This window comes from Lipophrys pholis (assembly GCF_963383615.2).
Source record: "Lipophrys pholis genome assembly, chromosome: 9".
Classification (NCBI taxonomy): Eukaryota; Metazoa; Chordata; class Actinopteri; order Blenniiformes; family Blenniidae; genus Lipophrys; species Lipophrys pholis.
In genome coordinates this window covers 20,338,679-20,399,626 of record NC_137639.1, presented here as the reverse complement: position 1 = coordinate 20,399,626, position 60,948 = coordinate 20,338,679, and the positions used below count along the sequence as shown (strand labels likewise).

Genomic DNA, 60,948 nt, shown 5'->3' with positions numbered 1-60,948 from the left:
AAGAGTTTTATAAATAAAATGCACTTACTTACAAAAAGGTAATTCCTGACAGTCAGTGAAGATCTCGTGGATGTTGAAGTTTGTGTTTCCAAATACGGCCCGGGGGTCTTTCTGTTGGTATGGGTTTCCTCTGGGTACCATGCATGTACCAAATGCACAAAGTGGTGATGCTAACTTGATTATGTAATGTGTTTTATATTACAAGCAACAATTGTGGTCTTCAGTTTACTGTTGACTGTGTGAAAAGCAGATTATTAAGCAATAAATGGTATGACACAAGATGTTAAGAAAACTTTAAAAAATCGGACTTTTGAAGACTGGCTTAGTGGGAGTTTGAAAACTGAATGTAAACACCCACATTTCCAGAAATGATTATCATCTTTGGCCTGCAGATCTGGGTATGAGCCACATCCCCTGATTTATGAGCTGAGTGCAGGTCGACACAGGAACTGATAAGTCAACTTGCTGGAGAAAGAAGCTGAAGCCCGAGAACTAGTGCATTTGTTCCAAAAAAATCCAAAATGTTTATTTGGTTTTAATATACTTTTAATAGACGTTGCAAAAGTTGGGGGAAGCTGCGTGTCGCAAATGTATTAAGCTCCTGAGATTCATTAAAAGGATTGACGTACTTTCCAGGGTTTAAGCAGCTGAATGAAGAGAGTATATAACTTAAAACTGTCGGATTTGATGAAGCTGGTTCAGCTGCTTCATGTCACTCTTGACTGTTTTCTAGTGAAGCTACTGACCTTCTCACTTTCATCCCTCTCCATATATCTTTATGTCATTGATGTTACATTCTGTCTCTCTCTGCCATGCTCTCTCTCTCTGTGCCTTCCTGGAGGGTCTCTGATGGTGGAACTGGAAGCTGATCAGCCTCCTGCCTCCACCAAGCCTAAAGCAAATATTGTAACATTAAAAAAGTAAGGATAAACGTGATATAAAACAATACATTTACATTTTCATTTGAAACAACGTCTCATTACAATCATCAAAGTCTTCCTGCTACAGTAATATACATGGATTCAGCCCATCTACTGCATATTACGATGCTGCCTTTCAAAAAGGGATGAAATTTGCACCAAATAGAAAAGTCTGCTGCCAACAACTGCAAGTCTGAGTCCAGGAGAGACGGTGAACCCAGGAGTTGCACATCTGGGTTCGCACATATCTGCCTTCTCAGTTTGAGGTTTAAAGCGTGTTCAGATTCGCTGCCATGTGTGCGTGACTTTCTCAGATAGCGATGGAGTTGGAGGTGTCTGCAGACTCGGACCAAATAGAGCTTCTCCGGCTGCTGGCAGCAGACTGGAGCTTGGCACCCATCTTCAGCTTGCAGCCCAGAGACCTCAAGATGCTCAGGAGCTGACGTCGGAACTTCACTCCCACAAAGGCGTACAGGATGGGATTGAGGCTGCAGTGGAGGTAGCCGATGCAGGAGGTCACGATCTTAGCTTTCTCCAGGGATGATCTGCCTCCACAGGACACACTGTTGTTCTCAGAGTGAAGTGTATCCACCATGAGCGTGATGTTGTATGGTGTCCAGCAGAGAAAGAAAACTACCACCACAGTGATGATGACCCTGAAAGCCTTCTGCTTCTGGAGCCCCTGGGTGCCGCAGCGAATTCTGCGCAGGATGCAGGAGTAGCAGAAAATCAGGACAGCCGAAGGCAGCAGGAATCCCACGATGTGGTAGATCAGGCGCGAAGCCAGCCGCCAGGCCTCCAGTGCCTCCTTGCCATACTTGAAATAGTTCCGAATGCACTCTGTTTTCTTACGTCTGTCATCATACATAGCCTCGTAAAAGATCCAGTCAGGAATAGAGAGAAGGAGGGAGAAGAACCACACTGCCAAGCAGCTGCCCTGAACAATCCAGGGATTCCTGCGGGAGTACATCTGCGTGGCATGGACAATGGACAGGTAGCGGTCCAGACTGATGCATGCCAGGAGAAAGATCCCGCAGTAGAAGTTGATCTGAGGGTGCAAAGAAAACCGGTATAAAAGATGAGAAAAATTCTGTGCATCTTCTACCTCATAGTATAGAAAATAGCCATTTCCTAAACATATATTTTTATTGTGTTTGTAAATCTGTTTTCCTCTGGGTACCCTAGTATGTTCCCACACATGCATGTGAGATTAATTGGAAATTCTGAATGACCCTTCAGGTGTGGATGTGAGTGTATGTGGTTGTCTGCCTCTCTACGGTGTGACTGACTGGTGACCTGCCCCATGATGTACCCATCTTTTCTTTGGTGATCCGCTCCAGCTCCCCCTGACCATGAAGTGGGATGTAGAAGATGATTTAAATTACTTTTTTAAAATTCCTACTGTACAATTCTCACCGTAAAAACAGATCCAGTTATCTTGCAGTGGGGAGTGCCAAATGCCCATCCTCCCTTTTGAGCATACTGCACGGTCCAGAAGGGCAGCGTCACCAGCAGCAGGACATCTGCCACTCCCAGGTGGAGGATGAAGGTGTCTGTGACACTCCAGGCCTTCCTGCTCTGAAACAGCACCCCGAGCAGCACTCCGTTCCCCAGGATGCCCACAACGAAGGCCACTGAGTACAGCACAGGTATGAAAGCTCCTTCAAAGTTCATACCTTCATCCAGGTCACAGATGTCACCCCCCTCACAACAATCATCTCCTTCAAGATTGTCATCGTATAGGCCTTCATAGAGGCTGCTGTTCAGCGTGAACATATCCATTTGTGAACCCTGTGTACAAAGAAGAAATCTGCACTTCAATATGGTTTGTGCACTTCAACCTGTAGCGTGGTTCACCCACATGAGGGTGCTACTTGCCCAAAAGATGCAGTCAATTCATAGAAACGCTTCAATTCAGGGTCTATGCATTTAGTTTTTGTAAGCCAACATGAATATGTGAAGTTTTGAGCTTGTTGCTATATATTGATATAAAGTATGGATGCAAATGTTTACAATTGTCAAATATTGTATAGGTGAATGTCAAACCTTCACCTTTTCTCTGTATTTAAAGGGTGGAGAATAACTTTCAGCACATCTTAATCTATGTGGTTTGTAGGAGCTCTGGCTTCGCATTGAATAACTTATCATTTGGAATCAACCAGTGTGACCTCACTTCTCCATCATGACCATTCAGGATATATTACAATCAGGATATGAGGACTTTCTTTTTTACAAAAAGATGAGGAAGAGTAATGGATGCTCACGTTCACGAGAAAACATGTGAAACACAATGTGTAAGAAGTCAAGAGCCACTAAAGTTAAATAGTATAGCATACAATATGATAAAATTAAATGAAAGTAAATTAAATGTAACATAGCTTTACATTGTTATTGTTATTATCATTATTATCATCATCATCATCATTATGTTTAATACATGATACCCTCATCGACTATCACATGTGACCAAGCTCAGCCCATATTAACAAGGTGAAGTGCAAACATCAAAAGTAAAAAAAAAAAAAGAAGAAGATAAAACTACACAGCAGGCACGGAGTCCAAACAGAAAAGTAATAAACTGCAAAGGAACATTAAAAAAAAAAGCTATGCAATTAAAAAGCATTTATTGCATTTTGTGATTTTTCAGTATTTCCTTACTTGATATCATGAAAGTCAAATATGCATGAGGTAAGGACGATATCTAAATAAAAAATAAAAGGAGTCGTAAAATAAAAACTTACGGTACCAAACTCTATATCTGACAAGGCTTCGCGGTAGAGATAAGTTTTGCAGCCGAGCTTCACCCCAATCTGGAGCTACCACAAAGGAAGTCAGAGATAAAAAAGTGGGGGGGTGGGCTATGAGGCTCCTGGGGGTGGAGAGTTGACTGTCCTCCCACCGGGCCTGTTCGGGCCTTTGCTTTTCCTGGTCCACACACACCACAACACACTACAGTGAAGCGATTCACAAGTTCACAATAGAGAGCAATATTACCGTGCATTAAGGTTTAGGTTTGATTGATACGGAAGAGTTCTAGGGCCACTGAAGAAAAAGAAAAAATTCGGTGGCCCTAAAACTCTTCCGTACTTCCGTAGATTGAAGTTTAGGGAAATTGGCATTAAAAAAAAGGAAGGCGAGAGAGAGAGAGAAAGAGAGAGAGAGAGAGAGAGAGAGAGAGAGAGAGTGAGAGAGAGGGGGGAGAGGGAGAGAGGGGTAGAGAGAGGGAGAGAGAGAAAACCACTCGTTCTGATGCAACAAATGAGTGTTTTGCACGTGTCTTAAAATCTGAGTGAACTAAGCAGCAGTCGAATTCATAAATGCTATTTTTAAATAGTGTAGTGCGAGCAGTATTTTTCGCAGAAGTTTTAACACAGATGTAAAGATATGATTATGCTTAGAAGAAGTGAAATGTCATGTTATATTACAGGTAAGTAGGTGGGTGTGATTTCCAGAGAAACTCATGAATAACAGTTCTCTGAATTCACACACTAATTCTGAAAACTACCAGTTTCATCCTGTATCAACGCTTTGTTTCAGAATCTGTTGGTGCTTGATGAACTATGTTTAAAAACAAAATTGAGTTGCAGGCTTTCACGGGTCTTTAAAAATGTTGGTTTCCCCAATTACTACACCTATATACTCGAATAAAATGATGTGCGCCGGTTTGCCTGTAATAAACACTAAATTACACATTTACAAAGCTGTGATAAATATAACAGGTCATAAAACTACATCGAGTCTCGGAAAAACCCAAACAGAAATCTATAGGTGATTGCACATATATATATTGCATACTGTGAGTCGGGCATTGTTTTACTCTAAGAGTAGATTGTTCCTCAACAGTAAAAGTTGCTTATTTCACGAAGTGTTATACTCCAAGAGGAACTGTGTGTCATGTCTGTCATCTCTTGTCCTGTTTTTTCACACATTGTATTACCATCTACACTGCCAAAGGGCCTCAGGCAGCTTTATGCAGTCATTATTGTCATTATTGGTTTTCCACCTCCAGTCATTTCTGACAGTGTTTCTTCACCTGTGCTCTCGGCAGACCGCTGGCTCCTGGCCTGCTGGACAACCGAAAAAGCAGAAAAAAAGCTGTCGATGAAAAGTAAACTTCACTACTTTTTAAGATAGTCCCCAGTGACTGCAATAAACAACATATTTTCAGGGCCTTGCAAAACACAATTCAACTTTTTTTTTTTTTTTTCGTAAAAATGTTTTTGCCCCTTTTTTTGAGACTTTTCCTTCAGCTTCCTGCATTAATAACACACGAAGGAATCAACATCCTCACGCAATTGGGCCAGATTTGTTCGCAATAAATGCTCCTTACTTTTAGTTTCAACCACCAGTGTGTCCAAATTTGCAAGCTTATCCAACTTTATGATTTATTATTAAAAAGACTTCAATTGCAAGTCCAATGCCCTTATAATGCTGTTCCTGTTTTTATCTATTGTGGCACCTCACAGGAAATGTATATTCTTGTTCTCGTAGAGTTGGAAACAGCTTGTATGACTCACAGATTCAACATCAGCTCTCTGGATCCGTTTCGAAGTACAAACAAGCGTGTTCAAGGAGAATCTTTCCTTGTTTGATCATTTTATCTCATCTAAGTTATTCCAATGTCATAAGAGAGCGCCTCAAGCACGACTTTGAACTGGAAAACTAGTCAGATGAGATACACCACCAGAAAAAACAAGGTGTTTTATCAAAATGACAATTCTAAGTAATTATTTTAAGTGTTTTATTGCTCATCGTTTAAAATGTGTATTGTAATGAAACAAGAGAAAATCTACGAATAAACTCCTTCATCTTGATAACGCAACTGTTTGTATGTTTGATCTGATAAAAAAAACCACTTTCTTACGATCTGAAACGTGCATATCAGTGATAAATCTCTCTCAAGTCTGTCACATCGATGCCGTTTGTTTCAGAAAATCTCGAGGTTTACATTTCACCTTTTTTTCCCCTCTGTATTACTCATGCCGTGCACAGACATTAGCTCCAGCACCTGTGCAGCTCTCAAAGGTTAGACCATTTCCCCTTCACCCATATCCTGTGCACAAGGCTCAAACCGTGTTCCTGTTTTTTTTCACACCTTTTCACACCTCTCCTCTGCAGGGTTTATGCAATTCGTGTCGTAAGAAAGGCGAAATGAAGTTTGCGTTTTCTGAATTCTGCAAGAGAAAACATACGACATTTTTCACTGGCATAATGAATTCACTGGCAGCTTCAATACATACGACTCAAACAGTTTAACTCTGAAAGTGTCCAAAGAATCGCGTGAAGCCTTAGATAAATGTTGTTATTCGTGCGTGTTTTAATGGAAAGCCACAATATCAGAAGCACTTTTAAATATAATGCAGTGTAGCTCAACACCACTAAAAAGTTGTTGTAGCTGCAGACCTCATTTATGATCTGCATCAAATCACATCATTATCATCTGCATGAAAACAAACTTCATGACAAAGCTGAGTGAAATTAGAGTACAGGTGTAGATCAGCACGTCAGATCTTTTGCCGTGAAATATTTAGCATTTATCTGATTTCGAAGTTTTTGGATATTTGAATCATTAATACCTTCAGAACACAAAACTACAGTCTGGACTGAACTAAAGCTATTTAGTTAAACTAAATAAAACTATTTGCTATACAAAACAACTGGTTGACTAGCCCGTGTCACCACCAACAACATTACAGCAATAATAGACCCTTTTTCCTCAAACTATTATTTGAAAGATGAGTCATCTAGGTTGTGGGGGTGATCCTAAATCTAGCTTTTGTAAATAGTACTGCAACGTCGAAACCATGGCAATATGTTAGTTGGGGAACTGAAAGAAAGAATATTCAAAAAAAACATCCATGTGTTAGTTTTAATTCCTTAAATGCTGCTGTGTTATAAAATCACGTTGCAAAGTTTGAATTGCATTGAAAAAAAAATAATACAGTGATTAAAGTTTAAATTGACTAGTCAACGTCACTGTCTCTTTTTGTTGTGTTATTTTAAACGTCCTACAATCAAGGTCGTTATATGAACAGGGCAACTCAAGGCAGAGATTCATGTTTATTAGGAGATATAATTACATTTTGTTGTAGGAAAGATGAAATAAACAAGTAGCTGATTTTGTGTGGTACTCCATTTCCCTCCTGCAGCTTCTGGTTTTCACTGAAAGTAGGTGAGACCACACATTGTAGGTTAGCGTGCCACAAACATCAAATATAACACTGGATGCATCTTCAACTCTACTGAGAGAAGATATGTGTGATGACTGGATGCGATGTGATGTTTGAGGCCTGACACATGAGCCTATGAGCAAAAAGGAGAGAGAATGAAGGACCAGGCCGACACCTCAAATCTCTGACAACACCAATTAAACAGCGGGGGTTTTGGTTTTCACTCACTCTTCTACCTAAACGTCTCTGGTGTTTCCCTTCATGTGCCTGATGGTTAGGGTTGGATCATCACTACCATCAATCAACCTCTTTATTTACTGCATGTTATTGAAAAGTGCATCATGGATGAGTGAGTGAATGAGCAAAAAGAAAAAGTGAGGATAATAAGAAATAGAGAAGATATTCTAATAAAAAGGCAATGAAAAGTATAAAAGCTTATTTCTGGAATTTGAGCGTCTGATGATTTCAAATGTTTTCCTGTTTCTTACACAGTTAGATTAAGAGTAACATATATCTTGTTGTGTAGTTTTGTCTGGTGTTTAGATCAATTCAGCTTTGACAAATCTTTATCTCCAAAGGACTGTCATAATAACCATAGTTATTACTAGCAGTAGTCGTTAGCAAAGGCAGTAGTTAGTAAAGGAGTTCAGAATACACTTGCACAACATTAAAGACACCAGCTTTTGTAGGTAAAAAAAAACAACCATTCGTAATAGTGAGACAATATCTGAATTGAACCGGTTAAACAGCTATACACAAGAGGGATGTGTGTGTGTTTTTGTGTGTGTGTATGTTAGTGAATGAGTACACTGTGTCTCACCACAAGAAATGCATACGTGTGTGTGTGTGTGTGTGTGTGTGTGTGTGTGTGTGTGTGTGTGTGTGTGTGTGTGTGTGTGTGTGTGTGTGTGTGTGTGTGTGTGTGTGTGTGTGTGTGTGTGTGTGTGTGTGTGTGTGTGGCCATAGGGACCTGGGCTTTCCGTGTGCGCTGCTATTTTAAATAGCCTGGGGGCCCAAGGCAGGAGGCTCCTTAGGCAGGCAGTGATGTCGTCAGGGAAAGTATGGAGGGAGACAAAGTGCCATAGCGTTTTTTTCAAATGTAAGACATTGTCTTACCACTGTCTGGTTGGATTAGTTTTTATTTACATCTTCTGATCCAATATTCCTTAATGCATGCTCTTATAAATTGATGAGCTTCATTATTAACTTCTTTTTGCAGCAGCAGCTCAAGGCAGCATGCAGCGAGCAGGGGCCCCCATTAGGAAGTTTCAAATTGTGTCATTGAAATCAGTGACATTGACCATATGTTGGTCATCTCTGGGAGCCCCCCTAATTTTTCCCCCTTAATAGGGGGGAATTTCCAAAACATGTTATTGTCATAGTATTCCTTGTTGTAGTATTCGAATAAAGGTGTGCTTATCATATTGTCATTGATACAGACTAATGTCACTCTCTCATCCAGTTTGGATGGCAAGTTGTTAGGCAGTTTCCCACCTTGAGCAGAGCCCTGTGAGAGAGGGTCCTGGGAAAGAGAAGGAGTGTATCCATTCCTGAGTGATGTATCCTGTCATGACTGGTTTTGTTGACCAGGATAGGAAACATCCCTGAGAGATCAGGTTGGGTTTACACCAGCTGGAATTGTACTGTAGTGAGACTCCTTTTACTGTCATTCAAACCACGTGACATGAATGAATGAATGAACGAACGAACGAACGAACGAACGAACGTTAAAGTGCAAAAGTTGAAATCTGTGCATTCAGTTTATAGTGCTTAAAAGGTAACTCACACATGATAAGAACGAAACATAGTTTCATGGTCATGGTGCAATGTGGAATAAACACAAAAATAAAACAAACTAAGATAAGAAAATGATCTGCAATATATACAATATTACACAGCGAACAGCAGCAACAACAGCTTATAGTGATGGCCAGTGCAACAACTCAGCCACAGCAGTAATTCACAGGTGGTTGAAGTGATAAGTGACATGTTAGTGCCGGGCACGTTTTTATGGCTTTCTTTATGACAGCTGTGTTGTCACACAATCAGGTGTTGCACCAGGTGAGAGTACTGGTCAGGTATACGCCGAGGTACCAAACGGAGGAGACCATGGCGGTAGAGAAGAGCAGGGACAGTGCCAGTCCTGCAGAAACCATCTCTTTGTTGTTGAGGTTGTGGACCTCACACTGTCAGGTTCTCCACCTCCTACTTGTACGCTGATATAGCTCTGTGAGTGATAAGTCTGACCACTACTCTGTAATGTGTGAACATCACCGCAAGAATTGTGTTGTGGCGAGCTCTGCAGTCATGGGTCACAAGTGTGAACAGCAGTGGGATGGGCACACAGCCCGGGAGTGAGCCAGAGTTCAGGATGATGGCGGAGGATGTTTTGTTATTGATCCCGACACTCTAGGAAAGGAAATCCTGGACCCTGTTGCACAGGAATGAGGAAGTTCATAGTGTTGCCAGCTTGGATACCAGTTTTTGCAGAATGATGGCAGAACTGAAGTCCACAAACACCAGCTTCACATATAGTCCCAGGTGAGTCACAGCTGACATGGGAACCAAGCATTAGCAATATGTTGGTTGTTATATTTGTGTCGCTGTCACATGTGTTGATGACACAACGCGTTGTAGTCAGCTAACGAAAAGCTCATGCAGAAAACTGCAGCTTTAATGAATATCGGGCTGATTAGTCCATCAAGCCAAAGTTTGAAGATGCTGTGCTGAATACTCCCATTTTAGCGATAATATGAAGCCAACCTCAAAAGAATAAAAAGGATTAACAAGCACGACTTTGGAAGACATGCTTGTACATATGACAGGCAGCTGTGAAGTCCAATGTCATAGTGGAAATGTAACTTGAATCAAATGTCTGATTTTTCTTGTTTTCCCTTGCATGTATTTGTTGGATTAGAGGGTTAATTTTAATGTTTGGTCACATTTCTAACAAGACAACATTGATTATATTGACCAAACACATCAGGACACAAGAAGATGGCCACGTTATGTATTTCCAGCAACTATACTGACACACAGTTCTATACTTAACAATAAAAGATTTTTTCTTTTTGTTGTGGTGCATCCTTCATATTGTTTTCAGCATGGTTTAGGTGTGAAATCGCAGCTGTTATGGTTTTAAATGATAACTCCCACGTAAGGATCTTACAATACACCGCTCCATTCAAAATATTAATTTAAATAAAATGAAAAAAGAAAAAAAGAAAATACAACTAAAATGTAAAGATCAAATCATCTGTGCAAAAGAAGAGAGAAAAAAACCCCAACTGCACCACTGTGGCTTTCCTGTGTCACATTCAATACTGCCACAGTCACTGAGCAGGCAGTCACTTTGAATGCAAAATTCACTTGTCACAAGAACAGACTTCTTTTATTACAAAAATCAATAGGCAATCCAATGTGTGTAATTTTGGAGATGCACTATAATTCAGTGGAAAGTTTTTTTCAAGATAAGTGCCAACTGTCTGTGGGATTTTCGATGGTATTAAATTCTATGAACGGTTTTTGAACTCCTGTGGAGGTGTATTACGAATATATGTTCTCAAATAATAGTTGGAACATGAGGGGGTGGGGGATAGCAGAAGAGATCTGTGGTTAAATGTATGCGTTTTTGCCGATTCGTCGGAAAATATCATGTAACGGCCTTTCAGAAAAAGGTTTCATCCTTTCTTTTATTTTCTGCCCTTTTGTGATGTCAAATTTATTGTTGTAAATAAAGCATGTCAACACCAAATAAGATGCGAAGAACAAGAAACCCATGTTTATTTTTTGGGGTGTTGTTTTAGAAAAGAGAAACTCCCTTTCTTTTTTCTGAGAGGCATTTAAAAGTGGTTTGCCACCTAATTATAGTGTGGCGCCATCTGCTGGATAACCTCTTTCACTGATTTCAAAAAGTAACGTTGAGAAATGACTGATTTAAATGTGGTTTGATAGAAAATACTCGGTTGACAAACAAAGAAAGAGGCGCTAGTCAAATCAAGCAAAGTTCAAGTAGCACTTGCTTTTTCTGGCAAACTAGAGGATTTACATGAATATCATTATGATATGGTATAGCATAATCCTGTGTGCAGAAGACTGAGATTAAAATCCCAATGAGGGTTGAATAACGAAGTCATAAAATCTTGTGCCAAGTCAAATCTAATCAACATCCTTCCATGTAAGAAGCCTTAAAAATACTATTACCAATTATACAAACTAAAATTGCCAATTATTTGCACAAAATGTCACGGTTGTAACTTAAAGAACAGATCGTATCTTTCAACTTCCTTTTCTAGCTTCGTTCACATTAAACATGTGAATTACTGCTCACTGCAAATATATACGATATGAGTTACTTCTATTTAGTTTTATATATCAACTACTCGTGTCAATAAGCCCACATAAACCTAGTTGGCAATGCATCATGAAAACATTGCAGTATGTCACGAAAACAGATCCAATAGCTTATCTACACAGTGGTGACGTGGTTGGCACCTCATAGCTGTTGGATTTGAACGTTCTTCCAGTACATGGGATTTTAGCTCACAATCCAAAATGTGCAACTGAGTTTCATTTTGGTGACGCTAAATTACCCAAAAGTATGAATGTGAAGTGTATTTGACCTGCAATGGACTGATGGCCTGCCCGCCGCCTTCTCCTGTAGTCAGCTGGGACCAGACACAACACAGCTCTAAAATCGAAAATACAGTATATTGGATAGATACAGGACTAGAACCAATCATCGAATTGTATTTTGGAGCAGTTTCAGCCTGTTTTCGGTTTCTGATGCTTTGTCACTAAAGCATATGTTACTTATTAATCAATGTAATTCAATAACTGACGAGTACAAGTGAGCTGTTGTGGATTATAGTGCAGTTATTTGTCAGATACAACTCTCCAGAGACTTCATTATGACGCAGATGTTGATGCGCAGACATGCGCAAAGACGCACAAGACCTCTCTGTCAGAAACCTCTAGATCCGTTAGAGGGCAGTGTTGTAACGAACAGCAGTTAAAGTTTATTTCCTGCCTTATGTACACGGAAAAGGAACTCATGTGAGAGCACTAAAGTGAGTATCACATTTAGCTGTCTGTCAACAAAATAGAGGAAAATCTAGGGAACGTGACGCAGGACGCGTGAGAGCGCGCGGGTCTGTTTGTGTGTATCTGTGCGGGTCTTTGTTGATCAGCTGAAAACGAAACGAAACTGAAGAGACGAAGTGAAGCCGAAGGTGGCGGTATGGATGACGAGTCGGACAGGCCTTTACCCTTCCAGCAGGAGCTGACCTGCCCGGTGTGTCAGGGGATCTTCCGAGACCCGGTGCTCCTCACCTGCACACACACCTTCTGCCGGGAATGCCTCGACAGGAGTTATGAGGTCAGCAAAACATGTCCGGTCTGCAGGAAGGTTTATAAGAAAGAGCAGGCCATCTCCAACCGGGCCCTCAGCAGCACCTGCGAGAGTTTCCTCCAGCAGGCCAACAGGTGGCCGAAACAGAGCCCCCCGCCCAGTGAGGGGGTCTGTAACCTGCACCTGAAGCCGCTGGACCTCTACTGTGAGAAGGACGAGGAGCTGGTGTGTGCGGACTGTGTCCCCCTGCACAGTTCACACAGGCTCCTGACCATTAAAAATGGAGTTCCCATATGTCAGGTAAATGGATTTTTATTCAAGTGATCTCTCAAATGGACTTTCTGGCATCAGACTCGTGTTTTTCAACCCTCAATTAAACACAATGGTTTATATAGGCTGTATCAGGGATGTAAAACAACCTCATTTTGTCTCCTCAGCCCACTTCTGTAGTTTTCGTCAGTGCAATGACGTTGTTTTCAAAGATGTTGTGACTGAATGAAGTGACTATCAGCTTGATGAAATCTCTTTCTCTTCTGTAACTCCAGACAGACTCCACTCCGGGAAGCATTTTACTTTAGGGACCCACTGTTTTTCTTCTCAATGAAGATATGTCTTAATAACATTGGTTGTGTTTGAGGTTAATGCCCTCTGTTTGTTTATCAGATGCCCTCCTTGTTGCATTACTTGACAGATGGGTGTAGTGCCAATTTGATGACTGTGCAACACTGAAAGTAGTTGCCCTACTTAAAAAACAAAGGAAAAACAATTATCGTCACTGTTTGTAATCTTGTCATTGACAGAAAATATTTGATTCACCTTTAAACGAGACCATTATACACTCCAGATCCCGGTTTATCCTGGTATTCATGTTTGCTGCAGTAAATGGTAGATCAGGGGCAAAAACCGGCCCCCCTGAAGGTCCCTGAACTGACATGAGTGAAGAGATTAATAGAGCCCGAGTTATAAACTCATGATTATTACTGTTATGACTGGGGCGTGGTGAAGAAACTTAATTTTGGTGTAACAATTTGTCAAAACCCCCCAAATTCCTATTTTTAATGCTGCATTTTGTTTTAATTTTGTTTGTTTTGTTGTTTTTTTTGCAGAAGGAGCTCGGCTTCAAAGTTCAGATTTTTGAAAAGAAAGTTGAAACGTATAAGAAAATGACCAAAAAATTCAACAGTGCAGCAGAACACGTCAAGGTAAAGTCACTAACATCTCTCTTGGTGTTCTCATCACATTTATTTTTTAACCTTTGGCTCCATCTGGCCATCTCCGTGGTTAATTTTGACCTTTGTCCTGTGTCGGAGTGAATTATCCTTGATTTGATCTATTATTAGGATTCTCATGATCATGATGAAAAGAAATAGATGGGTGGTTATTATTCTGTTAAAACACACATTTTCATCAAATAAGTTTTAACGCAATACCTTAAATGAGAACAGTATCGACAGGCCATATTTAAACACTTGATGAACCTTGCAGGAGAAAAGTGATGCTTTTTTTTTTTTTATTACATTTATGAGTTACCAGTTTAGAATGTGAAAAATATGAGGAAATCTGTAATTAAACCATAGATTTTCTGCTGGCCATGAGACAGCATATGCAGTGTGAGAGTTGGGATCTTTGGGGGCTCAATGTGGGTCAAGCTCCCAGATGGGGTGGGCTCACCCCCTCACGCACTTTGAAAATCCCTTGTATAATGCATATGTGGTATTCTAATGACTCGCTTCATACACGGCAAAAAGATGTCACAGCAGACATCACAGATTCCACATATCTTGTTTTATACTTACATGTATGTGTGTATGTCGCATGCTTTCTGTGGCCTGCTGCAGAATCAGGCCGAGCTGGCGGAGCAACAGATCAAGGCGGAGTTCGAAAGGCTTCGCCAGGTGCTGGACAAAGAGGAGAGCGAGCGTCTGAGGGTACTGAGTCAAGAGGAAGAAGACAAGTGCTCAGTCTTAAACGAACGGACTGAGCACACAAAGAAAGATATCGTCGCTCTGAAAGAGCTCATCGATATGTTGAAGAAAGAGATGGGCAACGAGGATCTCCTGTTTCTGAAGGTCAGAGAAGCTGCTCGGCCCTTCTTGTGTTTTGTCGTCATTTCAGTGTTTTATTCAACTTTCAACACCTCTTTAACTAATCTGAACCTCTCTTGCTTTTGTTCTAGAATTTCCAGAGTCTCAAACGGAAGTAAGTCGCTGAATTAGTGCGAGAACAATTGTGATTGCTGGATGTTTAATTTAAATGTTTTATGCAACTTTAGGTCAGGCAGAGATCTCTTCATCAAGCCTTTTGTTGTTTTGGATTGATTGACAAATATCTTCATCAACTTTGTGCTCTGTGTTAGGGCCGAGTGGACCAAGGAAGATCCATGCCTCAATGAGGATTGCATTTTAGACATGGGCAAACATGTTGGTGCGCTGAGCTTCAACATATGGAAGAACATGCAGCCACATGTCAAATATTGTGAGTACAAACTTGTATTTTCACAACAATGGTAATAGGAGTGCCTGAAAACAACCTCCAGAGGGCCGGGTTTGTTTTCTGGAAAGCCTGAGTTGCACATTCACACTTTGGTCCCATTCAATAGATTTTCGACATGTGTGCAAGTAGATCGACAAACCACAATGGAGATGGTGCTGCTCTCTGTATAGTATTTAAAAGTTCTCCTACAACAAAGTGTATATTTTAAACTAAGGAAAATCTCAGAGTTGCTTTCAGAGTTCATTTACAGCATCACTCGCCATTTGTGTCCAATCCTGTTTCTTTTCTGTGTGCAGATCCTGTGGTGCTGGATCCGAACACAGCCTCTCCGTGGCTCTCTCTGAACGCCGACCTCGCCACAGTGAAGGAGAGCTCTGAGCGGATCACCGTCCCCAACAACCTGGAGCGCTTCGATCCCTGCGTCTTCGTCCTGGGCAACGAAGGTTACACCTCCGGGAAACATAAATGGGATGTTATTGTTGGCGACAATCCCAAATGGGTTTTGGGTGTATGCAGTGAGTCAGTGGCCCGTAAAAAGAAGTTCACGGTCTCAACAAACCGTGGCGTGTGGTCCATAGCCCTGAGCAAAGGGGTGTACACAGCTATGACCCCGGAACGTACAGATCTGCAGGTGCAGCGGCGTCCTGAAAAGATTCGTATCAAGCTGAACATGGATAAGGGAGAGGTGTCATTTTGGGATGGGGGGACAGCGAAGCATCTTGTCACGCTTTCTCACAAGTTTGATGAGAAGATGTTTCCGATTTTTGGCCCTGGGCTCCATAGTACACCCATGACTCTGGCGCCAGGAAAAATAGCCGTGCACACGTCATGATCAGCTACAATACTGCAGATGGAAGGTTTACTGACAAGGTAATGTATAGGACTTGGAAAACAAATAGAGACCTTTGAGATTGAAAGCATTTAAAAAAGATGACTACAGTGTAAACATCAGTCTTGGAATAAATGAATGTTTAGTCATGACGCTGACTTTATCATTCTTGAAGAAAAGTATGTTCAGAGTTTGTCATGAAATGGTGAAGAAAATCAAAGTGTAATGAGGTGTTGGAGTTGTGATGTAATGCAGAAACCAACATTGTGATCAATCACTGACTTTCTCAGAATGATTCGTTCCAGTTTTTACCTACATGCCTTTGCTGAATGACATTTGATTATGAGAAAGTAAATAAAATTTTCTGGGTGTGTGATTGTGTTTGGGGAAATCAACTTGAGTCTGACATGGCCTTAACTTGCTGCACCCTAATGGTTGTGTTTAATCTGAGGGGAAATTTGAGATTTTTGCTTTTTTTAATTGATGGATCTCGAGCTGATGAGATGCCTTTTCTTTTTCTGCTTTATTATTTTTACATGTTTTTAGCAATTTAGTTAGACTTCTACCAGGTGGTCAGACGGTAGTCGTTTTCATGAGGACACTCTTGGTAGGCATGTATTTAATAAATACTTATGCTGAATTTGTCTTTTGTCTATATATTTTACACAAAGTGTTTAACTGCACATTTATTTCTGCTTTTGGTCATAGGGCCATGGGTATGTAAAACATGAGAATCCGGGTTATGATCTGTACATGATAATTTAAACATTTAACTTATTTACAGCTAAGTTAATCATCTCAGTCACTCTTATCCTCGCCAACAATACTTGCCACATTAACTTTCAGCATATTTTGTTGTCATCAAATTTTAAGATTATATCTCAGCAACAAGTGATCATCAGTGTTTTTAATACACAAAGTGTGGAGGAGTGCAGAGGACAAATCTGTGAGGTTTGATTGACCTGGAACTTCTCGCTGTGAGGGGAGAACCTAAACCTGCTTCACCAACATATTTCCGTCACGTTTTTAAAACCAGTTTGAAAGCTCACTTATACTTTATTGGCTCTGTGCTTTTTCAGCAGTGGAATTGTGTTTCTTTGTTGTCATGTTATTTTGTGTCAATGTAATTATTTTAATCTCTATTTTTTTCTCTACATAATGTGTTTTTTTTTTCTCTAATGGTGGTATTTATTTATTTATTTTTTTATATTTTTGAATTTCTTTGTTTACATTGTGTCTATATTGCATCTCCTTGGAGGATTCTGGTTGACTCATGGGTCCATCCAGATGTGTGTGATCCTCCACAGGATGGCAGTGGAGCTTCAGGCCAGCCGCCGTGCTTCTCTTTGTGTTGGTAACCAGCGGTTACTGTTGTGTGTTAGCCAGCCGGGAGCACCAAAACAACGGCGTCTGGATTTAACATGGACTGCTTCCCTGGCAGTATTTTCTCAGCGCAGCGCCGACAGGATGGATTTCTAATTCCAGCATGAAGAATTACTGCGAAGAGACGATATCTCGCCGCAGACCGTGCACGCCGATGAGGATTGCGCATCTGGATTGAGCCTCTGCATCCAGCTGGCCTTCCGAGCCGGAGCTCCAGTCGTGTCCCGGGCCGCGTCCTCTGCAGTGGCTCCGCTACAGCTCAACCAGCTAGCTGTCACCTCTCTCCCAAAGCTCATGGAGTAGCTAACCATAATTTGAAAAAAAAAAAAAAAAAAAAAGGAAGACGAAAATGTAAATTACCATGCGGCTAAAGAGACGGGAATTGGTAAGTGGACGAGATAATGTGGCGAAAAAGCGGCTAACTGACGGCCCGCGGGCTGGTAACGGTAATTCTCCGAGGTAGCTTAGCTTAGCAGTTAGCTCTGTTGTGATAGCCTGCAGATACAGAAGCTCCCTGTTGCTTCTTCGTCCTCACTGCGAGGTGGACGCAAATAAACGGGACGCTTTGTCTGCAACTGTATTCATGTATAAGGTCATGGTTGTTTTAAGTGGGTTTGTGCGTGATGAACACATGAACGTAGAGGTAGCAGTTGTTAGCTGGAGGAACTGAGTGTTTGTGTCCGGCAATGCGCAGTAATCGTTGTTATGAGGCCACCTTTAAATCTGTTAAGTTGAGCAATGTGAGTCGCATAAACGGAGAGGTCTGCTAGGCTTAAACTGTAATCTTGCAGTGGGATCAGGCTGCAAAAAGCTGTTATACAGACTGACAGCGAGTTAAAGGGCCAGGCAGGACAAGGTGTTTCGTGGACCACCAAAATGCTTCTGCTTTTCTATCAGAAACATTAGTCTGCATCCTCGTGAGGTATCTCACTTGTTGGAGATGGTAGATCTGTTGTGAATCTGATCTGGTAACACTGTCAGGAGGAGGACCAACCCCTGCACTGATTTGTTTCCATGCTTCAGGCAGTGCCAGTGATGGCCTCCCCTCTCCCAGTCTACTTCATCCTGGTGGTTTTGCTGTTGGCCGAGTCCCTTGAATGTCACGCAGGGGACTGCAAGGGCCACAGGCAGGTGCTGAGGGGACCGCCGGGCTACGTCACAGATGGACCAGGAAACTACTCCGTCAATGGGAACTGCGAGTGGCTTATCCGAGGTATTTAGAGCTCCGACGGTGCAAAAGCAAACTGATGAATTAAAATCACTTGCATCATGTCAAAAATATTGGTTTGAGATGAATCCCACTGATTTGCTGTTCTTCTTATTTTTTAAATAAATTTTCAGCTCCCAGCAATAGCCACCGCATCGTCTTGAATTTCATCTTCATGGACACCGAGTGCACCTACGACTACCTGTTTGTGTACGATGGAGACTCCTACCAGAGCCCTTTACTAGCCAGTCTGAGTGGCAACACATTGCCTCAACCCATTGAGGCAAAATCCGGCAAGGTAATATAGTTGGTGTACTCAGTCTTAGAAGGTTTGCCTTGATCCATGTGTTTTTTTTTGGTGTATTTGCACTTTATGTACAAATGTGTGAATGCTGTCATCAGATACATACCAAAGAAGTAAACCAATGCCAGCTTGAGTCATAGTGGTCATGACATGGCCAAAGGCCAAAGCAGAGAACAATGTGAACATCACAGGGCAACCACAGACAGTCACACACGTTCACATTCACACCTAGAGGTGATTTACTGTCACCAGTTGGCCTTGGAAATGTATATGGGGCCGTTCAGAACTGGCCTTAACATGCGTTTCAGGTGATTACATAACATGTGGTGAGCCCTAAAGAGAAGTGTGAACAGGCACCAACGCTTTCACTCATATTCTGAGACGCATCTGACCACTTAGGCTTTGTATTGTCAACAGTCATTTGCCCATTGCATTTGCCTTGAAAATATATTTATTGTAGTCTGATTACATTGTTGTCCAATGTTTAAAATGCCAACATGAAGGGGGAAAAAAACAGACTAAATTGGAGTTTCTCCTGCTTTGATTTGGACTATAAAAATGTCTCGCATCCTATTAACATAATCATTTCAAACATTAGCTGATGCTCATTGTTTGCTTGGTGCAGATGCTGCTTCATCTCTTCAGTGATGCGAATTACAACCTGCTGGGCTTCAATGCAACCTACACCTTCTCGCTGTGCCCTGGAGCCTGTGGCGGTCATGGCCGCTGTGATTCCTCCACATCAAAATGTCACTGTCATCAGGGGTGGGGAGGAGCTTCTTGTACAACCCCACTCTGCTCCCAGGCCTGCTCCGCCAATGGCCAGTGTGACAAGGTGAGAAGTAGTCAAGAGCACGACTTCATGAACACAGAAATCAAACGATCCTAAAGTTCTGCTCGTCTTTCACTGAGTGTTTGGATTGAGTCAGGCAGTTGAATGAAACAGAAGGGTTTTCCTGCATTTTATCTCAGAAAGGGGAGCGCTGTCTGTGTAACCCGGGCTTTATGGGCCACAGCTGCCAGCTCGGTCTTCATGACGACAGCGGGGCTGGGCAGTGGTGGCGGGTGAGCGAGGAAAACCCGTACACGCCTCCCAGGACGGGTTCGGCTGGGGCGTACCTGTCCTCCACGGGAGCCATGTACTTGTTTGGCGGTGAGAACGAAGAACCAACTCAACTTCCTGACGCTATAAAAGCAAACGTTTACAAGTTTCTTATCATTTTTGTAGATTTATCAAATTCTTGTTTTTAATGTCAAATTTTTTTAACTGCTCTTCACAATTTGATGAATATGTTTCTGGAGTTTCCATTGATAATGACTGTCTTCCCTACAGGGTTTGACCTGAACAGAGCTCTTGGTGACCTGATCAAATACAATTTCACATCCAACCAATGGGAAAGCAGGTCTTATGGTTACTCTCCTGTAAGTGGTTTGTGCTTTTTGCGTCCCGATGCTTCAGCATTTTAGTCATTCTGTTCTCGTGCACATGTGTGAACACATTACTTTAGCCCTCTACAGTAAACAAATAATATGAATGTCACATAAACAAGAAAAGTGGTTTCTCTAACTTGGAGAAACCTCAGGAATACATTCAGAATTCTCCTGAAATACTTTCAGATAGTCGAATGAAGGAAAACACCTGTTAGGGCTGCACAATATTAGTATTATTATATTGTATTATACAATATACAAGTAGTAGCTTGTCTATTTTGTTTTTAATCATTGTTTTGTAGAAAATTCTCCTCTAAAACATTCAAATACTTCAGATGTGATTGTAATAATTGTGTTTTTCCAGTACTAATGTATTCACTCATTTCACTCCTTTACTGATGTTCTGCATTACCTGATCTTGGCATGTATATAAACAGCTGAGATTATTTTATTATTCCCATGCTGTTCTTTATCTTAGTAATTGTTTTGATTTTCATATTCTGTCAGGTGGCTCGTCATTCCCACACTGCAGTAGAGTTTATGGGCAACATGGTGATCTTTGGCGGAGAGCTAGCCAACGGCTCCCTGGCCAGTGACGTCTGGATGTATTTGCCGCTCCGCGATGAGTGGCAGCAGCTTGGCTCCTCCTCCTCACGCGGCGCCCCTAAACTGGCTAATCATGCTGCAGCAGTCGTAGAGGAACATCTCTATGTGTTCGGAGGTGGGTTTCGACTTCACATCAGCAAGTCCTCTTCATCTTTCGATTATGTATTTTTTGGCTTTTTTCACATGAGACAAATCAAACCTGAAATTCTTTCCCAGGTCGCACTGAGGAGGATATGTTTTCCTCGGCTCTGTATCGCTTTGGCCTGCACGGCTCTGGACGATGGGAGACCGTTCAGCCGACAGGAGGGAAGCCCCCAGCCACTGCTGGTCACTCCATGGTGTACCACAGTGCATCCAAAACACTGCTGGTCTACGGAGGACACAGACTGACCACAGCCAGGTGATTATAGGAAAGAAATAGGTTTCCTTTTGATCTGCTGGTTCTCAAGGACTCTAGAAAGGGCGCATTTAAAATGTTTGAAAATTAAACAATTTCTGAAATATTTAATGTTATCAAAATAGTTCAAATTTAAAATATATAAAATAGAAAGTATCAGCTTGTTTTTATTTAAAGAAAAATTACTCTTCTCCTTCATGTTCTGACTCGATGTGGTCAGTTTAAGTTCCTGTTATAATGCTGCTACTTTGGACAGTGTGGCTGTAGTAGGCAGAGATGATAAATAAAAGTTCCTCATATGAGAAATAAGCCTGGCTACTTTGTGAACTCTTCATAACTGATCAGATAAACCTTTGCTATTGTATCTCCAGGTTGGTTGTACAATTGTAATTATGAAGACAAAAACAGCAGACTTTTACTGCCAGTTTTTTTTAGAATGATAATCCTACAAGTTAAAAAAATAACCAAAACAGCCTCGTTAGAGATACTTTATAATAGCGTGTGCTGTTTATTTCTCCTTAGGTTTAGTGTGAGAGTGAATCACACAGACGTATTCCACGTGGAAAGAAGGTTTTGGACGTCTTTTCGCTCGCGTTTCCCAGCAACCGGCCCCAGAGAGAGAGCTTTCCACTCCGCCACAGTCATTGGAAACTACATGGTTGTCTATGGTGAGCATCTAGAGATTCTGTACACTATTTTTTAAATGCTACATCCCTCTTGAATTTGTTTTTTTGTTTTTTTCCCTCTTGATTTTTTTTTTTCTAGGGGGAAATGTACATATTCACTATCACGAGGAAAAGTGCTATGATGAAGAGATCTTTTTTTATCATCTGGGATGTCATCAATGGGTGTCCTCTGGGGAGAAACGGTTACTCAGTGAGTCCCCGTAGCCTCCTTCTCATCTTACCCACAATAAGTAGTTTGTTTGTGAAGCCCCTGTTTGTACAGAACTTTCAGGGCATTTAATGTTCTATTTATGTTGTTGTGAAGCATCTTGAGTTACCTCGTGTCTGTATTCTGTTATATAAATAAACATGAATTGCTGCTGTATTTGTTCCTTAAGGTGGTGACGCTGTGAGAGGGCGATACTCGCATGTAGCTGCTGTGATGGAGGGACGAGTGTTGCTGGTTGCAGGGGGTTACAGTGGTGTTGCCCGAGGAGATCTCGTGGCTTACAAAGTACCACTGTTTGTCAGTAGTGATCAAGGTGATCGGGTAAGCTTGGTTGATTTTGATTTGGCTGTTTGATGGGAGAATGAATCAATAAATCATTTTGGTAAAGATCATTTGGTAATATTGAAGTTGTTGATTATCTGTGTTTCTTTTCCCGCTCCAGGACGCGTTTTGTGCCGAGGCAATAGATGAAAGCATGTGCCTGAAGAACCCAGAGTGCAGCTGGTGTGAAGGCCGATGTCGAGAGTATCAGCCCACTAACCAGGTAACTCTCCATCAAACGCAAACTTTCATTTCAATACAAACTTACTTATATCGTGAACTCAAACATTCCCACTTAAACATTTGTAATATAATATAACAACATTCCATTTTTTTTTTTTCTGGTCGCAGTGTGGCAGCACTGGCTGCTTGGGTCTCGCTCGCTTCCTGTCGGACTGCCAGTCCTGTCTGGTGTTCAGTGGCACTCCACCTTCTCTGGCCCGAGCCCCTGGTGAATTTGGCTGGTGTGTTCAGAATGAATCCTGCCTTCCAGTGTCAGGTGAGACCCAGGGAGGGAGGAAGGAGGGCAGAAAAGAAGGGTCAAGACTGCAAGAAAACAAAAAGAAAAAAAAAAGGATGATGTTGGGCGCTGACATGGGAGGGATGAGACTCATGTTGGGCATGTTTCTGAGTAAAGTGCCGTGACTCGACTACACCTCAGCTGAGATGGGACAGGCTAACTCAGACGAAGATCTTGACTTGCCTGTTCAGTTGCGTGACTTCCTTCGGTGCAGTAGGGTCACGTCATTTTGCTACGTTTAAACACGTCACGCAGGAGTCACAGATCACACTCATTTCAGTACAGTAGTGCGCTAAAGGAAACTGCTGTATTTTGAGCTTTTAAGAGGTCAGATGTGTTCATTGTGTGCTGACCTCTCCCTCTCGGTCTCGCAGAGCGAAGTGCGTGCCGTGTGGACCAGATCTCAGGGGCGTACGGCTGGTGGGGGGAGCGTACGCTTTTCCTAACCTCCCTCCACTCCTGTCGCACCGAGAACTATGTCCCGGGACTGCACCTGCTCACCTTCCAGCACCCCCGCAACGACTCCCAGCCTGACAAGGTACGGAGTCTAAATCTCAAGTGCTAACTGTGCAGGTGTGGTTGTAACTCCTTCCCTCCCTACTTATACTTACTCCTCCTTCCTTCCTTCAACATTATTTTTACACTTTGACTCCAATACAGTTCTCCAACTTCAACACTACTCTTACCTCTGTAATATTTTGTTTCTTGTTTGTGCTCCTCGCCTTTTAACCTCCTATGTTCACTTCTCTTTGTTTCTTTTTTTGTGTGTGTTTTGCATAGTCACGATTCTTTCTGGAAGTAGTTTGTCAAACTTGTGGAGCAGTTTGTAGAGAATAGTGCTTCTGTTGATGTGTCTCCACTTCCATCCGTCTTCCACCATCCTCCATCCTCCTCACCTTTCCACCAGGTGTCTATCCTCCGCAGCACCACCATCATCCTTAGCCCCACCACAGAAATGGACGTAGCTCTACAGTTCAGGGGCTTCATCCACCCCTTATGGGGGGGGCCTCCACCTGCGCCCCCTCCTACCGAGACTGTTTCGATGTGGGCTCGCATTCAGAGGCTCCACTTTGAGGCCCAAATGGCATCTGGGCCCAATTCTAGTCAACTGGTAAGGACTGTATGACTATTAAAGTGAAGGGTTACACTAACTCAAACAGTCTGCATTTTCTTTAAATTTTCTGTACATTTTGTAACCTTTTCCTGAACAGGAGGTGGTGGGTCGCTGGGCAGCCCAGCAGGAAAAGGAACTGAAGCTGCTGGCTCGGGCAGATGGCACTAGACTCTTCTCTAACCTGACCAGGGGCAACCATTACCTTGTTCAGGCCGAGGGATACCTGAACAATTCAGGCTCAGGACAAACCAGTGAGATGGCCCTGATCTGGAACAGAACATTATCCGGAGGAAGTGTGAGTAGTCGCACTGTAAAACATCTCCAGAGCCCATCTGACGTGTTTCTGTGATTTTTCTGCAAAGTTCTTCAAAACAGAAAACATACCGTAATATCTTCTTCTTTGTAACTTGTTCACATTTTAGGAGATATCCTTCCTCTTCCTGGAGCCCTACCGCTCAGGTTCCTGCTCAGGCTACATGTCTTGTCTGGCATGTTTATCTGACCAGTCCTGTGGCTGGTGTCCATCTCTTTCCCGCTGCCTGCTGCGAGACAGCCCCGACATCGAAACCTGTCCTGAGTCAGACAAAAGCAAAGCAGATGGTCAGCGCCATCTGCTGTTAGCACCACAACACTGCACTTTGTGTGAAGAGTACAGAGACTGCTCTGCTTGTACTCAAGTAAGCTATAAATTCAACATCAATATTGTGCTCTGCGTCACTATGATATATTTTTCAGTTTGGAGCTTTTGCAATGTATCATACAAAGCTAATTTTGGCCTGCAGGATCCATACTGTGAGTGGCAGATAAACTCCAGCAAAAAAGGAGACTATCAATGTAGTCGACGAGGAAGACTCGAAGGATCCATACGTGACGCAAAGGGGTGTCCTAAAGTCTGTAACCAGTGAGTAAAAGAAATAAAAAAAAAACCCCATCTAATGCTATTTTCGATTTTGCAAAAACTACCTGCAACTCAACGACATTCTTCATCTTCTTTTTTGTGCAAAGGAGAAAGACGTGTGGCGAGTGTCTCTCTAACGCCAGCCAGTGTGCATGGTGTGAGTCAGCCCAGGCCTGCTTCTATTTTGCAGCCTACCTCACAAAGTACCCCTATGGAGAGTGCCGGGACTGGTACGACAGGTAATAAAAAGGACATTTGAATATACTTTTTCTGTCTTGTTGACAATAAAAGGCATTCTATTCTATTCTATTCTATTCTATTCTATTCTGTTCTATAGTTGGAAATACAGATTGGAAATAATTCTCAAACACTACTTTGAAATGCCAAGTCTCAGCATCAACATGGAAAGAGCTGTGTTTGAGTGTTTTAAACCCCAAGGTTTACACCAATCACATCGATGAGACAAATGTCAGATATCCAACAAAATAAAATAAAAATTTCTATGATCACCAATTTTTTGGAAACTGAAAGTTACTTCTAGCATACCAGGTAATATGAAGGGCTACTTGTTACAAACTTACTCAATCTTTACAAATCTGAGCTTAATATTACGGTTGTGTTATAATGAGTCAGTCAGTCGATTTGTCTTTATTTTGAAAGTGTTTGTCATACAACAAATGCACAAAGTGCTTTGCATGATTTAAAAAGAGCACCCATCCCTCTCACTGCAATGGACCAGTATGGTATTTAGAGCCAAAGGCCATTGACTTTTAAACCAGTGCAAAATAGGTATTTATTTTCAGTAGTTATATAAACATACTTAATTTATTTCAAACGGAATGAGTTGATGCACAGACCTATGGAGTAGACCATCAGCATAAATACTTACATTTTGGATTGTACAGTTACAGAAACAAGAACAAGAGCTTTCAGATTTGTGTTCTGATTGATCAATATTCATATATTCTTATTTATATTTTTGCTCATCAGTGTTCATTCGGTGCCTCAGTGTAAGCAGTGTTCAGCTTTAAGCACGTGCACGGACTGTCTGCGAACGTTTCAGTGTGGCTGGTGTGGTGACTACAACAATCCCACAATTGGAAAGTAAGTATGACAAAGGTCTAACATTTTGCTATACATGCAACATGTAGGCATGTATAGCACATACAATGTTTTATCACCATGTAGCGCATTCTCTGTTCTAAAGTTGATCGTTTTTGTGGTGATTTTCATGTTCCATGTTTTGCACCCCTCTGTTCAGGTGTCTGAGGGGAGACTGGGCAGGAATGGACGACCTAGCCGTGTATAACTGTAGTGTGGCTGTAGCTGAAGCTCGGGCTGCTAAGTAAGATTCCTGTCATCCTTTAATGGCTTAATGGCTTCAAGTTGTGAGCTCTGTGGATGAAACTTTGGTGTGAGAATATTGTTTTACATTGCTGTATATCCTATATACTAAACACCACACCTGTCCACCCTCCATCTGCCCTGTTCCTCTAGTCCTGAACCCCAGACCTCAGCCCCTCCTCGCCCCTTGGAAATGGAGATGGAATTTGAGCACTTAGAAGATGACAATCAAGATGCTATCTGGTCTTACCCCACATGCCCTGATGTAGAGGAATGCAGGCTTGGTCTCCACAACTGTCACCCCTTTGCCACCTGTATTAACACTCCCACGTCATACGAGTGTCACTGTGAGAGGGGATACACAGGGGACGGCACATTGCACTGTAACCAGACGTAAGAGTCTTTGCCTAAATTATATTTTTGTGTTGATGAACTATTTGAATCTAATATCAATCCAATTTATCTTTACCATGTAGTTATAAGGATTATAAAACTATTTCACCTAATTCCTTGTCTTTCCTCAGTTGTTATAACGAGTGCCGTGAAGGTCAGTGCAGTGGCAGCCCACGGTTTGAGTGTGAATGTTCCCTGGGCTGGACGTCTGACCCTGCCACTCTGGTTCTGAGTGGCGTCGAATGTGACGTCGACTGCGGCTGCAACTTCCACTCCACCTGCATTACTGCTCCTGGGATCTGTGACGAATGTCAGGGTGAGACTATAGCATGCAGTTTTCAATACTGCAGTCTGTCTATCATTTGTTTTTACATCCCAATAACAAGCCTTAATACTGCTTGTCGAGTGACTTGTTGACATTTATTTATTCTTCCTGTATATTGCAGACTGGACTACAGGGCCTCACTGTGAGCACTGTCGTCCAGGAAGCTTCGGCTCGGCCTTGGCTGCTGGAGGCGGTTGTGTTCCTTGCGAGTGCAATGGACACGGCGATCCTCTCCGAGGATACTGTCACAATCAGACAGGCCAGTGCTACTGCACCCACAATACTCAGGGACCACACTGTGAGTCCTGCCTGCCTGGTTATTATGGCGACCCCAGGTGAGGAGAACTTCTTGCAAATAGCATAATGATGATTCGATTTCCCTTTGTGTTTTAAACTCATCCAAAGGAGTGCTGAAAATTTTTGATTGGGATCCTTTTACATTTTCTTTTTTGTAGAAACAATGGAACATGCTACCGCCAGTGCCAGGGCCGTTCAGTCCTGCTCTCCTCCACCTCCTCCTCTGCCATACCTCTGTCCTCTTCTTTGGGGTGGCGAAGTGGCACCGAGGGGAAAGGAGGACTCTCTCACTGCCTGTGGGTCCTTTCTGTGACTGAGAACTTGGCCCCCTGTCTGCCCAGACAGCTCTGCCCCCCAGTAGCCCTCACTTTACATCCAGACTCTCACACACATTGTAAAGTGAGTATAAACGTATCATTGTCTATGTGTCTATGAGCAGACACACAGTCTCTTGTAGTCATGTTCGATCATTGTCTGTTTTCTCCAATGTATTCCTTAAATTATGCTCACTTTATTTTTCAGAGTTCATACGTTTATGTGTTTGATGGCCTACCTCGTTTTCTGGCCAATGGTGTTGTGCACTCGGATCACAACCTAATTGGAGCCTTTTGTGGAACCACCAGAACTCAGCCCATCACAGTGGAAGCCACCTCAGGTATACATCAGACTGTAGCATCTATCATTGATCTACTAAATGAACTGATCATTTATCCTATCAAACAAAAGGTATTTGCCAAAAATAAACGACTATACATGATCATATGCATTGTAAAGTCACTTTCACAATGTTGTTGTCATCCGCTACTAGGTGTGATCTCAGTCTACTTTGAAGCCAACGTCTCTTCAAACAAACCTCAAGGCTTCAATGCGTCTTTCTGGGTACGGCGGTGTCACCAGAGCTCTGATGAGGGTGAGGAGGGATCATCAGTGTGTCCAGGTGGTGCCCAGTGCAAGGATGGGCTCTGCCAGTGCCCTAAGGGATATGGAGGACCTTATTGTGACCGCCCCGTGTGTCCTCAAGACTGTGGAGCAGCAGAAGGAAGAGGAGTTTGTAATATGGTAAGAATTGTGCTAATTTACACCCGTTTAACTCCAAGCAGGAATTGATGGTTCTTGGTGATTTTTCCGATGCAAACATTTTAATGATTCTTTTTGAACTATCACATATTTAGTTTTTTACCACCGACCAAAAAGAGAACACATATTTTTAAACATCCATCCAGAATGGATACTCAGAATACCTGCAATCGTCAAACCACACTAACCACTATGCTACCATGCAGCCTCGTTAACTGCTATTTTATTTGTTTTAGACCCTAGGAGTGTGCGTGTGCTCGGAAAACTGGGCTGGCTCAAACTGCTCTGTTCCTCGAGACTCCAACAGCTTGGTTTGGGAAACCCTGTTAGATACAGCACTGACAGTGGTAGGAATGAATAAAGATTATGACTAAGACTTATAAGATTATACACAACTCCATATTCATATGAACTTTTATTTCACAGAACCAGGCCCACCGGTTTCTGCACAGGATGGGACACTCTCTGGTGTCTGGACCGCAGGGTAACCTCTGGATGTATGGAGGACTTTCTCTCTCAGAGGGCATTCTGGGAAATGTCTACAGGTAGGAGAGTGTTTCATCTGTTCGTAAATGTTTAGGTTGCAGGGTTTTCAAAGCTGGGTTTTAGGTCAGTTTTGTAGTGTGGATTTTAAGGGTATTATATTTTATATGTGTCATGTTTTGTTTGATACATTTCCTTTTGATTACTTCAGATATTCCATTTTTGAGCATCGCTGGACGCAGATGTTGACGAGTTCTGTGGAAGAGGGTTCAACCCCCAGTGCACGCTATCACCACGCCGCTGCTCTCCTGACCAGTCACGAGTCTGGCTCTGGAAGCCACGGCGCCAGTCACAACTTCATGATGGTAGTGGGCGGCGTCAGTCAAAATGGTGTCGCCATGGATACCTGGAGTCTCAATCTGAGCAGTTTGGTCTGGAGAGAACACAAGGTTTGAATTTGACTCATTCTCACATTTTCAGAAGAAAAGAAAAAAAGTTTGATCTTAAATGAAAAATGTTCTTTTATCTCTGTCAGAACTTAGTGCTGCCTCCGGTGGCAGGTCATACTTTAACCGTACGTCGAGACTCCTCAGTGCTTTTGATTGGAGGTTACTCTCCAGATAATGGCTTCAACCACCATTTACTGGAGTTCAGTCCTCTTTCTGGAAACTGGACCATTGCTCCTCACACTGGCACACCACCTACAGGTTTATAAAGTTTTCGCTAAATTTTTATAAAGGGTTTTACAAAGTTATTCACTGCACTGACGCACCATGCTTTTTTCTTATCTGTTTACACAGGTCTATATGGGCATTCCGCTGTTTATCACGAGCAGACTGATGCCATTTATGTTTTTGGAGGTTACCGCTTCCATGTGGAGACGGTGGAGCCCTCTGGCGAGCTCTACAGTCTCTACTACCCCAACCTCACCTGGTCCCTGCTTGTCCCTTCACAGGGTAATAAGGTAAAAGATTGCTCTCTTAAAGCTTCTGTCACACTATTATAATTAGGCAAAGCCCTCTGCATGAAAACCACTCAAGTAATCTCACTTTGTCATCTTTTTGCTCCGTAGCCGCTGTCCCGTTTCTTCCATGCTGCAGCTCTGATCAAAGACACCATGGTCATTGTTGGTGGAAGGACAGAAGCAGAGGATTACAGCAACTCTGTGTCTCTGTACCAGATCAACTGTAACACCTGGATACAACCAGGTGCCACTTTAAATGTCAACCAATAGAATGAAATATATTTATTGATAAAAAGACACCTTTTCACCTAACCACTTATGATTTGTTTCCTTAAGTCTCGGCTGTTGGAGATCCAGTAAATCGCTCGGTCTCTCTTGCTATGACGAGCTGGGACGGTCAGCTCTTCCTGTCCGGAGGCTTCAATGGGGTCACACTGGGGAGACTCCTAACCCTCTCTGTGCCCTCTGACCCCTGCGCCCTTCTGCCTACACCTGAGGCCTGTAACACCACCACAGGCAGCTGTGTCTGGTGTCGTGGAATTTGTGCTTCTTCTGATATGGCAGAGAGGTAACCTATTGGCTGAAAGATTCCCTTTAAGCTTTAAGTTTTTGCATCCAACTAAACAATTATGTCCCTTGTGTTTCATCAGAACCAGCTGTTTTCCTGGTCCCTCTTCCTGTTCTCCAACGCCTCGTCAACCAGACCAGTGTCGCAGACTGAAAACCTGCAGCGAGTGTCTTGCTCGACACCCTAAAACATTCTCCACCCAATCACAGGTAACATATAAAACTCATACTGTTGTACAAATATTCAGTCAAACAAAAAGCAACAAGCTGAAATCCATTCTGAATTTCTCAGTCTGCTCTACAATGCAAATGGTGCACAAACTGCCCGGAGGGGGCATGCATTAGCAGCTCTGTTAGCTGCACGTCTGAACATGACTGTCGCATCAACCAGCGAGAGATTTTCTTGTCCAGCAACTGCACAGAGACGAGCTGCGAGGCTTCGGACTGTCCCAAGTGTACTGCTTCTGGCAAATGCATGTGGACCCGTCAGTTCAAACGCACAGGTACTCTCCACAGTTTGACACTGAAAATATATGGTTGTTAGGAACGAGCTTCTTCACATGCAGTGTGATTGTTGAGACAAAATGCTCTGTCCTGAAGTTGACTTCATTATCCTCTGCACAGGCGAGACAAGGCGCATCCTCAGTGTGAATCCCACATACGACTGGACGTGTTTCAGCTACGCTCTGCTCAACGTCTCACCCATGCAGGTGGAGTCGTCTCCCCCCCTGCCGTGCCCTCCCCCCTGCCACAGTCTCCACAACTGCAGCCTCTGCCTGGGCTCCAGAGGCTCTGACGGGGGTTGGCAGCACTGTGTGTGGAGTATGGCTTTACAAAAGGTAAAGCTACACTACTGGAGCTCCACACAGCATTTTGTGTTTTGAATTTTAACCTGATATTGTCCTGGCTTCTTTCAGTGTATGAGCCCGTCCTTCGTTCCCCTGCGGTGCGAGGCAGGCCAGTGTGGTCGGTTGCTCTCTGGGGGGGACTCGTGCTCTCCTCAGTGCTCCCAGCTCACTCAGTGCTCCCAGTGCATTGCCAGGCCTCAGTGTGGGTGGTGCGCTACTCGTGAGGGAAATGGGGCCGGACGCTGCCTGCAGGGGGGGCTTGATGGTGGGAATACATTTGAATACAAGAAGTTATTTATTTTTAGATTTTGCTTGGACTTATGATTCACTCGCTTACCTTCTTACACTTTTTGTCTCCCAGGTGTGAGTGAAGGTGTTTGCCCTCTGAGAAACAGCAGTTGGTCTTTTCTCCACTGCCCGGAGGAGGATGAGTGCTCTAACGGCCACCATCACTGTAACAGCACTCAGGACTGCCACGACTTACCTCAGGGATATCACTGCACCTGCAAACAGGGTTACATACTCAGCAGGTAATGCATGACGATTATAAAAGCCCTCTATTGTTCTCTTTAATAATTGCACATATTTAGCCACATTGACTCATCATATGAGCATTGGAGATGGATTTACCCTTTTCTTTTTCCTTGTTTTTTCTCTTCTACGCAGCGTTTCTGGTCAGTGTGAGCCCGTATGTGCACAAGGCTGTGTCAATGGGACATGTGTGTCTCCAGGAATTTGCCAGTGTCACTTTGGCTTTGTAGGGGATAACTGCTCCTCTCAGTGCAGCTGCAACAAACACAGCAACTGTGCCGGTGTTACCAGGCCAGACATTTGTCTTGAATGTCACAATAACACAATAGTAAGTCCCTAGATATACATCCATATACTGTGAGCACCTTTTTTTCCTTTCACACTAAATGATGAATGTTGATTTCTCGTTACTTCACTTCCAGGGTAAGCATTGTGAGAAGTGCAAGCCTCTGTTCGTTGGCTCTGCTAAAGGGGGCGGCACATGTCATCCATGTCGAGAGTTTTGTAAAGGAAACAGCGTCATTTGTCTGACGCGAGATGAACATAAAAAAGTCCTTGAAAATCCACGGCTGTTCCCTCTGGACCCCAGCAGTGTAAGTATCATCATAGCCTTCTCGTGTGTACATGGGGGAAAAAAAACTTGTCTTTTTCTAACTCCTTGTCCTTCTCTCTTTATCATGTTATCAGATTCAGAACTGGGTGTCTGAAGGTCCCACAGAGGATAATGCTGTGTGTGTGAACTGCCAGAACAACAGTGTAGGGGACAAGTGTGAGAGCTGCCTTAGTGGGTACTTCCTCCTGCAGGGAAAGTGTGAGAAGTGAGTCATGTTTGCTACAATCTTTGGATTTTGTATCTAAAATTACATAAGGCTTAAAAAAATGTTCACCATAGAGAATCATATTCATTTTTGATTCATTAAAGCATGGACTATCAGATATAGTGAATCAGTTACATCATAATACAGACTGTTGCACTACTACCATGTCATTATGTAGATCTGCTGTCAAAGTAATAAATGCTGCTACAAAAAAGTTAAATTCAACCTCAACCGTAAAGGATTCAAACAGGATTTAAAGATGTTCTCCTTCTTCAGTGTTTTAATTCCTTGCTTGCAGGTGTCAGTGTAACGGCCATGCAGACACGTGCAATGAACATGACGGCACAGGCTGTCCCTGTCAAAACAACACGGAGACGTCCTCCTGCCTCAGCAGCCCTCAAAGTGACCGCAAAGACTGCTACAGGCAGCAGGTTAGCACACCTTCACACATTTCACTGTTGACATTTATCATATTTTAATTTGAACATTTTGAAGTTGATTTGTTGTGCTCTTCCTGATAGTGTGCCAAGTGCAAAGACTCCTTCAATGGCACGCCAGTGAACGGGCGTCAGTGCTACCGTCAGTTTAACGTGGACACGGAGTGCTGCTTTGACCCGACGTCTCAGACCAACTGCTTCCATGATCCCACCATTCGCAACCTGCCCAAAGGACGCACGGTGTTCTTCGCAGCTCAGCCAAAGTTCACCAATGTGGACATTCGGGTCACCATTGACGTAACCTTCGGCGAGGTGGAGGTGTATGTTTCCAACTCTCATGACACCTTCATTGTGGATGTGGACCGGTGGACAGGGATTCACACCATCAAGATTGAGGATGAATCGGCGAGTCGGGGGACAGCTGCAGTGGCGGACAAGGACTCTCCTCCGTCCCCTATAAAGGTGTTTGCCAACGCCTCGTCCAGCCTCGGAGGCCCCGTGCTCTCCAACAACCCTTTGCAGCTGCAAGCCAAATCCCCCGGGGCGGAGAGGGAAATCAGAGAGGAGCGCGCTGAAGGACTCATCACCTACATCACCGTGTGGAAGCCACAAACGGTGCTGATAGTCCGCGCTGTTCGGGATCGTGTGGTCATCACATTCCCTCATGAGGTGCATTCCCTGAAGTCCAGCCGCTTCTACATCGCCCTGCGAGGGGTGGGAACTGATGACAGACAGGGAGAGTCCCAAGGTCTGCTGTTTCTGCGACAGGACCAAGCCCACATCGATCTGTTTGTCTTCTTCTCTGTTTTCTTCTCCTGCTTCTTCCTCTTCCTGTCCGTCTGCGTCCTCCTCTGGAAGGTCAAGCAGTTCCTTGACTTCCGTCGGGAGCAGCGTCGCCACATCCAGGAGATGACCAAAATGGCTTCAAGGCCTTTTGCCAAACTCACCATATACCTTGAGCCAGAGGAGCCTCAGCTCATCTACCTGCCCTCGACGGGCGGAGTCGTCGGGGGCAGCACTGTTTCACTCGCACATGCGCGCACGGGCAAGTTAGGTGGAGTGGTGGTGGGCCAGAGGGGCAGAGCAGGAGCCGTCTCCTACAAACATGACCCCGGCTCAGGACCCACAGCCCACCACCACCATCACCTCACTCTGGGTGGAGGTGGTAACAGCGGTCAGCACTTGCCACTGCACTACTTGAACACCCATCACTATGCCAGCACCACAGCTGGCGCCCCGGCCTCGCATCATCACCACCCGTCTACGTACAGCGGCTACCAGCACTTCTGCCGCTCCGACCCGTTCCTCTCTCAGCTCATGGGTTTCTCCTACTCCACCTTTAAGGTGGGGCCCATCACCCTGGAGCCCACAGACGACGGCATGGCCGGGGTGGCCACCGTCCTCTTCCAGCTGCCTGGGGGTGTGTTGGCTCCAAATCGGGCCTGTTTAGGCTCTGCACTGGTTACTTTGCGCCAGAACCTGCAAGAATACTGTGGCCATGGCAACGGAGGGGGGCATCCTGGGGCGGGTGGCGGGCGGAAGGGGCTGCTGGGACATCAGCACCTGACCACTATGGCCATGTAAGAAAACAAACAAAAGATATAGAATAAATAATACAGAGATAAAAGATTAAATAAATCTGTAAATTGGTTTATGATAAATTCATTTTCTGAGAGAAACATCGCAGCGAAGCAAAGTTCAAAAGAAAACAGTTTAGTCAGAGTCACTTAACTTGGAACAGTTTGAACAGATGTACATACACTGTATAATGAATTAATGTGTCTTTTATTGTATTATGTATGGCTATACTGTATTTCAGTGCTTCACATGACCAAGCCAGTTGTCTCTAGATTGCACTACAACTGCTACACGTATCAACAAAATAACGTCACATCATGTCAGTGATCACTAAAGAGGTATGCGCACACTCGACACGCAGTCTTGGACAGACTGAAGCTGAATGGTTGGTGGTTAAAATGACTCTTGTTGACCAACAAGAGACGTAAAAGGAGAAATAAACACTAAACGTGCTTGCTTTGGAACCAACATGTGCTTTATACCCAAAAAGTGACAATCAAACTTGCCATTGAGAACAAAAGACTTGAATTGGTTCAACATAATGTGCAACATTTTGATTGTCAGTCAGTTCAGGAAGAAAAAAATAAAATAAAATCAAAGTTGCTTGTGAGATGGTTTTTATATCATTGGCAAAATGAGTGATTTTATTCGAACTCATTAATTCAATGCAGGCTTTTAAGCTACGTGTTTATGTTGGAGTATGTTTCATTCACCTACTCTGTTACGTCGCTCGTCTTTCGACTCATCTGCCTTCACTTCTTGCCTTGTCTGTGAGTCAGATGGCTTACACTAAATACTTGTGATTGAAAAGTGCGTTGCGCAGCTTATTTTACATTTAGTTTCTCAAGACTGTTTTTGTAAAAGACAATGAAGGGTGAAGTCAGTCAGTTCTCCACACTCATTTTAAGAAGACAACAAGAACGTCCATCACGATGAAGAAGTCCTTTCTTTGCTTTCCTTTACCTTTTGATCACATTAGGTGTTAAGTGTGTTTTCCTGGGTTTCCTCCCACAGTCCCAAAAACATGCATGTGAGGTTAATTGGTGACCCTAAATCGCCCCTAGGTGTGTATGTGAGTGTGTGGTTGTCTGTCTCTGTGATTAGCTGGTGACCTGTCCAGGGCGTATCCTGCCATCATCCATGTTCTTAGCTGGGATTGGCTCTACGGCCCCGGATAGTTTTGATGGGCTCAGATGATTGAATACGCCAATCATGAATATGTTTTGAAAGTATGGATCTGGGGAAAAAATGGAAATGTTAAGTCTGTTGAAATTAGATTTACATTTGAAAGTTCTCCTGGAGAGATTTCTGAATGGTTTGTCAGCATTTTTTGACGGAATTGTTTGTTCACTGGCTTGCATTAGTATTTTTGTTTTATCTTTTGCACTGCATGGAGCCAATGTGCCCCATTATTCATGTGAAATATGAGAAGAGTCGTCATGGATGAACTCGGGTGCATGAATGGTGCTCCTGGCTTTCTATCAGATCAGCAAAACCAGGAGAGAGTTTAAGTTTTTCATGATCTGCGGCAGCACAGTTAAGCAAACTCAATGAATACTGTCACCATTTATAGCAGCCCTCCACAATAAGCATTAATACAGTTTTTCTTTTTGTCCTGTCTTTTGTGTACTTTTTTTTTAACATGCTTTATTTTTGTACATAACTATTGTGTTTTTATTTTGTTTTCAAAGAAGGGAACAGTGTTGTATAGAAGACATAAAGATTCTTTGTCTTGAGTCAGCTGAAATAAAGTCTGTGGAACATGATTGTTTGTGTATATTTTGTACAATGTCAACGTTGGGCAACTATTGGTCAAAAGAAAGTTGTGGGTACACGTTAGCGACAAGAAATTGTGCAAACAAAAGCTCACAGCTGTACTTTTATGTAAAAAAAAAAACCTGCTAAATGTGAGCAATGCTTTTAACCTCCATACAAATTGTTCATTAATAGGATATAATCTATTAGTGTGACAGGGTGTTAACATAAAGTCTTTTCTAAAAAGAAAAAAACACACACACACACACACACATATATATATATATATAAAATTTCCCTGTTGCCAACCTGTGACATCAAGGCTGGATTTTGTAAAATAAACATGATTTAATAGTTATTTTTATCACTTTCAGCTGATTGAGAGATATTTAACGCCTAATTAAGCAGGAAGCGTTCATTCTGATCTTTTTTTATGGACAAATAAATGTATCCATACAGAAGAAGACGAATTAAGTATATTGAATTTATCAACTATCTGCGTAAACAATAAAAAAAAATCCCATCCATACTGCCGCTCTGCCGCACTGCCGCGGTGCCGCTCTCTCTCTCTCTCTCTCTCTCTCTCGCGCTGCCGCTCGCTCCAGGGAGGAACCCAGCAGCGGTGCTCTGCTCTGATTGGTCAGAAACACAGGAAGTGTGGGAGCTCTTCCTGTGTTGTTATCGCCGCACAGCGATGCGGACGCTGTCGTTCGTGTGTTTATTTACAGACAGCTCGGGCTGACCCCCTCCCCCCTCATTTCCAGCCGTAAGTTTGCTCTTTACCAGGAGACGGAAGCAGAACAGAGACAGCTGCGAGCACACGGGAGATGTGGAGACAATCCCACTGCCGCTAAGCTAATCGCTGCTGTTAGCAAGCCATCATGATGATGCATGTCATGTATGTCTGATATTACCCCGTGTGTTCAGTGTTCTGTCCCTGTGGCCCACAGCACGCTGAAGAGACCAGGTCCTAATGGTGACAACATCAAGATGATCTCCATCACGAGGAAAGTCCACAGACAAGAGGGAGAAGATGATGTTAAAACAGAGCAGGCAGAACCCCAGGAGGTCTACACTAACAGAGGTGGGCTTGTCATCCACATCAAGGAGGAAGCACATCCACAGGAGATCTGTGAAGACACACCTCACTCCCCAGACACTAAACCAGAACCTCCTGCACTCATCAAGGACGAGAGTGACTCTGACCACCAGCCTGAGTGGGAAGACCCTGAAGCTGCTGTGAAGGAGGAGCTGTGGACCAAAGAGGAGAGAGACGGTGAGGAGGAGGAGGAAGAAGAACAGCAAGAGGAAGAAGAAGAGGAGGAGGAGGAACAGCAGGAAGAAGAGGAGGAGGAAGAACAGGATGAGGAGGAGGCTGGTGACATCCAGGAGGACTATGAGGAGGGAGAGGAGGTCTGCACAGGTACCTGCCAGCCTCCTTTCATTCACATATTATTGAGTAAAATACAAAGCAACACATTATGGAGCCATGGTTGCCTGGAATGCATGACCGGGATTTTTGTTGTCAGAAAATAACAAAAGATGTTTTCAAAAGAAGTTAAAAGTGTTTTTGTTTACGCAAGAATTTATTTTGATTAAGTATCTGTGATCAGCAAATAATAATGATGATTGTAATATCAGTAATAATGGATAATGGTAATAATAATGGTGATAATTGTTATTGTGCTGTTACTATTTTATTTATATTTTTGGATAACTCCCATAGTTATTATGTGGTGTTTTTAGTCTTACATGTTCTTTTGACGGATATGTTTTATTTGGTTTCACAGTGAGCTTCACGGTTTGTCCTGCGTGATTGTGCGTGTGACTTTGTATGTAATATTGTAATGTCAATAAAATTTGTAATGATAAAGAAGGAGACCCCGGGCAGAATAGCTCCTGCAATAAGTCAGGAGCTGATGGGGCTCTCAATAAAATAAACAAATGAACATCATCATCAATCCACAAACAACAAAAACTAAACATGTTAGAATAAATAAATCAGATTTGGACGTAAGTGCAAATCATGTGTGTCAAGTCGGCATCTCCGTCCTGAAGTGAGTGAGGTTATTACAAAGTAAAGACAAAAATATTATACATTCTGGTGAAAATGTGAATAAATTGTCAGGTGAGTTGTTGTAACACCTTTTTTATATGTAAAGAAGTTTGTGCTGATTTGATGTGTATAAAACGGCTGTCACTGTCTTGTAGTTGATCTGTGTAAATGTTTTGTTTTGTTTTGGGGGGTAGTGGGAGTTAGTGATCTCTTTATGATGAGCTCTGCCACCCTCACCAAATGCTGCGGGTCCCTCCTGTTCTCTGAACAACTTGTGAACCAAATGGATGCAAAGAAGCATCGTTACAACAAAGTAATAATTACTGAACACAAATGTTCTTACTTTTTGTCTGTACTTTATTTATAAAGCGGGCTTCATAACAGATGTTTTAATACGTAACTTTCTGTGTTTGTCTGTCTCTCCTGCACAGAGTCATCCTCAGATTTTTTCCCGTGTCCTCACTGCACTGTCTCCTTCACTGACTTGGACTTCCTGGAGAAGCATGTCAAGTGGGTCCATCAAAAACAGTATCTTGCCCAACTCTCAAAATGCCTCTCGAGTCATACAGTGAACCTCATCCCCAAACACACCTGCAACCTCTGCAGCAGCACTTTCAACTCTAAAGTACATCTCCGGGTCCACGTGCGTGAAGTCCACCCCTCAGCGCCTCCTCGAAGGCTTCACCCGTGTCCCACCTGTGCACGCAGCTTCCAGTACCTGAAGAACCTGAAGAATCACTGTCAGCGCTGGCACAACATGTCGGTTCTGACGCAAGGCGGACACCTCAGCTGCGCCGACTGCGGGAAGAATTTTAAAGCCACCTGGGGACAAGGACCACACTTGTGCCACGGACCAGATACCGCCGAATCGGAGGATCAGCCCGTCTGTCTGGACACTGGCGTACAGTGTCCCGAGTGTGGCAAGAAGCTGCGCACGCCACAAAGCCTGGAGGATCACATGAGAACCCACACGGGCGACCGGCCGTTCGTCTGCAGGCACTGTGGCAGGAGGTTCGTGGAGCGCAGCGGCTGGCGGCAGCACATGAAGATTCACACGGGGGAGAAGGAGCACAAGTGTCAGGTGTGTGGGAAGGCCTTCTTACGATCGCACCACCTCAAGTGCCACTTAACCACACACTCCGGCAAGAAGGAGTATTCCTGCTCCGAGTGCGGGAAGGAGTTCGGATTCAAGTCGAGTCTGGATCTTCACGTGAAGACGCATTCGAGCGAGAGACCTTACCACTGCCTTATCTGCGGCAAAAACTTCAACACGCAGAGGAACCTGAGGATTCACACCAAGCTTCACACTAATGAGAAAGCGCACCAGTGCGGGGACTGTGGGCTGAAGATGGGAGATCTGGGAGCTTTGAAAATACACTTGAGGACGCACACCGGAGAACGGCCTTACCACTGCACAGTATGCGGCAACCGCTTCATCCGCCTTGCACATCTACGAAATCACCAGCGCACGCACACTGGTGAGAGACCTTACAAATGCACTGAATGTGACAAGAGCTTCACTCAGTCCGGCGACTTGGTGAAGCACAAGAGGATACACTCCGGGGAAAAGCCCTTCGAATGTCCCGAGTGCCACCGGTGTTACACTTCGTCCGGCGATCTGGGCAAACACAGGAGGAGTCACACTAACCTGCGCCCCTACACGTGTCAGGAATGCGGGAAAAGCTTTCGCCTGTCGGGCCACTTGAAAACTCACATGTTAACTCACACGGGGGAGAAGCCTTATTCTTGCCCCAACTGCCTTCGCCGGTTCGCTCGCTCTCACCACCTGTCAGGTCATGTGGCTAAATGTCGCTGATCTTTCCGGTGACGGGGCAGATTATAACCGCTGTATACAGATTACTGCTACAACTTTAAATGAATGTGTTAAAGTATGAACTCATATGTATGTATTTATTTAACTGAAGTTTGTGTAACCGTCTCGATTCAGATGGCTGTTTTAACTTATTTAAAAGAAAATAATAATAATGAACTGGTTTGTGCTGTCGCATGAAGCGTTTCAGAAACACTAAAGTCTGAAGGAGGATTGAGAGCATTGTTGGTTCAATGAAGGCATGAAAATATTGTTCCCGTCGAACTTCAGTAAGATGCGCGAGTTAAGAGATCAATTTTCTTCTCCCGTAAATGCTGAACAGTGTGTAAAAATATATATATATTAAATACTTCGGTGAATGCATGAAAACTGTGATGTTGTTGTGTCTGAAGGAACTGCGAGAGGCCAGATTTTTCCCGCCATAATAAATGTCACATAGATTCAGCAAGATCACTGACATAGAGGATCCTCTCCTCAATTTCCTCAATTTTATTTTTGTAACTTCATACTTAAATTAGATTATTATATTCAAGAACTATAACAAAAAGTTAAATACTTCAAGTGTTTTATTTTGTTCTAATCTTTCTAAGTTTAGTATTAGTTATTTAATAGAATTCAACATTAAGTTTTTGTTAAAAACTTTTTTTACCCTAATTTTTAAGGATTTCACAAAACTACTGCCATGGAATCCTTTTGTGTAGAAATGACAAAACTATTGTTTCAATGAGATTCTATTGAGATGCACTTGTCTGGGAAAGCTCATGAAAACAGGTCTCAAAAGCTTAAAAGTGTAAAAAGTTACTTTTTAAAAAAGTTTAAAAGTTAGTATGTTGATCTGAAGCCTTTTTAGGCTTCATGCATTCAATTTGTTTACCATTGGATCTCAATGGGTAAAGATAAATCATTAATAACTATTGGGCATTTTTCTAACTAATTCAACAATATTTCATTCCTTTGACGAGATTGAGAAATAGGTCATACTGAAGTTGCGAACCCTAAACAACATCTATCTCTCAGTAAACATGAATAGCGGATCACAGATGATGGTTTGAGTACAAATATGGAGAAATCAAAACCTCACAGCCTGACATTGATCAGTAAAGCCTGGGGGACACTGATGAGACCTCACATCCAGGTTTATTGAATTCACACACACGTTAACATGTGATCAACCGCAAACATGTTCCTCTGTTAGATTGACCCGGCAGATGATGAATCATTTCATTGTTAATAGTATTTGTCTCTCTTAACAGCAATGTCAGATAATATTATGTGATCAATTTGTATACCCCTGGATGGAAACATTTATCTACTTCAAATATTGAAATTTCCGGTTATATTCAAAATTTAGACTGATTAATTAAAAATATTTCAAGTGTTTAAAGAAATCAATCATCTTAAATTATTAGGATATCTAATAAGGTCTGCGGTTCGAAGGTCAGAAGAGGAGAGGAGGTGGGAATGAGGGCTTCATTTCTTTCCCCTGAAGGCCGGCCTTTGAGCAGCTATGTTTTGACATGTGGTCACAAACTGGCTCTGGGTTTGTGGCAAACTGATACCAGTTTTCAGTGCTAGAAACAGACTTTTATTATCACCAAAAACGACCCTGAATAAAACCACAAGTCACCGACTGCAACGGGAAGAGTCCTTTCAATGTTCACTTTGTCAAAATGACCAGATCTTCTGTGTAGCTTTTGACATTTATATTTAATACTTACTTTGATAGACGGCTACTCCAGTGACAATGACTGACAATTACAACGTCTATGGATGCATTTTGTACCTCTGGGTTATTTATTTTAATAGTAAGCAGTGCGACAGCGCTCTCTGGTGACAATTTGTGGCAATTGCCAAAATACAGTTCTACATAGGTTACAATGTTGTAATAATCATACTACAAAAGTAATACTTATTTCGATCATTATCAGATGATTTATCTCCGTTATTCTATATTTTCTTCAGTATACAATTGTTGGTTTAGGATTTTTTTTCATGTAACTGCAGAGTTACATGTATGTATGCTTGCGAGGTTAATTAGTGACCCTAGAGAGAGTGTGTGTGTGTGTGTGTGTGTGTGTGTGTGTGTGTGTGTGTGTGTGTGTGTGTGTGTGTGTGTGTGTGTGTGTGTGTGTGTGTGTGTGTGTCCTGTGACAGACTGGTGACCCCTGAAGTGCTACGTTTTAATATTTACATGTCCCGGCAGGGCGGGGTATCTTTTCCGCCGTCCTTAAAGCGTCCCACCGTTACAATCGCCGCTTCATGGCGAGAGGCAGGTGAACTAAACGAGCACACCATCGTCTAATGACAGCCAGCTGAGCGCTCACCTGAGATGTTTCTTCAGTTAATTAGCATTTTGGTCGTCTCAAGTTCAGGTAAACAGTCAATAACTTCGCGATTTGTGAGTAAATTTACCTTGTAAAAGTGATGAGTGGTGGATTCAGAAGAAACGACAAACTGGAGCGATAACTTCTACAAAACAACAGGGAGTGGACGAGCTAAGCTAAGCTAAAGACGCTAACTGCATATACTCACGTCATTATTTTAATAATATAGGATTTATTATAGTTAATTATAGTTTTTTGCCTCCTCTGCTGAGTAAGTCAATTCCCACACCTCCAAAACAAAATATAGGAATCAATCAATAGTAAATAACTGAGTTGCAGAACATTATAGTAAAAAGAATTCAATTCAATAACTTCCTTCATCCTTTAGATTTAAATCTTTAACATAATTAATCAAGGGTAACCATACCTTTTTAAAGGTCTTCTGTTTAGCCACCTGCAATGTGTATTCTCCTCTCATGGTAAGGTTGACAACATTTGCCCCATTCATTGCCTGGTAGTTGGTCTATAATTTGATTTCCATAACAATGTGATACATTTTCCTGCATTGATCAGGCTGAGGTTTCTAAATGCCCTTTCATTTTCAACATTTCAAACATGTAACGACACGACAAAGGTTCAAAATGCAAATAGAAGGTTGTCAACCCTATGGTTTCAACACAGGGAAACACACACAAACACACACCCATGGCAGATTTAGTGTTACCAATCATCATCTGTGTTTCTGGACCATGGTGGTATAATAGCTGAACTACACTGGGAAAACACACGCTCACACCACACACACACACTGGCCCCGGCGCAAATTCACATGCAATCACATGCAGTGACGCAAAAGAGCTGCCTCACAGCATGATGAGTTTTTCACCTTATGGTCTTCTACATTGCCCCATTTACATATGGATGTTATATATGGATTCAACGTGTCCAGAATATGGCCAGCTGCAGCGTATATGACATTGATGAACATTTATCGACAGCCAATATATCTGAGTGTGTTTGAGAATGCGGTGCGGATCGTCACACATGTTTACTGTAAATTGCCCTCTCCTGTGTGTCTTAAAATCAATAGCCATCTCTCTGTGCTTAAAGTGGAGTGAGGGGATGTGACACATTTTAATTTGATAGTAATGGGTTTAGTTCAACCTTCTGTCAGAGGTCCTTTCATAACCGCGCATATTATGTAACATTATCTTGCAGAAACATTGGACTGATCTCACCAACAAAGGCAACAGCAGATTGAACACACAGCAAAATAAAGACAAGAACGGTCAGACACAAAAGCCTCGATTTTGTTTTTTGAAAAAAATGTCGATATATGCACAGTTAGAGATGCCCATTCACAGGACTACCCGTTTTAAAACAATCCATGAAATGATGAGATATTTTTGGGCCTGTTGAGGGTTTTTATTTTGTTTGTTTTTTCATCTGGTTGGCAAAGCGACAAAACTAAAGTGTACAGCTGAAATCAAGTAGATTGTCAAACAGAAAAGCCATACAGATTCCCCAACAGTGTCCCCCCCACTGCCTCAGACTGCACCTGAGAAAGGCAATAGACCCTCTCTGTCTGAAAAACATTACAATGAAGTCCAACACTGGTGCACACGGCCACTTTCACCCCACAGCAAGGACCTTCCAGATGAAAACATTTCAAACTTCTGCTGGAGATTCTAGAAAGTGTCTTATTGTGGTCCAGTATTTGGAGGAAAGCGCTCCGCAAACCATTTCAGGGGTACCAGTGGAGAGCCTGTGAAACAATGACAAGAACTCCCAAACCTGAGAGAACTTGAGTGGGAAAAGAGTCAAATATTGAATAAGAGAGCACAAGCTCAAATAGTATTCACTGTAAAGAAGTCAAATAAGAGCCAGCAGACTCTGAGATGCATGAAATGCCATGTAACAAAGATTGGGAATTGGGAATTTGATGGCCTGGAGGCATTTGTTATGGGAGACACCGAGGCACGCTTAACTGGACACTAAAAGGCAACATGTCAAGTTGAGGGAGTGAAAAACAACACTAGTAAAGCACCTCACATTTAATCTTTCATTAATCCTCCTCAGTGCGGAAAGGTGCTTCATTGGAGAATTTTTATAAGCGTGTTTGGCTTTTGTGTGATTTTGTATGAGTATTGCAATTTTTTGGGGGGGGGGGGGGGGGGGGGGGGGGGTGTTTTTTCTGCATTTCGAGCTGCGGCTGACAGTCAATCCCAGCATATCTTACACCAGAGTTGGAAGGAACCATTACAAATGGCAGAGTATTTGTTTTAACCTGTTACTTAATATACTCCGAGTTGTATCTCCGCTGCTCGGGTCGTAGACGACGATTCTCAAATTTCTAGGGATGTGGCGTTCATCAGAGCATTGGCGAGAAAACCACCATGAAAATACAAGCGCTGGCAGTGCTTTCACAACGGTTAACCACCAGACCTAATTACCACGAGGTGGGCAGAAAGAAGTATCCCTTGTTCAGCCACCTGTGTGCCCACCCTGCTGAGAGGCCTCGCTGTTATGATCAACCTGCAACAAGCTTCATGTCATCTGGAGAAAAGAGGTCTGTAACCTCAGATTCTTCGGTGCAGGGTTGTTTAGCACCCAGTGTGAAAATATTCCATCTCAATTGCCACATAAACTCTCACACAAGGGATCCCTTCGGTAAAGACCCCATTGCAGTTATGAATGTGTCTGGCGACCAAATCGTACAAGAGCAGGGAGGGACGCCTTTAGCCTTTTCACCGTCTCTGGGTATTGTTGCGAGGTGTCCAAACGCTGCTGCGGCTGCCCCGTGTCATTTCAATATAGCTTTGCTACGATGGCGACTTTTCAAACGAGCGATAAGATTTGTTGCGTTAGAAACTTGTCATGTTCCTCCCTCCTCTCGGAATCCTTCCTCAACACGTTTTCACAAACAGCGACGCTCTTGTCATCCGCTGCCACAGAGAAGAACATCCATACAGGTGAGGACATGTTAGCGCCTGGGTCTGGTCTGGTCAGGTCAGGTCAGGTTAGCACGCTGGATGTTCCGTACATGGCGATGACCTCAGGAGCACAACGCAGCCTGTTTAAAGGCGTAGCACTGCAACACGCACTTTTATAAAACCTATTATTGGTTAGATTTATTGGAATAAATCAATTTATGGGACCAATAAAAAACAACATTTTATTAATCGGGCATCCCTACTTTATACGTTTATTTGGAAACCTACAAGTGTAATAAGATATTTGAGGCATTATTGTAAAGACATTCTGCCAGTAATCTCATAAAATATTACATGATTAAGTAGCATCAAAAAAAAAATCCTTTCAGAAAGTGATAACTTCAGTCAGTAATGAAATATTAAACTGCATTTCTTGGAAATGAAAGATTTTCTTTACTGCTTTTGTGTATTTTGCTTATTAAAAGTAGGTATAGTGGCTGGAATATTTTTCATATTCATTGAGAATACATCCTGCGCAACGCTTTCAATTGAAATTGTGAAAAAAACCTTTTACTATTTTTGCACATTATCATGGAATAATTGGTTGTATTACATCCAGAATTGTCAAAAGTATTACTTTATGGACAGTTGTTAGATTATTGACTATAATTGTACTACTGGCTGTCACACACGTTTTCACATTTACCCATGTTACAATGCTGAGGCAACACTGAATCATCAACAGAGATTTAATCTTTCAATGTTAAAAAAACAACAACTTAAGACTTATTATGATTATTAACACTGATTCAAAAAAGTCCTGTGAAAAAATTGTAATTATCAGCAATGATTCAATATTATTCAGCAGTTAAAGTGTAACCTCAATCAAAATGATGATTCTGAAGAAATCTTAACACTGTGTTAATGTTGAAACAGAAGAGTCTCAAATACCTACCGAGGTGACGTCTTTCTGATGTTTTCTCTTTAAAATGATGTAACGTCAATGCCAACGATTCTGAGTTGCAGATATTTCAGAGTACTTAGTGCACACAGTACTTGGTGCAGATCCTCAATACAGTGCTGTGCAAGTACAACTACCACTACTACAGTGCTGTAATGCTGTAGTTGTATTCTGGCTGGTTTTCCATGGTAATATTATTGGGTTTTTTTAATGAACCATGAAGTTTGCATGTTCTAGTTTGAATTGGAGTTAAAAAAAAACAAAAAAAAACTTCAATGATTTTATTAAAGGAGAGCGTTTAGGAAGAACCTCTAAGGAGTGTCCACATTCGGTCCTGGACGGCCGCAGTCCTGCATGTTTTAGTCTCGCTCTCAGTCCCAGCATACCTGACTGCAATGAGAGGCTCATTATTGGGCTTTTTGACAAGCTTGATGATGACATCATCGTTAGAGTCAGGCATGCTGAAGCAGGGAGAGCGCTAAAACATGCAGGACAGTGGCCCTCGAGGACCACAGCTGAACACCTCTGCATGTGTGAGGATATGTTTCTCTAAAACTTGTAGCATCCGTATTAAAACTTAATTTTTTACTAGCGTTAATATTTACTAGTGGCACTTCTCCTTTAATCCACACAAGTGTCTGTATTTAATTTTTAATTATTAATCTGTTCCAGACACGTCGAAACATACACAAAAAACAGATAGATACACAAATGAAAACAAATTATCAACACTAATATAAATGTATCTACATACGTATATTCACCTGTATGCAGAATTGTGCTCACATACACGAATAGAGATCATTTAATATCAACTGGTCAGATATACAGTGATTCCTTCATGTCTTAGGAATTCAATTCAGCTTCATCAATATAATGTAAAATACAGCATAGCAATTTTATGGCACCTAAAAGATTTCAGTCCCACGAGAGCACAGGAGGAAAAAACCTCTCTTTCTCCAGGAAGGAACCTTCAGCCCACTCAGACTCAGCGGTGGTGTTTATCTGCTCTGTCCAGTTAGGTTTAGGGTAAGTGGTTTGTAAGTCATGGCTCTGAGCAGCATGTGACAGTTCACCCTCTCCTGATGATTTCACAAAATTATATCTAGATAAATTGTTAGTTTAATTTAAATTTGATCTTTCATGCTATTACTAAGTATTTCAAAGGATCTTTCATTTCATGTGGAGGAGAGTCCAGAATATAATTCATAAGTTTATTACGGCTTGATATTGAGTTTTCATGTTATACCTGTGCGTGCATTAATATTTCTCCCCGGTATTCCACATTTTTCGAAGGCTCCAAAAATTGTGTGAAGTTTAACTGGTGAGTGTGTGCTGGCGACGTGTCCAGTGTGTACCCTGCATTCACCCGTAGCAGACTGGGGTCGGCTCCAGCCAGTTAAAGTGGACTCTGGAATGAACGGATGGACGGAGATTACTCTGTCACCTGACCGGTGCCTTTCACTGCCGGTGATTAATGTTCAGTTTCTGACCCCGACTAACCATAGATAAATCTAAAAACAAAATTGTGAACAGGCTCATTGGCTTTCACTGCAAACAATTCCAGATTACCTGTAAGAAAGACATTTGTAGACGATAAAGAAAAATGGTTAAAACACATTTCTAATGCAAGGCTGCAGCTTTTCCTGTATTGTTAGAAATTATCAAAGAATAATGATTATACCAAACTGCGTCAGTTAAAAAAATTATAAGCTGTGTTATCTTTATTTGAAAATGAATTATGTTTTTTATTTTCAGATCCAGTTTTGTCCGGTCGCGGTCGCGGACCTGGAAGAGAAAAGAGGATGACAGCGAACAATAAACAAATGGACATCAACTGGCAATCTCCCGTCACATGTGAGTAACATCTCAAACATCTTGAATTCTAGTGTAATTGCCTGAAAACATAAACTAGACATAAAAATCCATTGTCTACAGTGATTTACACTCACCTGCCACTTTTTCCAAATTTTTGATTGAGACCGTTCTATATGTTTTTTTAACCGCACCTTTGATATAGATCTGTTTGAATTTGAAGGCCTCTCTGTGCAGGGAATGCATGTTCTCCCTGTGCGTGTGGATAAAGAAGATGGATTGATGGGTAGTTTGCAGTCATATTCTGCAGGATAACATTACCAATGAGGATATATAGATTATATTGAGAGGTGCTCAACGCCACTGAAAGCAACAGTCTAAAGAGAATGAGCAATTAACACCTTTCATATCATCTCAAACAAAAGTGGTCTTTGTTATTTCCTGTAAGCATTCTTTTTATGGCAAAACGGTTGTAATGCCTAACATTAGATTTGGAGGAGTCACTGGTAAAGTGTGCATTTATATAGCTAATGTAAAAACCTATGTCAGATACACTCAAAATGATCAGAATTATTTTCCCTTCTAAAGTAGCAAAGTCTGTCACAGGCAGCATCTTATTATTTATTTATTTTTTCATATTTGCTTTGGAAACTTGTGTCCTGAGAATTGCTAGTAAATAATACATTCTGGGCCTGTTTGTCTGATTGTTTCTGCAAAAGATAAACTGAACACAGAGATGCACAAGAAACTCAAACACTTTTTTTATTTATTTTTTTTGCCAGAAAGAAGTTTGGGGAATTTATGGAGCATACAAAAAGTAATGTACTATTATAAGAACAAAACAGTTGGATTTTTCACACCAGAAAAGAAACCACAGGGGGTTTATGGGATAGTTCAAAAAAAGAACTCCTCAAAATACATAAAACCAAAAGTAGGAAACACAATTGTAACACAATGTATGGAAGAAGAAAAAACTGGAGAAAAGATGAATTGTTATTTTTGTCTTTCAGACATTTGAATTACATTGGGGTTTTTTTTCCTCCCATTTTCTTTTCCCCCCATTGTGCCTTCTGTACTTTATTTCCTGTTTGGATTGGAATATATATCTACCTGTAGTAGGGCCGTCATCAGAGGAAAAGCTAGCTCACATTCATTTACGCCCAGGATATGCATCACCAGGACAAGGGCCACAACCGAACCTGTCTTGGTCAATTCACTTGGAATTGGTCTATTATTTTTATGTCCGCAATTACAGGGACAGAGCAGTAACTACGACTCCAGCACAGATAACAAAGATATATTTAGGAGTAAATAATATTGACTGTACCTTTGTTTAAAGCTGGAATCAATACTTCTTAAAGCGTGTCCATTTTTCATTTAGCCGCGTCATGTCTGTGTGGAGGAGGGGCAGAGAGATGAATGGGTGGATTCTCTAATTCCCCCTGTTGCAGTTATCATAATTGTTGAACAACCACGGTTTTTAAAGATCGGGCTCGAGGAGAGGCAGGCCACACAAAGAAAGTTAATAGATTTGGAAAATTGAGATAGATTGCACAGCAGCCATTTTTGGAGCGCTCCATCGGCGTGGCAGGCAGATGGACAAATATGATCCAGGGACGGGGAGGTGAGGCGAGCGCTGCTGCGGAGCAGAGGCACGAGGCGGCAGGCAACGCATCCTGATAAATAAAGGTGTTACCGTTCACCCTTTTCATGGAAGCATGTGTGTATCTCATCACCTGCTGACTGATTGCCGGATACATCACAGTTTGAGGCCTGCGTCGGCTTCAGAAGAGGCAGGTCGGCTGAAGAATCGTCTCCACGAGGCCAACGTGGAACTGCAGTAGTTCCTCTTTTGAGGCACCAGGGGGAAATGGATAGCTGTGGAAAGGATGCTTCAGGGAATAAGTGAGCTCTGGAAATGTCTTACGCCCAGAACTTTGTGGCATTTGTTAGAGCTATGATATAGGATGAGCCTGCGGTCAGTGCCATACATGGGAATATTATTTATGTCTCATTGTAAAGCAAGATTACAACCCCTCCCTCCTCATAAACAGAACTCTTTCAGCCGATAGTGCTTCCCTAGTGAGACCTCTGACCCTCTCATTTGTCTGCTGAAGATGGCTTTTAGGATCTCTTAAGGACATTATACTGCAGTGATTTATCCGCAGAGGCCCACATTTGTTTCCATCCTTTTCGATATCGGTCATTGTTTTCACATTTGATGCATCCAGGCTTTTCGCTGCTCGTCAGAAGTCTTCCCCACATCCAATTTTCACCTTTTCTCTGTCCAATTTTCCCTAATATTTGGATGATAATGGTATGATGCTTTCCTTCCCTCCTTTCAGCGTTCTCCTCTTTTCCTCTCACGCTCTTGTTTTCCCTTAATTTTCCTTCGCTCTCCTTCGATACGGCTGCATTATTTGAATGTTTATAGTGACATTAGGTTTCATCAAAGCAGATATAGATGCGCTACGAGAGACCAGGATCTCTCCAAATCATCCACAAATCATGACTTAAAATCCTACATTTATTCAGCCTTCCTCGTTCTAAAGCCAAACGGCAAAAAACATTTTCAATCTGTCCCGTTTGACAGACAGTTGGTAGTGTTTTAGGTTGCAGTCTGAGTATTAAATTACCCCATATTGAATCTTATAAAAGTCCAGTTGAGGGGATTTTCTTTTCGTGATGTAATTTGAGCTATCCAATTTTCCTTGTATTTACTGTCTATATTTTTGTCAATTTGGCAGAGGAACACATTGTGTGCGTTGGCGCTGGTGTCACTGGTGTCGTCACGCTACAGTGGTTTTGGTGTTGGCTGGCCTCTGAGGTCAGTGTGTGGGAAGAGACGGTGGCTCTGCAGGGCTTTGCGGCGGCTCCTGGCCTGTCCCTTTGGGCTCCGGTAGGCCCACATCCACTCCTCTCATTCATGAAGGGGTCAACACACGGGTCAAAACACACAGTTTGACTCGCCGCAACACACTGGTGTGTGTGGGCGTAGATGAAACTGGGTATTTTGTGGGCCTTTGGTAAGCTGCAGCTGGTAGCGGCTCTTACTTCTCTCCCTCTCAAGTCCAAATGTGCCTAAAAGCATGGCTCACACAAAAGAACAAGAGAGAGAAAACGCCATTAAATTGTGTTGCATTGAGCGCCGAGAGTGGGCTGCCGAGTTCCACATAAAAGGATGGAAAGACGCTGTTTATTCCCTATTAGTATCACCGCATTGACAGGTTGGTCAAGAGGTATGGAAGATTTCTCTCTCCCGCAACCACCTCTAATGCTAACGTTGAGAAACTGTGCCGGTCCAGACTAACGTGTTCTCCACCGAGCCAGCTGCTATCGTGGTGACTGCTGTAACCTCTTGCTCTCTCTGTCTCTTTAGTGGAGGGATAGAGATGTGGAGGGCAAGAGAGACTGACAGTGTGCGCTCCCCTGCTCAGTAAATATGAACTGCACCCAGCAGACAGACTCATTCATCACAGGGGAAAGAGGGGGAAAAAGAGGGTGGAGAGGCAGGGTGGAGGGACGGAGAAAGGACTAAGAGAAATGTCCAAAAGACGGAGAGAGCGAGGGAGGAAAAGGAGAGGTGGGAGGAATAGGAAGCAGATGGAAAGAGGATGAAAGAAAGGAAAGTGTCCTGGGTGAAATGAGTGGGAGAAAGAGATAACAGGCTGAAAAGAGGGAGAGAGTTGTGGATGATTGAAGGATAAATAAAGGATAGCGGATGTGCATGGGGAGGAGAAACCTCCAGCACGGGAAAACTGATGAAATATAGGAGGACATTTTATATCTCATCACCAAGTGATCTCATGTTATGATCGCTCGCCTTAAGCATCTTGTCACTGAGGCTCTATTAGTTTTGCTGGCCTACAGTCACAAAGCTCTTGTCCCACTCGGACTTGCTGCATTTTCAAGTTTGACCTTGAATATTTACTTCAGGATATTTGCTTTGATCTGAAGGTCTCGTGACTTCAGTAAAAAGCTGAAAATGAAATTACACCTGTTCATGGTTATGTGACAGTCACGCAGTTGAACATAATATCAGCTTTCCAAATCCTGATTAAATTACCGAATAGTATCTTGCCGGGATGTGAGGTGTCCAATACTTTATTTTATTTTTTGTTAATAAATCAACAAATTCATCTGAATGGAAACAGACCATGGCCCTTCACTACTGAATATACTCAAAGTAATAAACACATGCTTCACTAAAAAACTGATGCCATTTCTTAAAATAAAGCAACGTTGTAACTGTTAGAAACTAATACTCAAATAGAAGTAGAAGTGGGTTTCTCCACTGAGCATTTGACAGTAATTAATTTTATTAATTCTATTTTGTGTGATTGGCTGACACTTTTGGCTTGATATCATTTTAATTTTGAATATGTGAGTTTAAAAAAAAAAATCAAATGAAGAACAATATATGTATAACAGACAGATACAGCTTGTATACGACTACTTGATGTGTTTATTATAATGAAAAGAGACACAGTCCAGCATTTGAATCTGCAGGTAGGCTTTGACTCACCAGAAACGACTTATTCCCAATTAAATTATTTCCAGATTTGCTGCCACATGCTTTCCTTAAAATTGATTCTATATATAATTAATGGTATAACTTGTTTAGAAATGGTCTTATAATGAAGGCAATTCATGCAAATCCTCAGCAATAAAATCAATATTTTACTGTTTATAGTAAATAAACAGAATGCAGGCCACAGTCAGTATTTGAAAGACTTCCCGTTTTACATTGACCTGATTCCTGAGTGTATCAAAACTCAAGATTTCTATTCTAATTCCTCATGATTACTGTCCTACGTATAGTGGCAAACTGTGAAGCTTTTTTGACCGTGCAAACAGTTCCTGAAATTCATTCATGTGTTAAATCTGATGGTTTCCATCAAAATCCATATCTGCACAAACAAACAAAAACAGGTCTCTAGTGATGTCCATTGTGACTTGATTTGAATAGTCGCCACAGCAAATACGAAATAAAATCAACAGAATATTTCTCCAAAACCAAAAGTTCTTTGCCCTTTCCGGTCCATGTCCTCGATTTCCAACAACTTCCCCCTCTTCACTCCCACCAATCCCACCTCCTCGCCATCCTTTTCCACTCCAAAGAAAGACAGGAGAGAGGGAAGATGATGTGTGACAGATGCCATATTTCGACTTTCTGTCATGGAGATTAATATTGACACATTGTGTTTCTTACCGGGGGCCTGGTGACTGTGTGTGTTGGGCTTTGATTTCATTATCCCGTGCTCAGCCACTTTTTTCTTAAGAATCAGACAATAACAGATGTGCCGACTGAAATAGAGACAGTGATATTGGCGAGGCTGAGTGAACAAGTCATATTTGGTGGGTCGGCCATCAGTCCTGTGTGCCGTGAAAGTGTAACCCCCCAAGGATACCCGGAGCGCCGAGACCCCTCAGTTTTATCAAGCCTTTCAGATCGTCAGTGGCCGCAAGCTGCTGGACACAGTGTCGCAGTTGTTGCCACATATATCTGTGTGGAAATTTGCTTCAGCTTGAGCTCAGCAGTGTATCATTTTTCTCATCTTCTTTCAGAGCCAAATATTTTGACTCTCCTACATTTATCTGACAGCTACACTTAATAAATACATGTCAGTACAATATGATGCATTTGTACACAATATGAATAGGGATTGATGTCATTTTGTATTTCGAATTTGCTGATCTATTAATATTTAGTATTTTCCTCAATATTCGACTTTTGTAGAACACAAAAATCATTTGTAAGGATAATTTCTCCTTTCTGTTACCAAGCTGTGTACAAATGATGTAGAAACTAAATTCAATTGATTAGGTGAGTATTTAGTCAGACTGAGTAACATTTATACTGTAATCAAGCTTTCGTAAGCGTATCTAATATAGACTTTTAAATATATCTGAAATTAACTGTGATATGTGTATGCAATGTTAAAAAAAAAAGGAAAAACCAACCAGTTCATAGTCTAGTAATTAGATTCAGACAATATGTCAGTCGCAGATATGTTATTGGGTAATAGACATTTTCAAAGTATGTATTTATAGTTTTTGGTCATCAAGTTTACTTGTGCCTGTAGAGATGTGATGTCAATTGGAAAAACTAAATATTAATTAAAAAAACAAAGTTTCATTGTTTCAAAATAGAAAAATATCTTTGAAACTCGCTTTATTTTAAATGGTGAAGGCTCGTTTTTGTTATTTTGGCAGAACACTGAGTGACACATTTCCATTCAATGATATTTGGTAGATTCGATTTTGCAATGCAGTCAGCATTGAACAGACAGAGATTAATGTTGTTGTTTAAAAAAAAAAAAAAACACATATTATACACATTATATACAAAGTTGTGCGTTCCATTCTGAAGGATATAAAGTTCTCTCGTCACTGGACGAACCAACATTTAATTCATAACAACATTATGTTAAAACACAGTTTTCCATTCCTTTCTGGAAGGGTGGATCTGAGCACGCTACTGTTTTTAAATGTGTCAAAGTAACTGAATGAGATTAATTTTATAGAGTAGAATTTTTACAATAATGTGACATATATATGATTTTTGTGGATTTCAAAGAAACGGATTGTCCTGAGAGTGGAGCCCAGGTATTTATATGTTCTCCCATCATTGTCTTGCACGTCTGTTTGAGCCTATGACGCACACATAGTTTTGTCAGAGTGTGTTTAAATCAGATTGATGTAATTCCTATTTTGAGTTAAACAATCTACAAGTGGTTTCATTTTTCCAAGCCAAAGCTTGACGGCCTTCATCTCCAACTTGTATGCCGCTGAGAACTTTTCTGACGCTTATCGAAACATTTCTGAGGTGGATACAAGAGATGGATCCTACAGTTTCCTGATTTTGTAATTTCAAAGTGTAGGGCTTGCTGTGAGTGGAAGAATAAAATCAATAGGCCTCTCCGGAGAGGAGTAGGTATGGGCTTGTAGTCCTATGATATGAGAGAGGATCTGAAACAGGAAACACAGCCAAAGGAGGAGGAAATAGGGAGGAGCAAAGCAGCTTCAGTGAATAAACAAATAGAAAACAAAACAAGAGAGATAATGCAAGAAGGAGACGAGAGACCGATGGGGGAAACAGTTGTCGCCAGAGACTTTTATTGACTTTTTCCCCCCTCCTCCAGCCACGTGACTACCAGATAAATTCACACAGAGAGGGAGAAGGGTAGTGAGGGGAGAGAGAGAGAAATGAGAAAATAAATTACTCTGGAAAGATATGACGATAGGCTACACGCGGCTTTAAATCTAAAAGGGAATTCACGACACACTCGACCAATTTGTCACTGTGCTTTTTGCCTCTTTTCATTTCTTTTTTGATACTTTGCCCCCCTATTATTTTTCACCCCCTCTATACCCCGATGCCCCTAATTTACCCCTCTTTTCCCATGTAGACCTGTCCAATTGTTCTTCACTCCATGTTTGCCAAATCTTCCGCATGGGTCTACAGATTGTGGAGACGAATGACGTCTTACGTGTGAGGATAGAATATTTCTTGCTTTCTTCCTTTTGTGCTGGCTTTCTTTCTTGTAAAGTACCTGCCATAAAATGTAATTCTCTGTATGGTAAATCCATAAATCCATCCCCCTGAACCCATCCTTCAATAGGTTTCCCTTCATCTGTAACTACAGTCAGATCAGCGCCTCCTCCTCTGCAAACACAGGTCTATCAAAATCTGAGGGAAAGGAGGAAATGAGATGCATCGTAAAAAAAAAAAAAAAGAATGAGCAGACCCACGGTAAAGGATGGCTGGAAAAGAGGTGGAAGAATGGAATGGAAAAGAGAAAAGAAAGAAAACGCAGACTTAAAGTATACCCCCCTCTCTTTTATTTAATTTAGACGCCAGGCGAAAATCGATCCTGCCATTCGATACGCAATCCGAATCAAGGCGAATTAAGCGGGCGGAAATTAACTCTGAAAATATTTTTGATGGAGTGGCTTGTAGTCTCTCGGCCAAATGGACTGCAAAGTGGAACAAATGACAGGGGCCTAGTGGTGGAGACAGCGCCGCTCCATCTTCCATTAGGCCGTAATGGGATAGGTCCAGCCCCCTAGCTCGACTCGGCTGCATTAATCAAAACAGCCGCTATATGAAGATTTATGGTTCTCCACTCCAGCGAAGCCGGAGCCGGAGCCAGTTCTTGGTGTGTATGTTTGAAGGAGGGGGGTCGGGAGTCTCTCTCTCCCCCCCCCTTTCTCTCCCTCGCTCTCCCCTTGCCTCTCCCGTCTGTCCTGTAGACTTTGCTCCTACCTGTGGGCCCATATGAAGCATGCGTGTCGAGCCTTTACACACACACCTTTAATCCAGGGACTGTGTAATAGCATCTTGTCATTTATTGTCAACATTCGTGTCAAGCCCTGATGTTGTTTTAGTCGACTCTGTAATATGCTTGTAATAGCCGGTCTATATGCATATGAGCGCGGTACTTAATCAGACATTATGTTAAGTGATTTGGTGGGAAATCAAAAAGGCTCTCGGTGACCTTCAGACGACATATGGTATACCCTAAACAAGCAGTCAGATACTTTTGAAATGTCAATTCTTCCCAAACAAATGGTGTTCAGTGAATTTCTTTTTTTTTTATATCCTTTAGTGCTTCATTTATTTCAAAATTGTAAATCAAATGAATGTTGCCAAAACTTGATGGAATGTTTGGATTTGTTGTTCTGTGGGTGTTTCAGTACTTTGAGGGTCAGTCCAGATTTTAAAAAGAAAAATGTGTCTCCTAATCTCCTGCTTGTATGTTTTGCTGTTGTCACATTTTTCTCACCCAACATAGCAAACGGCAGACAAACAAAGTGGGCATCCTCCGGTGTTCAGCAGTGAGACTTTAGATTATAGCCTGTAATGCTGCAGCTTCTCTCTCCATGGCAGCCTATTAGGGGCGTATAGCCCAGTGAGCAGGCCACTGCTGTGACGAGCCACAGGGACAGACAGGGGGAGACAGTGTGACGGAGAAGAGTGTGGCGGCTTGAGTAGATTGGAGCTGGTAACCATCCAAAAAACTTCAGCCAAGTTTTGATGAGACTGATCGGACCCACTGCTGAGAGACCATGTCTCACTTTCTCTTCTCTCTCTCTCTCTGTTTCTTCAATAGGAGCAGGATGGATGAACTCTTCCCAACAGATGGATCGCACCTCTATCTATTCACACGCGCAATTTTCTATTACCTAACTTTCACAGCTCTTTCCTCCTCTACCCTCTTTTAACCCATGCATCTTGTCAGCGTTTTTTTTGTCCATTATTTGTGTCCTTTCTCTTTCCCCTCCATCGAGCTACCTATCTTATTCTACTTCAGTCTCTATATTCCCCCCAATCGCCGTCCTCTGGCCTCTAACTCTCCCATGCGGATAAGCAAACCAGCATGGAGACATCTCTATATCCATCTATCTATCGCTTCTTTCCTTTTGCCCTATCTCTTTTCCCCTTTTCCTTTCTTCTCACTCTTCTCCTTGTAAGCAAAGGGGAAGCTGGCTGCCAGTTTCAGTCTGCCGAAGGGTTTATTTAAATTAGAAACGCTTCAGTCTCCTCTCTCTCTCTCTCTCTCTCTCTCTCTCTCTCTCTCTCTCTCTCTCTCTCTCTCTCTCTCTCTCTCTCTCTCTCTCTCTCTCTCTCTCTCTCTCTCTCTCTCTCTCTCTCTCTCTCTCTCTCTCTCTCTCTCTCTCGCTCCCCCCTTTCTTACTTCTCTCTCCTGGCTTGGGGTGATCCCACCTTTCCTTGCTGACATCCTCCAGGGTCCCGTCAATGCCAGGCAACTTTGTTTTGTAGATGGAATTGGTGGAAAGAGGGCTTGGAAGGAGAAAGGAAATGAGGAAGAAGAAAAGTAGAGGTGGGAGAGTGGGAGTTGGCGAGGGGTCAGGGGAGACCTGTTAGTCAGTGTACTTTAGTTCCTTCTTCCTCTCACGGCTCATTCCACCCAGATTAAGACCTGTAAATGGCTTTGGGCTACCTCACCTGGCTTAGGATTTTAACATCTCAAGGGAATACAGGCAAACTATTACCTTTTACTCTTTCATTATCACACACTCAGATCTACCTCGTCCTAACAGATCTGTCTCCCTTTGCTTTTGTGGGGTTTGTGTAATTTCTCATTTGAGGGCAGCGTTTGACCTCTAATTATTGCCACACATCTCCTCTGCTGTCTCTGTGACCATAAAGGGTCAGTCAACACACCTAATCATCCCCTCTGTTAACAATGACCCATCTCCCTGAAAATCCTTCCATCCTTCCCTCCAGGGGCCCTAATCCCCCTCACACCCGCCCTCCTCTTCACCGATTAACACACAATTATTTTGGGGGGCCGACACGGGCGAGGGGGAGGAAACGAGGTGTGGAGAACACAGAGAGACTGTTTCTCTAATGGCTGACTGACACCAGACGAGCTCATAGATCATGGAGATTATTAATACCACTGTTAAACACCCCATTCAAGGGCCGCCCTATCCGCGCACGCTGATACACACAATGTGTGCACACATACACACAGTCTCAGACCCCCATCATAGCTCATTCCCCGCACACATCTTCATATGAGCTGTCATTCATGCTTGGTGAATTGGCATCAATTTCATTTGAGTCATTTAAACAATGCCGGGTGTTCATTACAGCATGTGGTTGAGCGGTAGAATCAGATTTACAATTACAACTCTCATTGGCAGTCAAGAGGTTGTTTCCTTATGATTCGCCGTCTGCAATATTTCTAATGACGTAATTCCAGGTTTGATCAGATTATTGTGCATACAGTGAGGTGAGAGATTCTCTGTGACTCGCCGGTAATGACCAGGGAAATGTGGCCTTTATGTAGCAGTGGGGGACCATCTAAGGAGAGGAGATTGAAAGGGAGGCAGGGAGGGTGTTTGTGCATCTTTGTGTGCGTGCGCGTGTGTATCAATGACCTGTCCGTTTAACCGGTGGGGTTCTTGGGAGATGGCAGGGGGAGCCGGGGGTCCCCAGAGAGCAGGGTCTGGGGAAATCACACTCTCACTTTCACCAAACAACCTGGAGGCTGCATGGCAGCTGGCAGCAGCCAATACACACACTCCCACTCTCCATATCCTAGTTTATATGCAAAGAGACTGCTAAACACACTAGATCTGTGATGTATGGGCTGAGTAAAAAAGAATTCTGATTTCAGGAATCATACAAAGCTCCCCATAGCCCAATAGTTACTAAATCTGTTCATCAAATGTGGGGTAAGGCGGCTTAAAAAAAATGCTGGGGTACATCCATTATTGATAATATTTATTGCTAGTTTTGTTAGATACTTCAATGATTTTTTTCCTCTACATCCTAACTTTAAGAATTTAGAAGCTGCATTTGCTGGAACCATCCAATAACAAAAGGAGTTTCTAGGCAAAGCGGGGCTGTAAAAGCTTACTTTAAGTGTTCTACTACTGCTCCATTAGCTGATCTCAGGTCTCCCTCTGAGCTCTGCTAGTGCCAGCTCATTGATTCCTTAACTAATCACTCTAATTAAAATGCCTTTTATTCATTCAGTGGTTTACATGGCAGTCTACTACTCGCACTTAGGAATCAATTGCCACACAAATGTACAGAAATTTCTGTCAACACGTTCAGTGGAATTCCGACAGTTTTTTTTCCTCCATTTTTCAAAAGTTATAACTTACCTTTTAATTGGGTAAGATGGCATAGGTCTGAGCAAGTTCAAGGCAGAGCAGGCAGTACATGTACCAGCATGACTGTTTCTTAAAATAGTCTGTCACCTGAGGAAATTGGTTTCCTGTTTATGCTGCATGTTATAAATCGTTCTCTTTGTCTATGAATGATCCAGGCAGAAGAATTTACACCCTCATTATTTGAAGAAATTAGAATGGTATAGTCATTAAATAATTAAATTATACTGCCTAAGAATTATAAGTTGTCTCAGGCTGTCTTATTTTGATAGATGTCTGTTTATGACTCGTTCCGCCTAGAAATCCCTACAACATTTCTTTCCTGATAATATATCAATTTATCAGCAGAGATTTTATGTTAATTTCCTCCCCCTCTCCTCCTAAAACAAAGTATCTTACTCTCAAACGATCTCGAACTAATTAAGCAAGCGTTAATTAAAAATTCCAGAGAGGATAAACGTGGTAGAATTAGTATGGAAACGTTGAAGGTAATCAAGCTTTCAAATTATTGATAACATCCTTAGTACAGTGATCGATCGGGAAGACATTAAGTGGGAAAATAAAGCAGCAGCATTCAGATTTGATGTGTGCTCTTGTGCGCGTGTGCATGCGTGTTTGCGCGTATGCGTAAAACAATGTGCAAAAACAATTAGACCCATAATACATAATATTAGTCCGCATGACAAATAGGATATATTTTGTGTCATTCTAAACTTGCCTGCGTGCACGGCGCGTGCCCAAGAGTTAGTGCGGAGTGAAGATTGAGGAGGAGGGGAGGAGTAGGAGGGGGGATGAGAAGGGGGGGGGGGGGGGGGGGGGGGGTCTCTTTATAGCAGAAACATCATTAATCAAATGTGTGCGTCCAATTTGAATTGGAGACATCGAGAGAGTGAGATATTGACGTTCGCTGATATGAATATTTCCCCTCTTTGCGTGACTTTGCGCCTATTTTAAAAAGCGGGGCCGCCGCTTTCCCCGCGTGTTTACATGTTTCTTCCCTGGCTGCATGTCTGTTTACGCCGGTGTCAGAGCCTGTGTGGCATGTACTTACAAGGCGCTTCATCATCCCACCAGCAATAGGAGCAATTCACCCATAAAGTGGGTCTTTCGCCCATAAATAAT

The 60,948-nt window shown here is 42.4% G+C and overlaps 4 protein-coding genes across 7 annotated transcripts; 3 read left to right on the top strand and 1 right to left on the bottom strand.

Moving 5' to 3' along the window:
- Positions 1-496: 496 nt before the first annotated feature.
- cxcr3.1 (chemokine (C-X-C motif) receptor 3, tandem duplicate 1) lies at positions 497-3,753 on the bottom strand. Of its 4 annotated transcripts, none has more exons than XM_080471762.1 (3): positions 3,662-3,753; positions 2,337-2,711; positions 497-1,968 (listed from the first exon to the last, which is right to left on the bottom strand). In XM_080471762.1, the coding sequence occupies exons 2-3, from the start codon at positions 2,700-2,702 to the stop codon at positions 1,231-1,233; spliced, it is 1,104 nt and encodes a 367-aa protein (XP_080327888.1). In that variant the 5' UTR covers positions 2,703-2,711; positions 3,662-3,753; the 3' UTR covers positions 497-1,230. The 4 variants fall into 4 exon arrangements, with proteins under 4 accessions (XP_080327888.1, XP_080327889.1, XP_080327891.1 ...); XM_080471763.1 differs by having other exon boundaries at positions 3,579-3,734; XM_080471765.1 differs by having other exon boundaries at positions 2,337-2,554; positions 3,579-3,732.
- Positions 3,754-12,074: 8,321 nt separating this feature from the next.
- On the top strand, positions 12,075-17,456 carry trim35-28 (tripartite motif containing 35-28). Its single transcript, XM_080472074.1, has 6 exons — positions 12,075-12,740; positions 13,547-13,642; positions 14,279-14,509; positions 14,617-14,639; positions 14,797-14,915; positions 15,230-17,456. The coding sequence occupies exons 1-6, from the start codon at positions 12,330-12,332 to the stop codon at positions 15,763-15,765; spliced, it is 1,416 nt and encodes a 471-aa protein (XP_080328200.1). The 5' UTR covers positions 12,075-12,329; the 3' UTR covers positions 15,766-17,456.
- A 24-nt stretch (positions 17,457-17,480) lies between these two features.
- megf8 (multiple EGF-like-domains 8) lies at positions 17,481-36,265 on the top strand. The gene is made up of 44 exons (XM_080472075.1): positions 17,481-17,530; positions 18,169-18,358; positions 18,487-18,650; positions 19,282-19,491; positions 19,629-19,809; positions 19,990-20,078; positions 20,595-20,808; positions 20,910-21,093; positions 21,613-21,758; positions 21,856-21,966; positions 22,154-22,305; positions 22,427-22,528; positions 22,657-22,804; positions 23,200-23,363; positions 23,733-23,936; positions 24,037-24,234; positions 24,362-24,616; positions 24,722-24,840; positions 24,945-25,076; positions 25,828-25,941; positions 26,099-26,182; positions 26,335-26,574; positions 26,706-26,890; positions 27,021-27,234; positions 27,355-27,595; positions 27,719-27,851; positions 28,005-28,255; positions 28,510-28,620; positions 28,700-28,818; positions 28,968-29,205; positions 29,292-29,463; positions 29,557-29,720; positions 29,829-29,964; positions 30,057-30,288; positions 30,371-30,497; positions 30,580-30,790; positions 30,912-31,126; positions 31,205-31,400; positions 31,497-31,665; positions 31,802-31,994; positions 32,089-32,259; positions 32,354-32,484; positions 32,783-32,915; positions 33,006-36,265. Exons 1-44 carry the CDS (start codon positions 17,507-17,509, stop codon positions 34,503-34,505), a joined length of 8,667 nt encoding a protein of 2,888 aa, XP_080328201.1. The 5' UTR covers positions 17,481-17,506; the 3' UTR covers positions 34,506-36,265.
- Positions 36,266-36,910: 645 nt separating this feature from the next.
- On the top strand, positions 36,911-40,505 carry LOC308115177 (uncharacterized protein). The gene is made up of 3 exons (XM_080472567.1): positions 36,911-37,020; positions 37,205-37,677; positions 38,742-40,505. The coding sequence occupies exons 2-3, from the start codon at positions 37,245-37,247 to the stop codon at positions 40,124-40,126; spliced, it is 1,818 nt and encodes a 605-aa protein (XP_080328693.1). The 5' UTR covers positions 36,911-37,020; positions 37,205-37,244; the 3' UTR covers positions 40,127-40,505.
- Positions 40,506-60,948: the final 20,443 nt, after the last annotated feature.

Coding starts and splice junctions, on each gene's coding strand:
- cxcr3.1 (XM_080471762.1), bottom strand. CDS start 2,702: ATGGATATGTTCACGCTGAACAGCAGCCTCTATGAAGGCCTATACGAT. Junction 1,969..2,336: donor TAACTGGATCTGTTTTTACG/GTGAGAATTGTA, acceptor TTGCACCCTCAG/ATCAACTTCTACTGCGGGAT.
- trim35-28 (XM_080472074.1), top strand. CDS start 12,330: ATGGATGACGAGTCGGACAGGCCTTTACCCTTCCAGCAGGAGCTGACC. Junction 12,741..13,546: donor ATGGAGTTCCCATATGTCAG/GTAAATGGATTT, acceptor TTTTTTTTGCAG/AAGGAGCTCGGCTTCAAAGT. Junction 14,640..14,796: donor TTCCAGAGTCTCAAACGGAA/GTAAGTCGCTGA, acceptor GCTCTGTGTTAG/GGCCGAGTGGACCAAGGAAG.
- LOC308115177 (XM_080472567.1), top strand. CDS start 37,245: ATGATCTCCATCACGAGGAAAGTCCACAGACAAGAGGGAGAAGATGAT. Junction 37,678..38,741: donor GGGAGAGGAGGTCTGCACAG/GTACCTGCCAGC, acceptor TCTCCTGCACAG/AGTCATCCTCAGATTTTTTC.
- megf8 (XM_080472075.1), top strand. CDS start 17,507: ATGCGGCTAAAGAGACGGGAATTG. Junction 25,942..26,098: donor AACAATCCCACAATTGGAAA/GTAAGTATGACA, acceptor CCCTCTGTTCAG/GTGTCTGAGGGGAGACTGGG. Junction 29,464..29,556: donor CACTGGCACACCACCTACAG/GTTTATAAAGTT, acceptor CTGTTTACACAG/GTCTATATGGGCATTCCGCT.